Genomic DNA, 72,089 nt, shown 5'->3' on the forward strand with positions numbered 1-72,089 from the left:
TATGGCTTATTGTGGGCTCAGTTGGAGTCATCGGGCAATGGCCCTTGTGATGTAAGGACTCTTGTGTGATATACCCTAGACAGAAATAAATAATATGGTGTTTTGACTGCTTTCACGAGTAGTGTGCTCCGTTGGCCGCGTGAGGCTGAGCACATGAATGGGCATGCCAAGTCCTCGTTTTGCGTACCCTGCAGGGACCACGAGGCGAATTTCTCATTATGAGGTATGAATGAACATGAGCCTTAAGAAAGATAAACCTGCTTCACCCCATTCACAAAATGGTTCACCTTGGGAGAGGGTGGATGGTACAACCCTGAGTTACTTGTCGTTACTACGACACGTGTTTTGACAGGAGCTGTAGCATCCTTTGGCCTCCAGTCACTCAGAGTCAGCTAGGTCGAGGTTGCCTTTCTAGGGCCTCACTACTGCAGTAGTATGGATTGCAATCCTTGCCTATGCGAGTGTTTTATCCTAGCCGTGTGTTGCTCGCATAAGATGGACTCGGTCTCTAGCTTCCCCGGTTACCACACTAGATTTTTAATAATAGACGTCGGGTGCATGTCTCACAGAATGAGAGGTTTCCTCCGCGTACCCAAAGGAGTAATCAGAAGAACTTAAGAACTAACCAAACAGCTGACTTACAGTAGATGTTGCTTTACTTGTGTTGTAGACTTTACTTCAGTTGTTACGTAGTTACTCTACTTACTATCAACACTTGTTATTGCTTGAGTACTTGCTACAATCACCTTAGTGTTACTCCAGTTACTTGCTGCTCAATTCACTTTACAGTTCAGTTCGTTGCTCTAGCTACTTGTTTTTCCCTATTGCTATAGCTTGTTGACTCGTACTTGTCACTTTACACTTACCTGACACAGGCACTTACACTTGTTAGCTTTTCCTGCTTTTCCTGTGTACATGATATATATATATATATCTGCTTGTGGTTGTTTCTTCACCACCTCGCAAGAGGACTGACCCCGTTTTATGGGGATGTAGGTGACGAATAGGTATAGTGCAGATGCGATGATACACGGTGGAGGCTAGAAGGACCCACACACTTGACCTACAGTTCCTGTACCTGGTGGTTTTTAGGTTTTTGGTTGTTGTTGGGATGTACTCCTGATTTTGTACCTTTTTGTACTTATATTTTGTAAACTCTTTAAACTGTTGGGGGTGTTTTCCCTTTCTACTTCACAATACACTTTTGTACACACCGTTGGTTACACTGTTTTCACTTGTTGCACTTATCTGTGGTGGCCGCCCAGACTTGCGGCTTTGTTGTTTTTCCCACACCTGCTTTCCGTTGGTTTTCTACTTAAACCTTTCAAAAAAAAAAATCCACTAAGAATTTCAAGTTTCCAAGGTCGTGGTTTGGGGCGCCACATCTTGATTCTCTCGGCCAAGTCTTTGAAAGACTTATTCTCTACAAGTTGAGACTAAATCCGCATAAGTGTGTCTTCGGGGTAGAGTCAGACAAACTGCTAGGCTATATGATCAGCAAGAAGGGCATAGAGGTGGATCCTGCCAAAGCAAATGCGAAAATTGATATGCCACTTCCCACCAATCTTAAAGAGCTGCGAAGCCTTCAGGGTCGCATTCAGTCAATTCAGTGCTTCATCTCTAATTTGGCCATGAGATGCGAGTCGTTCAATCACTTGCTGAGAAAATAGGTGAAATTTGAGTGGGGACCAGAATGTCAGCTCTCATTTGAGCGCATCAAGCAATATCTGCTCAATCCACCAGTTCTGAAGCCACCAGAACCGGGAAAGCCACTTCTCTTATATATTTATGTCAACCATAATGCTTGTGGCGGATTTCTGTCGCAGTATGAGGAAGGCAGCTGGATAGAGCACGCCATCTACTACATCAGCAAGACTTTAATCGACTATGAGAAAAGATACTCTCAGATGGAGAAGACATGTTTAGCCTTGGTATGGATGTGTCAGAAGCTGAGACATTATCTGTTGGCATCAGAAATCAAAATTTTATCAAGACTCAACCCTCTCAAGTAAATCCTTGAGCAGCCTTTCCCTACTGGGCGGATTGCGAAATGGCAAGTCCTCCTGATGCAATATGACTTAGAGTATGTATCTCAAAAATCAGTCAAGGGTCAGTGCATCGCAGATCAGTTGGCAGATTTCCCGTTGACAGAAGAGATCAAGGAAGAAGATGATTTTCCTGATGATCGCATCTGCAATATTCAGGAGTCCCCAGTTTGGACCCTTTTCTTTGATGGAGCCAGGAATATGTCCGGCATAAGGATTGGAATCTTGTTAATCACTCTCGAAAAGGAGATGACCCCTTATTCTCTCAAACTCAACTTTCAGTATACTCACAACATGGCCGAGTATGAAGCTCTAATACAAGGCCTCAAGATTTTGCAAGACTTCAATGTCAAGAGAGTACATGCCTTCGGCGATTCATTGCTTGTTGTTAGTCAATGCTGAATGGCAAGTTAAAGATTCAAAATTAATTCCCTATCAGAACATTGCCTTAGCTCCCATAAGCAACTTTGAAGAATTTTAGCTCAATCATTTTAAGAGGGAATACAACCACATAGCGGATGGCCTAGCCTGTTTAGGCTCTGTCTTTTCGTTTAAAGACAGTGAATCCTGTCGTTCCTTCGAAATTGGCAGACTTGATCACCCTGCCTACATTCCAGCTAAGCAAGTAAACCAAGCCACTCAGAAAGAGAAGCCTTGGTTTCAAGACATCAAAAATTTTATCGAAATTGGTGAATTTCCATCGAAAATGCCAAGAAAGGAGCAACACACGATTCAGCGCATGTCAGCCCGTTATTTCATCCTTGCCAATACTCTTTATCGTCGTGGATTCAGTTCTGAGTACGTTAGATGCTTAGACAAGGATGAAGCCATGAAAGTTGTCCAAGAGGCACACGAGGGAATTTATGGTGGTCTACCAAACACTCGTCAAGCAAATTATCCGAGCAGGGTATTATTGGAAAACCATGCAGCAGGATTGCCATCATTTTGTGAGGAAGTGCGTGAAATGCCAAATGCATGCACCCTCCATTCATGCGCCAGCCACATACTTGCAGTCTGTGGTTTCTCCGTGGCCTTTTTAATTGTGGCGCTTCGACATAGTGGGTCCGATCACTCTTTCAGCTTCTAATGGCCATTGATATTTCCTCACAGCTACAGAATACTTCACCAAATGGGTCGAGGTTGTGACTCTGCGAACAGTAGAAGGCCGACATGTGGTTTCGTTTATTCATAAGAATCTTTTTTGTCGCTTTGGCGTCCCACATGATATTGTGTCAGACAATGGCAGTCACTTCAAAAATGAGAAGATGAAGACCTTCTGCTCGAAGTTCAGGATTCATCACCATTTCTCAGCTCCTTACTATCCTCAAGGAAATGGTCAGGTAGAGGCCACCAACAGGATTTTGATCCACATTCTGGAAAGAACTGTGGAAACAGGCCGTGATTGGCATGAGAAGATGCATGATGCACTCTGGGCATACCGAACCACCATTCGGACCCCAACCAACGCTACACCTTCGGAGCTGGTTTATGGAACGGAAGTGGTATTACCTCTCCACTTTCAGAAGCCCGCACTCAAGTTTGCGTCGCTCATAGAACTCCCGCTTGATCAGTATCAGCAGCAGAGGTTGGTACAACTAGATCTGCTAGACGAAAGAAGGCTCAAGGCAGCAGAGCATGCTCAAGCTTATCGGCAGAGGATAGCTAGGCACTATGCCAAGTCAGTTATTGAGAGAAAATTTTGAGTTAATGATCTTGTGCTCAAATCAACAGCTCACCTCAAACATCGACCACGGGGCAAGTGGTCACCCAATTGTGAAGGCCCTTATGTGGTCAAGGGAGCGCTGCATCGTAATTCCTATCGTCTGATCAACGCAGATGGGGTGGAGCTGCCAGATCCTATCAATGCTTTACATTTAAAGAGATTTTACACTTAAATTGTTCATCCTAGTCTTTTGTACTCTTCAAAAGTCCTTTTCAATAAAACAATAACCTTCCATTGAATTCTCACATTCTTCTCCCTGATACTGTGGCATTTTATTTTGATCTATACTTATCTTCCTTCATCATGTGCAGGCAGGATCAGACAAACTCTTTTTTTAAAAATCTTATCGATTTTCTGTAAATCTTATCTTTTATTAATTGCATTCATTTTATTCTTCAATGTAATCAAGTTTTTATCAATTTATTGTCAATTTTATCAATTTTTTGTAAAGTTCTATCAAGTTTTATCGATTTGTACTAAATTTTATCAATCTTTATAAAACCCTTTCACGTTAAGGGATAAACCTGATGCCTAATTTCAATGGGGTATTTCCCTTTCAGGTTAAGGGATAAAACCTGAACCTCGTCCCACGAGGCACTTTATTTTCTTTCAAGACAGAGGATAATCCTAAATTCTTCTATCATTAATTTTTCCTCAAATTTCTGTCAATTTCTACAAATTTTTTATTGTCAATTTCAATAATTTAATCTCTTTATCAATCCTCTTATCCTTTGTCAATTTCTATCAATCTTTTTAGACTTTGTCGAATTCTCTTCAGGATCAGGGATAATCCTGGAAACCATCACAAATAAAACTCAGATCTTAGGCCATCTTGTGTCAAGGACCTTGAATAAGTTTTTCATCCTCATCGTCGGAATCTATTCACGCTTTTTGTCAATCCTTTTGAAATCCGACTTTTTGGGAAGGAGTTATTTCCTTCCCGTCTGAGTTCTGACTCAGGTTTTGTTTTCATTTTATTTTTATTTTTGGAAGATCCGAGTCCCAACTCGGGTTTTTCCCTTTTATCTTTTGTTTGAAGTTCCGGGTTCCGACTCAAACTTCCTTTTGGATCCAATGCTCGTATTGGAACCAATTGCTACGTCGAGAATTTGAGTTCTCAAACTCAATTCTCATTCATTCATTTATTTTTGAAAAACTGGGTTCTGACTCGGATTTTCCCTTTCGTATATTCTTATTTCTGAAGTTTCGTGTTCCGACTCGGAGTTCCCTTTGGATCCAATGCTCGTGTTGGACCAATTGCTACGTCGAGAATTCGAGTTCTCAAACTTGATTCTCATTCATTCTTTTATTTTTGAAAAACCGGGTTCCAACTCGGATTTTCCCTTTCGTACATTCTTATTTCCGAAGTTCCGGTTTCCGACTCGGACCTTCCTTTGGATCCAATGCTCGTGTTGGACCAATTGCTATGCTCGAGAATTCGAGTTCTCAAACTTGATTCTCATTCATTCTTTTATTTTTGAAAAACCAGGTTCCGACTCGGATTTTCCCTTTTTGTATATTCTTATTTCTGAAGCTTCGAGTTCCGACTCGGACTTCCTTTAGGATCTAATGCTCGTGTTGGAACCAATCATTGCGTCGAGAATTCGAGTTTTCAAGCTCGATTCTCACTCTTTTCCTTTTTGAAAAACCGGGTTCCGACTCAGATTTTCGCTTTTGTATATTGTTATTTTCTCGAGTTCCGACTCGAATTTCCTCTGTTGATCCAATGCTCATATTGGACCAAAATTTTCCTTGCCTTTCCCTTTCAGGTTAAGGGACAAACCTGAACTTCCCCTTCAGGATAAGGGATAATCCTTAAATGCCGACAATCATTCTCGCTTGATTCTCAAGTATCTTCGAATGTCGGTCTCTTCCTCAAATTCTCCATTGAAAAACCAGTGCACGTACTGGTGCATTTTCGAAAACCCAGTGCTCGTGCTGGTATGCACTTTTCAAAACCCAGTGCTCGTGCTGGTGTGCACTTTTCAAAAACCCAGTGCTCGTACTGGTGTGTAATTTTGAAATCCAGTACTCGTACTGGTGTGCAATTTCAAAATCCATTGCGCGTGCTGGTGTACATTTTCGAAAACCCAGTGCTCGTACTGGTGTATATTTTCGAAACCCAGCGCTCGTACTGGGGCATTTTGAAAACCCAGTGCTCGTACTGATACATCTTCAAATCCAGTGCTGGTACATCTAGTGCTCATGCTAGTGTCTGGCTGACTGATCAAGTTAGCCCTCCAGGTTCAGTCATTGTACTAACCAATCATCAACATTCAAGTTTTAAATCTCAATTTCAACCTTCGGGTTATCATTTTGTCAAAACTCAATCTTTTTCTCTTGCGAAGGATCCTTTTTAGGGAGAGTTCGAGGGAGTTCGTTCCTTTCACATGCAATCATCTTTCGTTTGCAAGAACCCTCTTCCAAGGAGAGTTTGAAGGGACTCATTTTCTTCGCGGACAGTTTGCAAAACAACAACCAACTTTACACAAAAGAACCCTTTTTCTAGGGAGAGCTTCAACGGAAGCTCGTTTCTTTTTGTGGTCCCCAATTTTCTTCATCTTTGGCTAACCCCTTCACAGAGAGCCCTCTTCTAGGGAGAGTGTGATGGACTCGTTCTTCTGTGATACTTTCTCAACTTTGTTTTTCGGCCGCCTTTCTATAAGAGAAGTCTAGAGATAGGGAGTTTTGATGAAAACTTATTTTCTCTTCGAAAGTTCCATTTTGCAAACACCTCCTCATTGGGGAAGAGAGGAGTATTTCCAAGTTCCCATTCAGGTAAGGGCTAAGCCTGAGTCTCTCTTTTGGGGAAAAAGAGAGGAGAATTTTGTCATGGATGTGTTGATTCGATACCAAGTAATTTCTTTCATCAAGGATTTCTAGAATACTTTGCCAATTTGCTATCAAAAGTCATTGTTGATCTTAAAGTTTTCATCACATAGAAAATTTCCTCCAACTACCTTTAGTATTATTAACAAAAGAGCAAGACTTTTGCGAAATAAAAACTGAATTCAAGCTTTTCTGTTGGTCAACCAAGAGGATAAAGAAAAATCTTCGATATTGAAAGTGCACTAGGATCTAGGCAACGAGCACTAGAGGGGGGGTGAATAGTGCTTTTAAAAAAATTGTCTGCGGAATATTTAATGATTTTGCAAATCTCAAAGCAAACACACAAAGAACACAAGATTTTATCCTGGTTCGGTGTAATCCGACCTACATCCAGTCCCCAAGCAAAACCCGCTTGAGATTTCCACTATCAACCTTGTTAACTACAAGATCACACAGACCATAACTGGTCCCACTTTCAGTAACAACCCTACTGAAAGCAAACCACTCCTTTACACCAAGGAGTCCTTTTTACAGAAAATAAGTAACAACTTACAAAACAACCTATGAGCCTTCCTTTTGAATGCAAATGAGATGCAATTGGCTTTTGAGGTTGTTGAAATACTCTTACTCACGAATTCACTATCTCTCAAAGTGATTTGAGTGAAAAACTGAAGTGAAAATATCACATGAGTGAGAAAACAAATACTTGAATGAATAGGAGTGAAAAGCAATAAGTAAATGATTCAAATCGATTGAATTCTTGTTGTAATGAGTGTAAAATGCACTCATATTCATAGATAAAGTTTAACATATGTTGAGAGTATGAAAGGGTGTCAAAACTGTCCATTTTGAACGATCAAAACGTTTGAAAAACAAAAAGACACGCCTTTTTGAAGTTTCAGGAAAACGGCAAAATTAGTCGACTAAAACATCAGTTAGTCGACTAATAGTTAGTTATTAGTAGACTGACAGTTATCGTCGGTCAACTGATCTGTTAATCGAGTCGTTTGAAAATCTGAACTTTTGAAACTTAGTCGACTTGAGAAAAGTTAGTCGACTGATAATATCATCAGTAGACTGAAAAACCTTTTAGTCGACTGCTGCTAAAATCTTCTGAAAAACAAACATTTTGTTCGGTCGACTGATAAAAAGCATTAGTCGACTGCTGCTAAATTTTCAGAAAACACATGTTCTGTTCAGTCGACTGATAAAACCATTAGTCGACTGCTGCTAATTTTCCAGAAAACAGACATTTTGTCCAGTCGATTGATAAAACCTTCGGTCGACTAATTTGACAAAAATGACTTTTTAGAAAATATGGCGCGAAAGGATTAGTCGACTGCTAAGTCTATTGGTCGACTAATAAACATAAAAATTTAAAAAAAGAGTTTTCTAAAAAGATTTTCATGAGGGTTCTTTTTAGAAAAGTTTTTCTAAAGACTTTTAAGGTGAAATGCAACCTAAATATGCACTCTAAGTAAGACTCTTACAAGAATCTAAGACTTTTAATGAATTAAACATTTGCACACTAGTCTTCAAAGATTCTTCATCGAATTCTTCAATTTCTTCATAGCCTTAGCTAAAATGCAGTTGATTCCACTTGCTCATCATCAAAACCTTGTACTTGAAGTATCATGTATGGCTTCATTGTCGTAACAATCTCCCCCTTTTTTATGATGACAAACTTAATCAAAGATGAAGCATTTTGATGCATAGATGGAGATTTTACTCCCCCTATCAATATGCTGCAAAACATTAAAAGTTAGCATATATTTAAAGCACATATATCACATATTGATTGGTTTGCATTTTCATTCATCATTTCTTCATGCATTTAGAAATACATTTATTCAAAGCTTTCTGTTTCTCTTAATTTTGCATTTCTCATGCAAGATCTCCTGCAAATTCTATTTAATGCAAGATCTTTTATCTTTTTCTCTCCCTTTGTCAGAATCAAAAAGAGTAAGGGCAGGAATAGCATAAGCAAACTAGCGATACAAGTTTAAAATATTACAACCCATAAAGTATGAAAGTTTAGACAACAAAGATCAGAAAAGTGAGTTGAGCAAATCCTTGATTGAAGTAATCTCTTTCTGAATCGAAGATAGTTGTTGAGTCACATCTTCACGAAAAGTGTGTTGATGCAGCTCTAAAGCTTCTAGTCTCTGCATAACTTCATCATGGTCTTGACTTGTCGAAAATTTCTTTCTTTTTGCATGAGATGAAGGTGTCGCAGAAGGTGAAGGTTCAGAAATGGATGGTTCATTAGGATCAGATGGTTCATTAGGATCAACATTCAAAGGAGACAGATAATTAATTTTCATTCTTTTAAAAATTGTTTGATCAAAGAACTCTTTTTGCTCAATGTATTTTTCATTTGTTAATGGAACTTTGAAATGTCTAAAAATACGGGTTAAAAGACAACCATAAGGAAGAAATGGTTTTTGTTTCCACAAGTTTGTAAAATACACATTGGCCCAGTTGACAGAAATATTTCCAAATAAAACATAAAGAGCCGTAGATAGATCTGTGGAATAATAATCAAAAGAACCAATTTTGGGTAGAACATTGTGGGCAAGGATTCGTCCAGCAATGCGTGCACGAGTTTGAAGATTAGTATTTTTTAAAGGAAGGCAGTGAGGTGCTCCTGGAAGAAGAATTTGTTCAAAAACTCTTTCATCATTCAATTCAATAGTGTTGAAAAGAGTGTCTGAAGGTGGAATTTGAAGAATTTCTCCAAGTAATTTTGAATCAAACTCAATTTCAACATCACGAACAAGAGAGGACAAAACTCCAGTTTCATGATCCATTTGTAACTTCGTGTAAAACAAGTGAATAAGAAACAGATAGTGAAGGGTATCTGCACAAGCATCAAAAAGATGTGAAATACCAGGAAATAATTCTCTTATTTTGTAACGAGAAAACAAGTGAAATAGAACATTTCGGCCTGGTAAAATAGGTAGTGCAGAAATTGATCCAAAAGTATCATAGAGAAGAGGATTGCGAAGTAATCTTAGTGAAAAATCATGTCTTGAAGAAGGTGTAGGAGGAGGAGAACCTAAACCTTTTGCAGATGCAGACTTCGTACGAGGCATGGTTAAAAAATAGAGTTACCAAAAACAATGACGGCTTCCAAATGATTTCCGACAGAAGTAGAACGCTATCCGGCGATGTGAAACAGAACCAGAGGAGGATACAATGGCTGACGGTGAGTGAGAAATCGGCCACAAGGGGATTCCGGCAATGCACTGTCACACAAGAGGGTTCCGGCGTGTTTTGAAGATGCGCCAGTTACTGCAGGAGGATTCCGGCGTTTCAAGATCACGACCAGAAGACTCCGGCGTCTCCTTGTTACGGTAAGAAAATCCCGGCGAAGATGGAATCGAACGACACTCCGAGGGTTTTTCGGAAGAGAGAGAGGAAAGAGACCAAAAGGGGTTTTCGTTTTTAAGGGTTTCGAAAAGATACAAAAATGAAGTGAAACGATGCTTATTTTAAAAAGAACGGGTGTTTTAAAAAATCCAAGGGGTATCGGGTCCCTTCATTTAAAAATTTTAAAAAAATTTTAGTCGACTAAATCTTTATCGGTCGACTAAGAATGTGCGACTCATTCTAAAAATATCACCAGTCGACTAGAAATATATCGGTCGACTAATATGGTGCGATACATTCCAAAATTTAAAACACCAGTCGACTAGAATTTTATCGGTCGACTAATATAGTGCGATTTTGAGATTTTGTTCAAAAATCAGCATTTTTATAAATCCAAAAACTTGCAAATACCTAGTTCTCTCCTAATTCTCATAAAATCTTCATTTTTAAGAGGTTTAGTGAAGATATCGGCATGTTGTTGTTTAGTGGAAATAAAATTTAATGAAATATCTCCTTTTAACACATGATCTCTTAAAAAATGATGTCTAACTTCAATATGCTTAGTTCTTGAGTGCTGAATAGGATTTTTCGAAAGATTTATAGCACTAGTGTTATCACAATAAATAGTTGTTGTGGAGTAATTCAAACCGAAATCTTTTAAGGTCTGTTTCATCCAAAGTACTTGTGAACATGCTAAACTAGCCGCTATATATTCTGCTTCAGTTGTTGAGAGTGATACTGAATTTTGCTTTTTGCTAAACCAAGAGACTAAGGAATTTCCTAAGAAATGACAAGTTCCACTAGTACTCTTGCGATCAGATTTACTTCCTGCAAAATCTGCATCACTATATGAAACTAAATCAAAGGAATATGATTTTGGGTAAAACAAACCGAAATCTGAAGTATCTTTCAAATAACGAAGAATTTGTTTTACTGCAGTTAAATGAGATTCCTTTGGATTAGCTTGAAATCTTGCACACATACAAACACTAAACATAATATCAGGTCGACTAGTAGTTAAGTATAATAGAGATCCGATCATACCTCTGTAGAGTTTAGTATCTACACTTTTACCATTTTCATCTTTATCAGGAGAAGTAGTTGTACTCATAGGATTCCTTCTTGATTTCGATGAGTCCATCCCAAATCTCTTGAGAAGATCTTTTGTATACTTAGCCTGATTGATGAAGATTCCTTCTTCAGTTTGCTTTATTTGAAGTTCAAGGAAGTAGTTTAATTCGCCCATCAAGCTCATTTCAAACTCTTCCTGCATAGCTTTAGCAAATTCCGACCAATGGAAAAACCAGATTGTTCTAGAAAATTTCGTAGTCTTTCATACCACGCTCTTGGTGCTTGTTTGAGTCCATACAAAGCTCTTTTCAATTTGTAGACTTTTTCTGGATATTTCTCATTTTCAAAGCCTGGAGGTTGCTCTACATATACTTCTTCATTGATGTGTCCATTTAAGAATGCACTCTTAACATCAATTTGATATAACTTGAAGTTCATGTAACTAGCAAAAGCAAGCATCATTCGAATTGACTCTAATCGAGCCACTGGTGCATAGGTTTCATCAAAATCTATGCCTTCTTCTTGATTATAGCCTTGTGCCACTAGCCTTGCTTTGTTACGAATGACTTCACCATTTTCATCCAGCTTATTTCGGAAGACCCATCTTGTTCCAATTACCGGATGATCCTTTGGTCTATCAACTAGATCCCAAACATCATTCCTAGTAAATTGGTTAAGTTCTTCAGACATGGCCAAAAGCCAAAATTCATCAACACAAGCCTCATATTCTTTGGTTCTAATTTAGATATGAAAGCAACATTTGCAATATATTTTTCTAATTGCCTTCTAGTTTGGACACCACTCTTTATTTCACCAATAACTTGTTCATGTAGATGATTAGGAACTTCTTTCCAAACCGGTTGAAGAGGAATATTTTCTTGAGAAGTACTCTCTATCAAGGGTTCTTCTTGAAGTATTACTTCTTCTCCTTCGCTTAGAGGTATAACCTGCTCACAATTCTCATCAAATGAAACATGTAAAGATTCTTCAATACAAGATGTTCTTTTATTGAAAATACGATATGCTTTACTTCTAGAAGAATATCCAAGAAATATTGATTCATCTGATTTTGAATCAAACTTATCAAAATTATCTTTGGTATTTAACAAGAAACATTTACTACCAAAAAATTTGAAATATGAGATCTTTGGTATACGATCATAATACAATTCAAAACATGTTTTATGCAAAATTGGTCGAATAAGAACACGATTTAAGACATAACATGCTGTATTAATTGCTTCAGCCCAAAAGTATTTTGGTAAATTTTTATCTTGAAGCATGGTTCTAGCACATTCTTGCAAAGTTCTATTCTTTCTTTCAACAACTCCATTTTGTGGAGCCGCTCTAGGAAAAGCAAAGTTGTGAGATATACCATGTAAATCACAAAACTTTAGAAAAGATTCATTTTCAAATTCACCACCATGATCACTACGAATTTTAATAATAGATGTAGATTTTTCATTTGTAATTCTTCTACAAAGTTTAGAAAATTCTGAAAAAGCATCATTTTTGCTTTTTAGAAAAATCACCCATGTAAACCGAGAATAATCATCTACTATAACAAAAGCATACTTGCTACCATTCAAACTTTGAATTCTAGATGGTCCAAATAGATCTAAATGTAAAAGTTCAAGAGGACGTTTTGTTGAAACTATATCTTTTGCTTTAAAAGAACTCTTGATTTGTTTACCCCTTTGACAAGCATCACATAAGTGATCCTTTTTATATGGTATTCTAGGTAGGCCTCTTACAAGATTATTCTTGGATAACTTTGAAATAATTTTAAAGTTAACATGTCCAAGTCTCTTGTGCCATAACCATTGAATTTCATTTGAAACAATAAGACATTTTTCATTAAAAAAAGGGTAATTCATCTAGATCTAGTTCATACACATTGTTTCTTATTTTACCTTTAAAAATGATCTTTTTAGATTGAAAATCAGAAATTAAGCATAAATCATTTTCAAAAGAAACATGAAAACCTTTATCACATAATTGACTGATAGATATTAAATTATGCATTAAACCATCTACTAAAAGAACATTTTTTATCAAGGGAAATTTTGGATTACCAATATTACCAATACCTATCACTTTTCCCTTGTTATTGTCACCAAAGGTGACGGTTCCTCCATCCTTATTTTGGAGGGTGGAAAATAACTCCGGCCTTCCAGTCATATGTTTGGAACAGCCGTTGTCCAATATCCATTTGCTCCTTATGTTGTGTACCTACAACAAAATCAGAAAACAGAGCATTTGACCGCTTTCTATTTTCGGGTCCATGAGAGTTAGTCTTAGGAACCCATATCCATTTGGATTTTGGTTTCCTTTGATAATAAATATTCTTTCTATAAAAGGATTTAGAATAAACATGTCTAGAATAATCATATCTAGATGCATTTCTATTAGAACTAGAAAGTTTAGTTTTATGAACAAAAGGTTGAGAATAATGTCTTTGATTTTTCACCACATAGTTTGGTCTATTTTGAGTATCAAAGAAGCTATATCCCAATCCGGTTTTATTAACCGAGCATCTTTGAGAACCAAGAAGTTTTTCTAGATTCTCTTGACCATTTGTGAATTTGGTCACTATAGAAAGAAGATCATTTGACTTTTCTTTAAGACTAGATATTTCTTTTTGTAAGAGATTGGTTCTAACTCCAATTTCTTTTATCTCAAGTGCTTGGCAAGAATTTTCCTTCTTGAGATCTTCTATTTCTTGAAGTAACACTTTATTTTGAGAGTCAAGAGTTAAATTTTCAGTTTTTAACTCTTTATTTTTAGAACTAAGACTCTTAAATTTAGCATATAAATCATTAAATGCTTCAAATAACTCATCATAGTCAAATTGACTTACCGAATCTTCTTGTGCTACAAAACACATGTTGGCGACTTCTTCATTTGATTCTTCATCGGAAGAGGAGTCACTATCATCCCAACATGCTTGAAATGCCTTTTTCTTCTTGAATTGGTCCTTGGGCTTGATTTTGAGAAGAGGACAATCTTTCTTGATATGTCCTATCTTTTTGCAGTTAAAGCACTTTACTTCATTGGGAATGGAAGAATCTGCTTTCTTTGCCTTTCTTTGAAATCTTCCCTTTTTGATGAATCTTCTGAATTGCCTTGTGATGAGGGCAATATCTTCATCTTCATCTTCTTCTGAATTTTCTGAGTCAGAAGTAGCCTTAAAAGCAAGAGATTTCTTCTTAGGCTCATCTTCTTGCCTCTTTTGAAGTTGGACCTCATATGCCATTAGGTTACCAACTAAGTCTTCAAGAGTGAGAGTATTGAGATCATTTGCTTCTTCAATAGCAGTGGTTTTTCTCTCCCATTCAGGAGTTAAACACCTTAGAATCTTTCTGACTAAATCCACTTGTGAATATTCTTTTCCAAGGGATTTCAAAGTGTTAGTTATATCGGTCATTCTAGTTACCATGTCCGATATAGATTCATTTTGAACAATTCAAATTTATGAACTAAAGAAGCAATTTTAGATTCCTTTACCTTTGACGTACCTTCGTTAGTTACTAGAAGAGTATGCCAAATTTCATTTGCTGTAGAGCATTGAGAGATGCGATTGAATTCTACCTTGTCAATGCCACAATATAATGCATTCATGGCTTTGGCATTTAGTGAAGCAGTCTTGTTTTCATCATCGGTCCATCGGCTGAAATCAGTTGATGGAGTTTGGTACTTTTCTGAAACAACTCTCCAGATATCGAGATCCACGGATTGCAAGAATATTGTCATTCTTACTTTCCAGTATCCATAGTTTGTTCCGTTGAAGAGAGGAGGACGAACAGAGGAGCATTCTTCTTTGTGCTGAGATGTTGTAGTTGCCATGCTAGATGATGGTCAAATCAAAGTAATAGCAAACCTGTGCTCTGATACCAAATAAAAGTGCACTAGGATCTAGGCAACGAGCACTAGAGGGGGGTGAATAGTGCTTTTAAAAAAATTCTCTGCGGAATATTTAATGATTTTGCAAATCTCAAAGCAAACACACAAAGAACACAAGATTTTATCCTGGTTCGGTGTAATCCGACCTACATCCAGTCCCCAAGCAAAACCCGCTTGAGATTTCCACTATCAACCTTGTTAACTACAAGATCACACAGACCATAACTGGTCCCACTTTCAGTAACAACCCTACTGAAAGCAAACCACTCCTTTACACCAAGGAGTCCTTCTTTTTACAGAAAATAAGTAACAACTTACAAAACAACCTATGAGCCTTCCTTTTGAATGCAAATGAGATGCAATTGGCTTTTGAGGTTGTTGAAATACTCTTACTCACGAATTCACTATCTCTCAAAGTGATTTGAGTGAAAAACTGAAGTGAAAATATCACATGAGTGAGAAAACAAATACTTGAATGAATAGGAGTGAAAAACAATAAGTAAATGATTCAAATCGATTGAATTCTTGTTGTAATGAGTGTAAAATGCACTCATATTCATAGATAAAGTTTAACATATGTTGAGAGTATGAAAGGGTGTCAAAACTGTCCATTTTGAACGATCAAAACGTTTGAAAAACAAAAAGACACGCCTTTTTGAAGTTTCAGGAAAACGGCAAAATTAGTTGACTAAAACATCAGTTAGTCGACTAATAGTTAGTTATTAGTAGACTGTCAGTTATCGTCGGTCAACTGATCTGTTAATCGAGTCGTTTGAAAATCTGAACTTTTGAAACTTAGTCGACTTGAGAAAAGTTAGTCGACTGATAATATCATCAGTAGACTGAAAAACCTTTTAGTCGACTGCTGCTAAAATCTTCTGAAAAACAAACATTTTGTTCGGTCGACTGATAAAAAGCATTAGTCGACTGCTGCTAAATTTTCAGAAAACACATGTTCTGTTCAGTCGACTGATAAAACCATTAGTCGACTGCTGCTAATTTTCTAGAAAACAGACATTTTGTCCAGTCGATTGATAAAACCTTCGGTCGACTAATTTGACAAAAATGACTTTTTAGAAAATATGGCGCGAAAGGATTAGTCGACTGCTAAGTCTATTGGTCGACTAATAAACATAAAAATTTAAAAAAAGAGTTTTCTAAAAAGATTTTCATGAGGGTTCTTTTTAGAAAAGTTTTTCTAAAGACTTTTAAGGTGAAATGCAACCTAAATATGCACTCTAAGTAAGGCTCTTACAAGAATCTAAGACTTTTAATGAATTAAACATTTGCACACTAGTCTTCAAAGATTCTTCATCGAATTCTTCAATTTCTTCATAGCCTTAGCTGAAATGCAGTTGATTCCACTTGCTTATCATCAAAATCTTGTACTTGAAGTATCATGTATGGCTTCATTGTCGTAACAGATATGACCGGCAAAGGAAAAATTCAATGATGTTGAAAAGCTATAAGCAAATCGATATTGATGATAGCTATGGCACATTCTTAAAGATCATTCTTTTGGCAGTGAGCCAGTGAAAATATCCTGGACAGTAAAAAAGAACCTACCCAATCCATATATCCTCAGTCATTAAAAGCTGCAATCAAATATTCGCAAAAGGGATCTCTCAATTGTCGTCAAGATGAAGACGAATATGCGAGCTAGACCCCCGTGGCCAAAGAAGATTTGGATCATCTTAGAGATGAAAGAGTTTGTGATGGATCCTTCCAGGGAACGTTCGGAGCACCGTCAAGATGAAGACGACTGCGATGAGCCTCCCGACAAACCCTAAAAGATATTTGATTTCTGCTATCATCTAGAGATTTCAACCCATGAACCAATGTCATCAAGCCTAATTCCTGAGAAAGAAAAAGAAGGATCGGAGCATCTCCAAGATGAAAGAGTTTGTGATGTACCATTCCCCAAAAACGAGAAAAAAGTCAGGACATCTCCAAAATGAAGGATGATGTAAAAGCCCAAGAAAGCTCCATGACTCAAAAGAGTGCAAAAAGATCATCATGGGAAATGCCCAGGATATCAAACTGCCCAAAACTATCAGGAATCATCTTTATCTATGTGAAATTCTTTTATCAATATCCTTTCACTCAATTGCTTTTATGAAACTAAGGATATTTTCTCTCTTTTCATATCAAGGAAATTGATATCTTCCTTGAAGAAGCTCAACAACAACAAATTTTGAATTTAATTTTTGATTCTACGGAGTTGGCCCAATTAGAGTTAATACTCTAGGTAGAAAGAGGTGATATTCTCACACATATATGCACAATTCAATCATTCTGAATCAACTACAATTTTTTGGCATCTTAGTGACAATATTTTTCTCGTTATTCCAACATGAAGTATGAACTTGATGTTCGCTTTGACGTATCCTGACGTCATCCCTCCTTAAGACTGAAAAGTCCTTTCCTTCTGTCTGATCTGAACGCCCTCAGATCTGCATACTTTCCTGCGTTCCCCACTGTCCCGCTCAGGGTAAGGGTTAAACCTGAACTTTCTGCAAAAGGTTTGTTATTGTCAAAAGCTATTTTCAGTCTCAGCAATGAGGCATCCAAGAACAACCCCTTTTCAAGCTTTAGGGACCCCCATTTTCATCCTTTTGCAAACCCCTCTTGGACTTGTTGTGCAAAGTCTAGAGGTCCCATCACAGTTTCCTCGCTCCTCGAGGATTCTGTATCCATTCAGGCTAAGGATTAAACATGTTGCCTCGCTCCATGAGGCATCACCCAAACCTCCTGCGAGAGGTCGTCTGTTTTTAGAAAGCTGATTTAGTCTCAGCAATGAGACACCCCAGATCATCGCTTTTCCAAGCTTTAGGGAATCCCTTGTTTTTTCCTTCTCGCAAAAACCCCTTTCGGATTTGTTCGTCCAAACTTCGAAGGTCCCATCATGGTTTCTTCACCAGAGGATTCTGTATGGTCGTCCCTTTCAGGTTAAGGGTTAAGCCTGAACCTCACCTCGCGAGGTATTCTTCCATTCAGGTTATGGTTAAACCTGAGTCTCATTTCGACTGGATATCCTTTCTAGTCCCGCCACAGTTTCTTCATTCGAGGAATTCGTACGGTTCCTCCCCACTCAGGTCAACGGTTAAAACCTGAATCTCGCTTTAGTGATGCACTTCGTTGTTCCATCACGGCTTTCTCGTTCGAGGATTTTGTATGGTCGTCCCCTTCAGGTTAAGGGTTATGCTTGAACCTCGTTCTATGAGGTACCTTCCGTTCAGGTTTGGGTTAAACCTGAGCCTCGTTTCGACAAGGTAATCCTCCCATTCCCATCATGGCTTTCCCTCACAAAGGAATTCATGCTCTGTACATCCACCTAGGAAAGGATCATACTTGAGTTTCATCTCACGAAGCATTTATCTCAAAAATGTCCCATCGAGGTCCACTTATATTCCTTTCCCCATCCAAATCGTCTTGATATATCTTCGTCCCATCCAGGTTAAGGGCTAAAATTGAGTCATTCCAAAGGCTGATCTTGTCTCACCCATGAGACTTGATCAAAATTCTTATCTTTCATCATTCCAGGACCTTCATCCAAAGTCCCATCATGATTTTCTCATTTCTATCATTCGGTCATATCATTGTCGAGGATTTCGTCCCCCCAGAACCATTCAGGATAAGGTTTTAAGCCTGAAAAGCCATGTTTTCGAAGTGATTCTTCCATACCCAACTCAGATCTGCTGACTGGGGCATTTTTCAAAATTTGAAGTGTTTCTTTGCCACTAAGTTCGGCTTTCAACCGTCTTAGTAGCAAAGAGGGGCATCTGTGAACACCCCCAAAATTTTCAAAATATTGTAAATATTCCCTTTTTACCCCTGATTCCATTTTCTTAGTAATTGAGTCAGTTTTAAATCTAAATTCCATTTTATTTCTCAAATTTTACTGAAATTAAATTCATTTTATATATCTGACACAATTTCGAATCCAGATCCAATATCAGAATCCAAATATGAGCTTTGTCATCCAATTTTTAAACCAAATCCTCAAAATTACCAAAATAACTTTTGAAAAGCTCAGACAAGTTCGTTCGGTATCCGTTTGGATCCATCGTGTTATATTCCTCGATTCGAGGTTTAAAACTCGAATATTTTCTCAAAACCTGGGTCCAAACCCATTTTCTGAAGAAATCAAACCCAAATTTTCAGAAAATCCCTCTTTTTGTAAATATTTTCCCAAAAATACAAAAATAGTTTTATCTCTCGCACTGCTTAGGTTTTAGAATTTTATTTTCAAAAAACAATATCAGGAAATATCGAGAAAAGAATGAAAAAATCAGAATAATGAAGAAAATTACAAAAAAATGGCTTTAAAGACCTGTTTTTAGAAAAATTTATTTTAAACGACTTTTTTTTTGGAATTTTTTTTTTACAACCAAGTTAGGGTTTTCTCGGATTTTCTCTCCACTCTCTCTTGCATACTCTTGGCTCTCTGGCCTTCTCCCTCTCTCGCGTGAACCCTCCATGGCCAATCCCCCTGTAAACACCCCAAATTTTTACTCACCTTCCTGATATCTCCATCAATCCGCACATTTCAGTTTTTCGAGATCAATGAAGGACATAATGGTCATTTTCCGAGATTGAACCTTGCAGAAAGTCTAAAATTTCATTCTTGAGCCTCAAAATTTCTATATTTAGGTTCAGAAACATCTTCAAAACTACAAATTTTCAAAATCCTATTCCGGACAAAAAAAAAGCTAGAATTTTCAAGTCCTGGCTCAGAGTAGCATTTCTTGAAACATGTCTTTGCATAGCATTACATGAACATTTCATATCATTTCAATACACAGCATGTCATTTCGAGATCCAGAACTCCTGATTTCCAAAATTTTCAATCCAGATTCGAGTTTTAACCTTTTTCAAAATTGATTTTAAAACCCTAGGTCTTCAAAATTGCCAATTCTTCCCATTTTACCCCCAGGACTCCGAATTACAAAAGTTTTCTTAAGAAAACAATCTGGATAGTTTTGATATTGATTTTAAAACTCCGTCAGTTGGAAAGAAGGGGATGCAACTTTAAATTTAGAAGACTTTATTTTTACAAAAGGGCTCTGAATTTCTTTATAAAATCTCTGTATTTTGCCCTGAAGAACCATTTTTCTTCCAAATTTTTGAAATCAAACCAATTTTTACTTCGTATTTTCTAACTAGCCTACTATTATAGAATCCCCAAAAGAATTTATTTTTGCTTTTATTTCAAATAAATGACGTGGGACCCGCCTTGAAGTGGCGTCACACTCAAATTCCCAGATATTTCTCTTAACTTTAGGAGGGGCCCACCCTAAGGTGGCACCACTTTATGAAACCCTTTCTTTAAATTTTCAATTCCATTTATTTTAATAAAATAATCAGTGTGCCCACGTATAGGTGGTGCCTCAATAAAGCTCACTACAAAGGAAAACAAATAAAAATTTGTTTTTTTTTTATTTCAAAAAGAGTTTTCTTAAACCGACTGAGGTGGCACTACCTTAAAAAAAAAGGGGGAAAGAAAAAAAAAATCCGTTTTACTTACTTTTTCAGGTTTTTACTTTTCCCCCAAATGGAGCCATCGTGAAGCCGCAAAAAAAAGATTCACTTTACCTAATCCTTAGGTAAAGTGAATCAGGGTTTTTCAAATAAACAGAGGGTCGTCCCCTTCCAAAATGGTGATTTTTGAAAACTTTTCAAAAAATTCAGTTTAAAATTTTCAAAACTTTTCAAAAGTTAGTTCGAGAGCCTCATAGAGGCTCCGATCTTTAAAAGGGCTTGGATCACAAGAAGAAAAGGGGATCTCTTTTATTCCCATCTCTGGAACATCCCTGGTAGCCTGCAGTTTTTGGAGACTCTCTTGGCAAAAACCCTCAATCCCCAATCTGCGATTTTTTTTTTACTCCATCAAGCCATTTCCCATTCTTCGCCTCTTCTCCTCTCGGCCAGCAGGAAGCCGACCCCCAACTGCCTCTCCTCCCATCTCTCAAAACCCCGGTTCCTCTCGACTGGCAGGAGGCCGATTGATGTTCTTTTCCACATCCTCTTTGGTTTTCGCAGGAAATCCAGCGGGCTCCTTCCCATCTTCTTCAACCCAGCCGATTGCTTTCCCCTTTCATTCAGCCCACCAGCAGGAGACCAGCCAGCTTCTTCACCTTGCCTTCAGCTCGGCAGCAGAGGTAGTCCAGCAGCATGCTCCAAAGGAAGACAAGTCTCCAACGATTGGTATTCAGGAATTTTCTCATCTACCCCTGGAGGCTCAGCTCACCCTGTAGGAAGCGCTTCTTCAGCCTCTGCCAAATCAAGGTAAAGACCCCCTTTACATCTACATTTGTGCGAATTAGGCATCATGTTTATATCATCTGCAACGCAAACCCGTGACAACGATTGATGTGGCTTGCACCTTGGTTTTTCCAATGCATTTGGAATCGATGATGCCCCTTTAATGGCATTCTTGATTCAGCATTGTCCTCAAATCGTCATTTTCCTTAAAAAGCTTTTGCATAATTCATTTCGTCATTGTCCTCAAATCATCATTTTCCTTAAAAAGCTTTTGCATAATTCATTCCATCATTGTCCTCAAATCGTCATTTTCCTTAAAAAGCTTTTGCATAATTCATTCCAGCATTGTCCTCAAATCGTCATTTTTCCTTAAAAGCTTTTGCATAATTTATTCAAGCATCTAAAATGTTTCAAGATAATCTCTGCATTACAATTCGGGACCTTCACACCTGGATCGTTCTGTTACGTATTCATGATTTCACAGTTATGTAAGAAGATCATTTGCAATGGATTTCGGTTTTATCAAAAACAAAATATTTTGCAATAAACCTCAATTTCAGTTTTAGCTGTAGTAATCTTCTCATCTTTTTGTTTGTTTTCTTAGATGCTTTTTTTATTAACATTAATTTCAAGAGCTCCTACATGTCCTGGGTCTCTGTATTTTCATATGGTTCCTGATAATAAGATTTGCATATCATGGGGTAAAACGATGTCCGCAAGGATTGATCGTACATCAAACAAGTGCCATTAACCTGGAAAACGGGAATTCTGAGAAGATGGATTTCTGAAAACTTGGGATTTTGAAATTTGAGAATTTTAAAGCATAGGAAAATCTTGATTTGAACTTGGGAAATGCTTTGAAATGTCATTTGAAAACTTAGGATTTTGAGAAAATCAGATCCTGAGAAAGACTTGGAAATTTTTGAGAAAACTGAATTTTTTTTTTTTTTGAAATTGAAATTGGAAAATGAATTTGACAATAATGTAATTTGAATGATGTAAATAAATGAATATGAATTTGAAAAGGGAATTTTATTGGGGAATTGAGAAATCCTTTTGAAGTTTTGAAAAATGCAGTGCATTTTTGAAGTTAGCCTAAATGTGTAGGCTGAATGTGGCTAATATGAAGATCATAAATCTTGGTTTTTTTCGTATTCTGACTATGGCCATAAATACGAATCCCACCAAGTTTATAAACTCCATAAGAGCTTGTGCACGTGCCATTCGTGTAAACCATAGTGAATTTGAAATAATGTGCATGAATGATATATCACATATTGAAATTTGCATAAATTAAACTATATGCAATGCAGCCCTATTCTAAGCAGAAAAGTAACTCTTATTCCAAATTATTACATTTTAGGTTACATTGAATTGAAATAAAATAAGATAAAACTAAGTCTTCTTCTTGAATATTCCTGTAAAACTAGAAAACGATGTTAGCACAAAAATGTAGGTTTTTCTGAATTTATCCGAAAATATGGAAAATTATCGGATATTATTCAGATATAAACCCAAATTCATGCCCCCTTTGATATAAACATGATAAATAATGAATAAATTTCAAAAATAAACTTGAAATTCGAAATTGGGGTCAAAATGACCAAAATACCCCTGATGATCTTGAAATCAGGGTTTTCTGAAAGAATTTTTGTAAATTTTGGAAATTTGAAAATCAAATGAAATAAATCAAACATAATATGATGAAATATGATGATATGCATAAAATTTTGAAGAATTAGAAATTGAAATTTCGAAATTTAGGTCAAAATGACCCAAATACCCCCGATAACAAGACTATGGCCTTGAAACCAGGGTTTTCTGAAATAAATTTTGCAAAATTGAAAAATATGAATTGCAAAGGAGATTTAAATTAACCCTAATATGATTCTACATGCTTATGTACATGATAAAAACCCTAAAATGGCGAAAATATCATAAAATATCAAATTTAACCTGATTTTCGCCTGATTTTCGCTTCTGAATTTAAAGATAAACTAACACATGGAGCAAATGAACTTGGAATTAAACCAAATTTGGCATGGACACCTAAAATAACCTTAGAAACATAATGGATCTCGAAAATCTAATTTTTTTATATTTTTAAAAATAGAAATTCAAATAAAAACCCTAAATTTTGTGATTTTTGCCTAAAATATTGATTCTAAAGGAGATTTAGGATATCAAACTTCCATAAATTTTACCCAAATTTTATGGGGTGACATAGGACAGTAAGGAAAGGATTTTTTCCTTTTACACTTTCTGATTTTGACCTATGGTCGGAGCTGTGCCAATCCGGCAAGTCGGATCGGAATCCGGCGACTCTAGGATTTAGGGGAAACAGATAGGTTTCGGTAGAAAACATGGGAAAAATGGCAGACAGATGGGAAAAAGGCTAAAATTATGGGAAAATGTTCCTGACAAATAGAGGAAGATTTTATCTTTTGACACCATTGGGATTCGGGTTATGGTTTGGAAAAGGCCATACTGTTATTAGAGACCTAAATCTCTGAGATTTCTGGATATTGAAATCTGTCAGACATAAATGAAAATTTTAGAACAAATACTGAAACAGTTCCAAAAATGCCCAAATTTTGGGAAATGACAGGAAAACATGTTAGAAACAACTTTCGTGTTGAAAGTTTTTGCAGAAAGGCTACGGATTGGGCGGACTCGGTGCATTAGGTTCTGTCTATACCCTGACGAAAGAAAATCGATATTTTCCCAGGGGTGTGAGAAATCTGATTTTTTTACAGAGATCAAAACTAATTAGAAAAAGCTCAAAATTTCCAGATCATTAGTAGATTTGTGATTGTTGGAGGACAATCTGAATCTCTCATGAGGGTGATGCCGGAGGTTTTTGTCTGCTAAAGCGCAAACTGGAAGTTCAAAAAGACAAAAAACTCGATGTCGAGTTTGATCAGTTTAGGTGGGTTCCGAAACCCGGATCGAATCAAATTTTTGGCACAAAAGCATGGACATATAGCTAAAGTTATCACAATTTTATTTCAGATTTTTGAACGAAAATATATCCATGAAATGATGACTGGACTTCATATACAAACTAAAGCCTATGGATTTCTAAGCAAACCTTAATAAAGCTAACAAAACTACCTATAAAACAGTGAAATTAATCAAATAAAATGCCTAAAATACTCAATTTATACAAAAGTAATGCTTGAAATAAAAAAAAAAAAAAAAACAAGGAGATATGAAGCCGATTTGATGTAGGCTATTGATGAGGGCGATTTCATCCATGGAAAGGATGAAACACCATGTCTGACAGCACCCTTGTGAAGAATACTTTTTATTTATTTAACTTCATAACTGAAATCATTCACTGAAATGGATCCAGCTTTAGACTGGTTTCACATTTAAAATCACCCTCTTTCTTGGAATATCATTGAGTTTTGGTGAAATAGGTATCGAAAATTAATAAGAAAGATCGGTGGGATGGTGGAATCTCTTGACTCACCTTGGATTTACCCTTGTACCGATGAAAGTGATTATAGTGAAGGCTGCTGGGCTATGGTGACAACTTCAATGCTTGTTGCAAAGGGAGGGAGCAACTGGATTCGGCTTGGAGCTGGATCAAAGTTATGATTGGCACAGATGACTGCGGATGCTGCAACTGATGGCCGACGTCTTGAGCTATCACCAAGGGGTGTTGAAGGGGCTGCTGCTGTGGTAGTGGCTGCAAGGAGGTTTGCTGGAGATGGAGGTGACGCCTGCTGCAGTTGGTTGCACCGGTGGGAAGGCCCTTGGCATTGCTGGATGTTGCCTTGGTGGTGGAAGGAAGTAGGCTGCCAAGCTAATGATTGGTAGCAGCACCTTGAGCTGCTGAAGTGATGCTTGAAAGGGCTGGATCAGCTGCTGGAAGGCGTGAAGGAGGTGTCCGTGTGGTGCTGCCAAGGATGGTGAATGGTGGCTGTGGGGCTGTAGCAGCAAAGGGGAGAGAAGGAGAGTGCTCAAGGGAGAGAGAGAGAGAGGCGTGAGATAGGTTCCCCCAAGCCGTTCTTTTTTTTTTTCTTTTTATCATAACTTAGGTTTTGATTAACTCAAAACCTAAGTTACTAATAATATTTCATGAAGGAGTATACGTGAATGGCTGCAGCCATTGCTTTTGGGGGAAATCCAAAGGGAGTAAGGAAGAAAGGGGAAAGAAGGAAGGGAAGGAAAAGGAAAGAAGAGGGGAAGAAGGAAAAGGAAAGAAAGGGGAAGAAAGGAGAGGGAAAGAAGAAGAAGGAGGGGCTGGAAAGACTATACGTGAATGGAGGGAGAGGAAAGAAAGAAAGAAAGAAAAAGAAAGAAAAAGGAAGAAAAAAAGAAAGAAAAGAAATAAAGAATAAAAGAAAAGAAAATAAAAAAAAAATATAAAAAAAGAAAATGGAGGAAGAAAGAAAAGAAATGGGCTGGAGGTTTGGGTGACCCCTTGTGGGTCCCACCTTAGGAAGAATAAAATAATTTAAAAAAAAATTAAAATAAATAAAATAAAACAAACCAAAAAAATAAAGAAAAAGATAATTTTTTTTTATAAATTAAAACAAGAGAATGCAAATGGATGGACCATCTCAGAGCGGGTCCAAATTTTGATTTTGAAATTCTTTTTGATGATCAGAGGGGTAAAATAGTCTTTTCAGAAAGTTTTCAAACGAAACGAGCTATTTTTGGCAGTTTTTGAAACGAGCTCGGATTTTGAAGTTCAATACCTCGTTGCGAAGCAAATCCAATGTAGAATTTGAAAATTTGATTTTAAAAGAAATCCAGATTGTTTTTATTGAGAAAATATTTCCAAATGAAACGAGCTATTTTTGGCAGTTTTTTAAACGAGCTCAGATTTTGAAGTTTAATTGCTCGTTGCGAAGCAAATCTAGTGTAGAATTTGAAAATTTGAGTTTGAAATGAATCCAGATTGTTTTTCTCGAGAAAATATTTCCAAATTTAGAATCTCATGGGTAAAAATGTCAATTTTGGAAACCCGAGGTTTGAAATTGATTTTTGAAAGATTTTAAAACTCGATCTGGATTGAAATTTATAAAACTGGAGTTCTGGACTTCGAAAATGAAATGAAATGTTATGAAATGCTGAGAAATCATATGAAATGATGAGAAATGACATGAAATGCTATGCGAAATGCTAACCCTGAATGAAGAATTTTGGATGTTAGATCCCGATTGACACTCATACCAGTTCAAAAAGTGTTAAAATTGACAAAATTTGCAAAAATGGTTGAAGAAATAATTTTCGAGCTCTGCCAAGCTAGAGTGACACTGGAAATTAGGGTTTGAGCTGGATTAAACTGAAATGAACTAGATTGAGCTGGGTTTTAGAGTTTTAGAACTCAAATAAACTGACAATGATACTGACTCAACTGACTTTTCCGACTGAATTTTCAAGAAAAGCTGTCATTTTTAGAGAAATGGTACGGAATGGTCATTGGATTGAAGTGAATTACATACCAGAGCTGGGTTTGAGCTAGAACAAAGGTCAGTAATACTGACATGAACTAAAATCAAAGCTTGAACACTAGCTCAATTGACTGAACTCAGCTCAATTTCAGCTGAAAGAGCTGAAATGGACTAAAATGGGTTCCTAGACACTTGGAAATGGTTTTGAACTGAAACTGGAGCACTTGAACTCCTGGTGATCTCAAGTTAGACTCTAGGGAACATGACTGACTAGGAATGACTGATTTGAAGGCAATTGGTTTGGATTCGAGTGAGAAATGAGCTCATTTCTGAAGAAATGATCCCATTTTGGCAGGAATGGTTAGAAATGAAAACAGTCTGTTCATTGTGAGCTCAGATAAGCTTGAGATGACTGATATTTTAACTGTCCTGAACTGACCAATGAGCTCGGTTGACTCCGACTGACTGGGGTCTGGGATGACCTAGAGGTAAAATGGTAATTTTCCTAATGAAAAATGGGTAAAATGGTAATTTTCTGAAACTAACTCAGGGTTTGACTCCTACACTGACCTAACAGGGTTGGCACTGCACGAGGAGGGTTGTTTGAGAATGGATGTGGAAAATTTGGGGTGTTTACAGATGTCCCTCTTTGCTACTAAGCCGGCTTGAAGACGAGCTTAGTGGCAAAGAAAAACACACCAAATTTGGGCTATAAAAATGCCCCAGATAGGAGGATCTGACTGGGTATGAAGAAATTAGCCCTGATGAAAATGGTAGATATGAAATGGAGAATAGAGAAGAAAAATTTTACTTCAAAAGAAGTGAGATTTAGGTTTTGCCCTTAACCTGGATGGGACAGGAAATACCTCGTGTAGAAACGAAGCTCAGGTTTAACCCTTAACCTGACCGGGAAATGAAATACCTCATCAAAATGAGGCTCAGGTTTGTACCCTTAACCTGACCGGGAAATGAAATACCTCATCAGAATGAGGCTCAGGTTTAACCCTTAACCTGATTGGGAAATGAAATACCTCATCAAAGGAGGCTCAGGTTTGTACCCTTATCCTGATTGGGCGGAAAATGAAATACCTCATCAAGGGAGGCTCAGGTTTGTACCCTTATCCTGATTGGGCGGAAAAATAAAATACCTCATCAAAGGAGGCTCAGGTTTGTACCCTTATCCTGATTGGGCGGAAAATGAAATACCTCATCAAAGGAGGCTCAGGTTTGTACCCTTATCCTGATTGGGCAGAAAATGAAATACCTCATCAAAGGAGGCTCAGGTTTGTACCCTTATCCTGATTGGGCAGAAAATGAAATACCTCATCAAAAGAGGCTCAGGTTTGTACCCTTATCCTGATTGGGCGGAAAATGAAATACCTCATCAAAGGAGGCTCAGGTTTGTACCCTTATCCTGATTGGGCGGAAAATGAAGAATGGAATCCTCGAAGGAAGAAATCATGATGGAACCTTCGGATCTCCGCACAATGAATCCGACAAGGGTTTTGCAAAAGAAAAGAAAATGGGGTCCCTAAAGCTTGAAAAGGGGTTTGATTTTGGGCGCCTCATTGCTGAGACTAAATAACTTTTGAAATTGTTGACCTTTTGCGAGAAAATGATTGGTGGCTTAACCTCAAGCCAAAATTGGACTGTCTATGGTGGGACAGTGGGGACACAGGGAAGTGTGCAAATCTGAGAGCCCATGCGCTCAGATTATATCAACAGAAGGGAAGGAATCTTGAAAACTCCCATTATCAAGTCCTTAAAAGGGATAACAACTGATGTCAGGATGCGCCAAAGATGAACCTCAAGCTCTCGCTTCATGCCAGAATGACTAGAAAATATTGTCAAAATGTTTAAAAATTGTTGTCGATTCAAAATAATTAGAAATGATGCACATTGGTGCAAAAATATTTCCTCTTTTCTACCTAAAGTATTACCTTCGACTGGGCTTAACTTCGTAGAATCAAGATTCGAATTCAAATTGCTTGCAATTGGCTTTCTTTCAAGGAAGCTATCAATTTCCTTGATATGAACAGAAAAGAGAGTATTCTTGATATTGTGAAAGCAATTGGTGAAGGAATATTGATAATAGAATTTCACAAATTAAAGAGGATTCTTGACAGATTCGGCAGTCTGATATCCTAGGATTCTTTTCTCATGATGATCTTTCTGCCCACTCTTTTTTTTTTATTGGCAGAATTAGAGCTTTCTTGGGTTTTTGGGGATTACATCATCCTTCATTTTGGAGATGTCCTGACTTTTCTCTTTTTTTTTTTTTGGAAGAGTACATCACAAACTCCTTCATCTTGAAGATGTTCCGATCCTTCTTTTCTCTCAGGGATTATTACGATGGTTATTGGCTCATTGGTTGAAAATCTCTTGATGACAGTGGAAATTAAATATCCTTTAGGGTTTGTCGGGAGGCTCATCGCAGTCGCCTTCATCTTGATGGTGCTCTAAACTTTTCCTGGAAGGATCCATCACAAACTCCTTCATCTTGGAGATGATCCAAATCTTCTTTGGCCCCGGGGCTCTACTCGCCTAATTCGCCTTCATCTTGACGACAGTTGAGAGATCCCTTTTGCAGATGTTTAATTGCAGCTTTAGGTGATTGAGGAGATATAGGGATTGAATGGATTTTTCTGTATCACCCAGGATATTTCGACTGCTTTATTTTCCAAGAATGATCTTTAAAAATGTGCCATTGACTGCGATCAATACCGATCACTTATGGCTTTGCAACAACATTGAATTTCCTTTGCTAGCCATATCGAGGATTTATTCTTCATCCTTTTGGTTGGCCAATAGAAAGATTCTGAATTTTAAATCCTTTTTCGCGAAAGCTTTGTCCTTTCGGAAGTAGTACTGAAGGTATTCTAAGGTAATGTTTTTGTGCAATAAAGATTTTGAAATCAACAAATATTTAATGACAAATTGGCAAAATTTTCTTGAAATCCTTGGTGAGAGCGAGCATCTGAAGCACTACGCAACACATCCATGACTAAACTGAATCCTGAAAATACTTTAGTAAGAGATCAACTTGAAAGTTAGGTTTTGTTTTGATTTATCAGCTCGAAAGTAGGATTTGTTTTGTTTTACCAGCTCAAAAGCAGGATTTGGTTTGACCGACTAGCTCAAAAGCAGGATTTGATGACCGACCAGCTCGAAAGCAGGATTTGTTTTGTTTTACCAGCTCGAAAGCAGGATTTGGTTTGACCGACCAGCTCGAAAGCAGGATTTGATGACCGACCAGCTCGAAAGCAGGATTTGTTTTGATTTACCAGCTCGAAAGCAGGATTTGTTGACCGACCAGCTCGAAAGCAGGATTTGTTGACCGACCAGCTAGAAAGCAGGATTTGTTGACCGACCAGCTCGAAAGCAGGATTTGTTAACCGACCAGCTAGAAAGCAGGATTTGTTGACCGACCAGCTCGAAAGCAGGATTTGTTGACCGACCAGCTCGAAAGCAGGATTTGTTGACCGACCAGCTACAAAGCAGGATTTGTTGACCGACCAGCTCAAAAGCAGGATTTGTTGACCGACCAGCTCAAAAGCAGGATTTTGTTGATCGACCAGCTCGAAAGCAAGATTTGTTGACCGACCAGCTACAAAGCAGGATTTGTTGACCGACCAGCTCGAAAGCAGGATTTGTTGACCGACCAGCTCAAAAGCAGGATTTTGTTGATTTAAAAATGATTGACATTAATGAAATTGTAACCCGAAGGCTTGGAAAGTGATAGATATTGACAAAGTTGTAAACCAAAGGCAGGAGAATGATTGATGTTGGTAAGATCGTAACCCGAAGGCTTGAATTGAGAATCTGATAGAGTGGACGGCCCAGAGGCCTAATTGATCAAATTGGATGACCCGAAGGTCAAGATTTGAGAATTATATGACCCGAAGGTCGAAATTGGGAGTCGAATGACACAAGGGGTCGAAATGGGAAATCAAAGGTTGAGATTGAAGGATTAAATAACCCGAAGGTTGAAATTGAGGATTTGAATGACCCGAAGGTCAAAATTAGAAATCGAGTGACCCGAAGGTTGAAATAGAGAATCGGGTGACCCGGATGTCAAAATTGGAAATTGGAAATTGGAAATTGGAAATTGGAAATTGGAAATTGGAAATTGGAAATTGGAAATTGGAAATTGGAAATTGGAAATTGGTTGACCCGAAAGTCAAAATTGAAGTTGATTGACCCGAAGGTCGAAATTGGAAATTTGGAATTTGAAACTTTGAAATTTGATATTTGAAATTGGATTTGGAAGAAGATTCGAGTCGGAACTCTAATCTTCTAGACCAATTCTAGGACATTTGAATTGGATTTGGAAGAAGATTCGAGTCGGAACTCTAATCTTCTAGACCAATTCTAGGACATTTGAATTGGATTTGGAAGAAGATTCGAGTCAGAACTCTAATCTTCTAGACCAATTCAGAAGGGAAAGAAATTCGAGTTGAAACTCGAATCCCAGAGGAAAGAAAATTCGAGTCGGAACTCGAATCCCGCAAGAAGACTAGATTAGCATGGATTAGGTTTGAAAACATTAACCAGTAAAACCAGATTTAGAAAGTTTGACCAATAAAAATTGGATTTTGAAAGATGTACCAGTGTGAATACTGGATTTTGGAAATGAACCAGTATAAGTACTGGATTTTGAAAATAGATCAGTACGAATACTGTTTTTGGAAGAATTACCAGCACGAACACTGGATTTTGAAGAATTTACCAGCACGAACACTGGATTTAAAAAAATTTTACCAGCACGAACACTGAATTTTGAAAATTTACCAGCACGAACACTGGATTTAGAAGAATTTACCAGCACGAACCCTGGATTTTGAAAATTTACCAGCACGAACCCTGGATTTTGAAAATCTTACCAGCACGAACACTGGATTTAGAAAATTTTTACCAGCACGAACACTGTATTTTGAAAATCTTACCAGCACGAACACTGGATTTTTGAGAATTTATTAATTGATTTTGATAGAAGATTTTCAGTCTTCACCCTCACGACGACTTGGACAACTGTCGGGGTCTCAGGATTTATCCCTTAACCTGAAGGGGAAACTCGATGCAAATGCAAATTGATGCAGATGAATGCGAATGTATGCAAATGAATGCGAAATGATGCACATGCATGCAAAATGAGAGATTTGTTTGATCCTGCCTGCATACAAGATGTTTTGAAAATAATTTTCAAAATAATGCCCCAGTGTAACTGGGAAAGAAGAATTTGACCATTATTGGAGAAAATATATTGAGGAATTACAAATGATGGAATAGAGGATTTAAGTATAGAAAATTTTCAAATATTGAGCATTGATGGGGTCTGATAATTCCACACCATCGGCATTGATAAGCAGATATGAATTGCGGGGTAATGCTTCCTCGACAACATAGGGCCCTTGCCAATTCGGCGACCATTTGCCACCCGGGCGGTGCTTGAGATAGGTCGTTGATCTGATCACTAGATCATTGACTCAGAATTTCCTTTCAATAAAATTTTTTGCATATTGCCTGGCTATCCTCTGACGATATGATTGAGCGTGCTCTGCTGCTCTGAGTCTTCTTTCATCGAGCAAATCAAGTTGTACTAGCCGCTGTTGATGATACTGATCAAGAGGTAATTCTAAAAGTGATGCAAATTTTAGAGCAGGTTTCTGAACTTGTAAAGGCAGTACTACTTCAGTTCCATAGACAAGTTCTGACGGAGTAGCATTAATTGGAGTTCGAATGGTGGTTCTGTATGCCCATAATGCATTATGGATCTTCTCATGCCAATTACGACCTGTTTCCAAGGTTCGCTCCAGGATTCGAATCAGAATCTTATTGGTGGCCTCTGCCTGACCATTCCTTTGAGGATAATAGGGAGCGGAGAAACGATGCTGAATTTTGAACTTCGAACAGAAAGTTCTCATTTTCTCATTCTTGAAATGATTGTCATTATCTGACACAATATCATGTGGTATGCCAAAACGACATAGGATATTCTTATGGATGAATGAGACCACATGTCGACCTTCTACTGTGCGTAGAGTGACTGCTTCTACCCATTTAGTAAAATATTCTGTTGCGGCAAGAAAATATTTGTAGCCGCTTGATGCAGGAGTGATGGGGTCCACAACATCAAAGGCCCCACATAGAAAATAGCCATGGAGAGATAACAGATTGCAAATATGTTGCTGGCGCATGAACGGAAGGTGCATGTATCTGGCATAGAGCACACTTCTTCACAAAATGGTAGCAATCTTGCTGCATAGTCTTCCAATAATATCATGCCCGAATGATTTGCTTAATAAGAGTTTGGTAGTCGACGCGATCACCGCAAATGCCTTCGTGTACCTCCCGCACGACTTCTTTGGCTTCATCTTCGTCTAGGCATCTGAAATATTCAGAACTGAATCCACGATGATAGAGAACATCGACGAGAATAAAATATTGGGCAGGCACGTGCCGAATCACTTGTTGCTCTTGTCGAGTGGTATTCTAAGAGAAAGAGACAAATGTCTTCTCCTTGATGGGAGCCTTTTTGAGACTGTCTTCAGCTTGCTCAGACATCATCCTAATCATCATTTTCTTGAACATTTGATATGTAGCAGGATCAATGTCATCCCTATTATTCAGACTCTGTCTTCTGACAGATCTTGGAGAATCCATTTCTTCTTGCCTGCTTCTAAAATCACTGATGCACTGACACAATGGTGTCTTCTTGCTTGATCTGATCTGAACCACTTGGAAATACCGATATTCTCTACAGAATGAGATGAATGATTATATTTTGATGATGAAGATTGAGGATAGAAATGAATATAGGAAAAATATTTGATGAGAATTTGGTAGATAATTGAAAGAACATCCCATTACTAGGGATTGGGTCACCGTTGGAGTCACAACAATTGTGTTGCCATTCTTTGCAAGGAGAACGAACAACTGCAAATATGCCTTGTCACCTAGGCGAGGTCGTCAAACCATGATAGAATGAAAATTAAAGGATTTTTTTTTCTTCATTGAAGGAAAAATATGATTGCATCAATAGTGGATTTGAGAAAGAGAGAGTATATAGACAGTCTGCCACCACTCTCAACGATCAGCAGAGACACGAGGACCAAGGAAAAGAGTGAGAATTATGAAAGAATCCCAACCATATCTGGCAGAATGGCATGTTTCGGACCACTGCGCTGATGCAAGGTCGAACTCTGGCATAACCCCTGATAGTAGCCAAGCTTCTACGTGCTTTTGTCTCTCAGAGAATTGCCTGATGCATCACTCTGGATAGTTGTAGGTATAGGAAAATGGGCCAAGTAGCTTGAACTGCTTGCCATACACATATGTATATTTGGGAAGAAGGCGAGCCCTTCAGTGCACAGAATCATTGTATGCTAGATTCTTTCTCGAGTTGTTCTGGATAGCGAGCTGACTTCTGCAAATGCCTCATACTGTTGATAGATCTCGATCAGGCTCACGTACTCATTCTCATTTTCTTCAATCAGTGGCCAAGACTTACGCCCTGTCATGCGAGCCACGACATCTTTATGGTCCAGACCCTTGACATTAATTAGAAACTGTTGCTCTAACGGATCTCCAGGCTGACCGGCTGGCTCAGGTAGTCCCATAATCTCTGAAAACCCATCCATCAGTAGTGTCATCTCACCCCACGGGAACCAGAATGTGCAAGTGCGTGGATTCCACCGCTTTGCCAATGCATTAATCAGATTGCTGTTGACTGTCAGTTTTCCCACTACAGATGCCAATTCCAACCCTCAATCGCTCAAGTGGTCCAGAAACATACGAGAGAAGTTTTTGAACCAGACATAGTACCACCGGGGGAAGAAGGGTCCGGTGCTAAGAGATCGATGCTCAGGAAGACTTTGTCGCACCTTGTAGGAGATGTGACCCTCAGGAAAAACAGAATCGAGCTGACTGGATGCCATTGGACTGAAAGACAAGAAGACTGGAATTAGACTTTGGAAAAATACAAGAATTTTGAAAATTGCAGGCAGGATAAAATGAAAGCTGGAAATTCGAAGTCCAGAGGAACGAAGGAATGAAAAATCTCCTGGAGTTTTGAAGAAAAGGTGGATAATTTGGAACAATCGTCCAGGGTTTTTGAGAAAAAGGAGATATTTCATAAAAGATGAAAAATGAGGTATTTTGGAAAATTGTTCGGTATTTTGGAAAAATTGGGAAAAATATGAGAAAATAAGGCGAACATGAATATCATACATTCAATTACAAACAATTATGCACATACAGCAATCCCTAAGAAGCCAACTCTAAATGCATTGATTTTGAAAGAGCTTTAGGACCCTAATCCTGACTCTAGGCTCAGATCAACTGTGTCTAATCATGCTATGCCGATATACTCAAGCCGAGGCTCGATGTACGTGGCATAAAACTCATCTCTGGGTCTAGGATTGTGTTTTTCCAACATCCTTGAGCGCCTGCCGATATACGTTGGACTATGGCCCTTGGTACGTGGCAGGGGGGCGTTAGCCCAAATAAGTGGCCCAGTTGTGAAGCTCTGTCCCGAACTATGGTTCTGGAAGAGAGCCCAGCAACGTGAAGACCGGGTAGACATAGGTGAGGTGGTTTTTGAAATATGATCACATGCAGGCAAACAGAGGGCTCTAGGTCCTAAAGAGATAGAATTTTGAAAACTTTTGAAGAAGCAAACATTGTTTTCATACAAGTCATAGATTGAGGAGTGTTGTATTTCAGACCTAAGTCTAAGTGAGCATGCATAATTCTCCTCAATATGGTCCTACCAAACCATGCCTAGTCTACATGCAATCCATGTCAGTTGGGTTCAAGTCTAGGCTCCTAGGTTTACATGATATCAGGAATTAAAGCTGACATTCCATAGAACATAATTTTGATAATTGAGCTAAGTTAAAGCACATAATTGATCAGGCGAAGACAGGTCCCATCACGGTCGCCAAACTTGTTATCATCGCAAAAAATTTCCCCTCCCTTGCGAGAAAGAAAGGAATTTCGTGAGTCAAACTCGACCAAAGTTTTGAAAATTGTTTTGAAAATTTACTCGCCTCCGTTTTAAAAATTTGCGGGAAAATTCCATGGAATGGGATCCGCCTTTAGGTACGAGGTTCAACCGTTCCTAGCGCCTTTACCAGGGGTAATTGAACCAAGGACCAATTATGTGCTTTAACTTGACTCAAATAGCTAAATTATGCTCTATTTTCCTAGAATGCACAAAGAATCAGGCTTGTGCTATGGAATTTTGAAAAATGCAAGTTTGAGAAAATATGATGTTTGCTTTGGAAAATTGAAATGCATTTGGAAAAGGATTGGAAAAGTGCTTGAAAATTGAATTCCTAGGAAAATCATTGAATTTCATTGGAAATCAGAAATTTGCATTAGAAAGTGATTCCTCATGAAAACTTGAACTTTGGAAAATCGATTTTGAAATTTGGAATTGCTTTTCTGAGAAAATGGATTTGAAAATTCTGAGAAAATCAGGAAGTTTATTGGAAAAGGGATTTCTAAAAAGGAAAATGAATTCTCAGGAAAACGGGAATTCTGAGAAGATGGATTTCTGAAAACTTGGGATTTTGAAATTTGAGAATTTTAAAGCATAGGAAAATCTTTATTTGAACTTGGGAAATGCTTTGAAATGTCATTTGAAAACTTAGGATTTTGAGAAAATCAGATCCTGAGAAAGACTTGGAAATTCTTGAGAAAACTGATTTTTTTTTTTTGAAATTGAAATTTGAAAATGAATTTGACAATAATGCAATTTGAATGATGTAAATGAATGAATATGAATTTGAAAAGGGAATTTCATTGGGGAATTGAGAAATCCTTTTGAAGTTTTGAAAAATGCAGTGCATTTTTGAAGTTAGCCTGTGGCTAATATGAAGATCATAAATCTTGGTTTTCTTCGTATTCTGACTATGGCCATAAATACGAATCCCACCGAGTTTATAAACTCCATAAGAGCTTGTGCACGTGTCATTCTTGAAATTCCACTAGAGGGGGGGTGAATAGTGAAATATGATTATGATCGATAAAATAAACTAATTAAGCAATAAGGCACAACACATAAAACACATAAGTTATACTGGTTCGGTCAATATCCAGACCTACATCCAGTCCCCAAGCAAACCACTTGAGATTCGACTATAACATCCGAGTTACCGGATAAATAGTACAACACCCTCTTCCCAAGAGGTCTTCTTCTCTTAACAGAGAAGGGCAACACCCTCTTCCCAAGAGGTCTTCTTCTCTCAACAGAGAAGGGCAACACCCTCTTCCCAAGAGGTCTACTTCTTTAAACAAAGAAGGAATACAGTGGATAAACAGAGTTATAATACTTCCTATAGAACCTTCAGAATGATATGAATGCACGAATGAAGGATTCTAAGAATGTTCTGTTTGTCACTCAGAGGATACTCTTTGTCAAAGAGCTGGACTTGACTTTTTCTCTTTTCTTTCTTTTTCTTTTTCTCTTTCTTTTTCAAGGCTCTCTTTTCAAATCAAGAATAGAAATTTTTCTCTTTGTAAGCTCACACGTCTATTCCATTCCTCTTGTTTGAATAGTTTATGTGTGTGTGTTTATATAGCTTATAAAAAGTTGTCGTTACATTTTGGAATTGTAACTTTTTGAAATGTGAAATGTTAGGTCATTTCAAAACCATCTTTTAGAGAAGTTCGAGAATGCCTTTTTCCATAAAGGTGAAATAGAGGGTACACTAATCGTTGTATTGTTTTAGGTAATACATATTTTATGTAAAAAGTCTATTTCTTACAATAGTACATTTGAACGTTGGGTTGTAGTTTTGTCTTTATTCTAATTAATGATTTGAGGTACATTAGTACTTCTTTACTTTAAATGAGTGTAAGTACTATGAGTGCTTTGAGATATTTATTTGTACATAGTCATGTCAAGTGTATTCTTTATGTAGTGTATTTCAAAATCTCTAGAGAGAATGAGGACCAAAAAGAAGGTCGACATTCTTTGAGAAGGATATTTAACAAGGATTTGTTACAGAAGGCATTTAATGCTTTGTAGAGAGAATGATGACTTCAAGTAGGTCGACATTCTATGGTTATGAGAAAAAGGTAACTAGAGTCCTTTTAAAAAACATATTTGTTTTTCTTATGTGTAGCCGATTTATGTTTTTGTCTTCTTCTTGTATTAAGAAACATTTCATTAAAGAAGATAACTAAAGTCTTTTCAAAAACATATTTTATTTGTTTTTCTTATGTGGTCGATTTTATGTTTTTGTCTTCTTCCTATAAAAAATATTTCTTTAAAGAGGAAAACTAGAGTCTTTTCAAAAACATATTTTATTTGTTTTCTCCATGTAGTCGATGTTATGTTTTTGTCTTTTTCCTACATTCCTTTTTTTTTTATGTTGTCTTGTATATAGTGTAAGGTACAATGACAAAATGTCTTTTTCATAAAAGGTTGTAAGAAGGTACAATTATTATATGACAAAATATCTTTTTCATAAAAGGTTGTAAGAAGGTACAATTATTATATGACAAAATATCTTTTTCATAAAAGGTTGTAAGAAGGTACACTTATTGGTTTTCAAAAAAGGAGCTTTTTTGAAACTATCGTATACTTTTTTGATATAGTGTTTATGAATGAGTATGTAATATGCAATATGCAAGTTCCTGAAGGTTCTGTTACATATGACTCTAAGGAAGAAAAAAATCTTCATCTTGAGGTAGCCGATTTCTTCATTTGAGCTTTAGGAAAGCATGGCTCATCAAGCTTTTTCTTCAAGGAGTATGATTGCACCATAGTTGTACTTGAACAGGAAGTCTCCATCCTTATTGGGTGAGATATCCTTGCATCAAATACTCGTTAGATTTAAGGCAAAACATATTCTGTCATAATATAACATTATTTCAAGAGAACATATTATCATATCATATAAATTCAAATAAGACAGTGTATCATATTATGTGACATCAAAACCGAGTTTCTCATCATTCTCCCCCTTTTTGATGATGACAAAATATGCTCCCCCTGTCAAAAAGACATTATGCATAGAAATAATAATATGATAAAAAAGGTGAAATAATGTTTAAAGAGAGAATATTTCTCCAATAATGGAGACAGGTTTTCTCCCCCTTTGTCATGGACAAAAAGGAGGGATAAGAGTAAAAAAATATTACAAACCGAAAGTATTTAAAAGTTATTATAGACAAAATAAAAAATGAGGCTGTCTCGAAGGTGAAGAAGGTGAAGGTGGCCGGTTGGCATGATTCCGCTTGGGAGTCTGCTGCAACAGGGCTTGATTACGAAGGATTCGATCCTGAGTTTGCTCGATATCCATCATAGCAGAAAAATAATTGAAGGAGGACATTGGATCTGCTTCATCAGAGCCGGGCATGTGCAGGGACCTAAGATTGAAGGTGGTACCATCGAGGACTTGAGAGGGACGGAGGATGACTTCGTTGTGAAGTGGTACTTGGAAGTATTTGAGAATGGGAGTTATAAAACACCCAAAAAGAAGAGGCTCAAATTTCTGATAACGAATAAAGAGGTCAAAAATAATGGATGACCAATTTATCGGAAGAGAAGAAAGGATTGCGTAGATAAGAAGAGAGATTTTTCGAGGAACTAATCCCTGGCGGGGACGCTTGGGATAGATGTTGTGGAGAAGAATCTGGGCAAGTAGCTAAGCATGAGGTTGGAGATTCCTCATGTGCCACGGAAGTTGGTAACAATTGGTGCAGAGAAGTATTTTTCGAAGTACTGATCAGTCGATTGGTACAATGGTGTTAAGGTTGGTACCGGTGGAAGGTAGGTTTAGAATTCTACCTAGGGCGGAAGCATCGAAAATCATCAGCTGTCCTCGGACTTTGCTGGTGATTGAGGTTTGTGTATGATCAGTAGAGAAGTTGGTATAGAACAGTCGGACTAGTTCGGGATAATATGCAGCTGGAGATGAAGATCCTATGAGAGGTTTGAGTTCAGGGAGATAGGTGTCTAAGTCGAAGAACATGAAGTCGGCAAAGTTGATCAATTTTCCTTCATGAATGGGGCAGAGTTTGTTGTAGTTGTGAAACAAATCAGGATACCTTAGATCGGCGGAGGTGATCACATTGGTGGAGGAGGAAGCCATTATCGAATGCCTTGAAAATAAATCACTAGGAGAGAAAGAAGCTAGAACCGAGAGAAAGTTTGTATAAGGATAGAAAAGTTCGAATGGAATGGTAAGAGATGAACCAATTGATTAAATAGAAGGAAGAAAATAATTGTTGATATGAAATGAATGACATTGGAAGTGAGTAACTTTTAGATTTTAGTCACATAAGGAAATCCGTGAGGAGTAAGTTAAGAGACTTGTGAATGACGAATCAAATCAATGTTTGAGGATAGTGTATTATATTAGATTGAGGAGGACATAGTTATTTGAGATATATAGATTTTACTATGGATGAGTTTATCGACTAGTGGGGGAAGCCATTAATAGAGTATGGGGTGTCATGTTTTTACAAAAATGATTGATCTTTTAAAAATAATGGCCTAACAAGACAAACAACTTGTTACTTTATGTGAAGGGATTCTAAATTCGTGAATGGAGAGTTAAAGACATAAAAAAGATGATGTGGATATCTAGAGAGGAGAGAAAGAAAATAAAGGACAACATTTACTTGATTTAGATATGACATAAAGTAGAGATAGAATAAATAAAGGTTTGCTTGGAGACAAGACTTTTAAAGGTTCTCGATTTTAGAGAGATATATAATAAGAGAGAGACAAGGTCACAGATGGAAAGAAAGGTCATAGGGTAATCATGTGATGTGTACTTTGAAAGATATGACATTTTAAAAAAAAATGTTTCATGATTAATATTTGTAATTTTTAAGAGTATACGTGGATATGAGAAGGACATATTTGACTTAGACTAGTGGTAAGAGAGATGATAAGACAAAAAGGAGAAAGAGTTAAAAATATATAAGAATTGAAATAAGAATAGACATGGAGGAGTCGGATTCAAAAATATAATAAAATGTATTCGAGAGATGAAATGAGGAGACAAAGAAATATTTATAAATGAAGAGTAATAAATGTGAGTTGTCATAGAGAGAGGTGAGATGACATATATGGATTTTTGTGAAGGATAAAAAAGTAATAAAAAATTATTGATGAAAGACATAAAGTTATGATTGATATGATTCATTGTTTATATTCTTAAAGAAACTCGACAAGGTTAAGTTTTAAACAAGAGTTGACAAGAATGGAGGCTTAATTTGTATACGAAAGAGATGATAATAGATAGTTTGTTGGGCTATGATATAATAGATGATATAAAAAAAATACGTGTGAATATATCAACTAGATCTTTTAAAGGAACTAAATAGTCATTCGATTTTAACTAATGAAGTGTATGAGTTCTCATAAACTAAGTAGGACCATTTATCGTAAGAAAAGTTTTTATAAAAGGACAAAAATAATAAAGGAGTTGAGTGATGTGAACATTGTTATGATGGTTTTTAATATAATTAGTTCTTATGGATATGAGAGAAAGAAGATAGGACAAGGAGTTATAATGGATGTGTACTTGAAAGATGACAAGTTTGAATGACATAAAGAATGTGTCTTATAAGAATACGTGAATATGGAAACTTAGTTTGACTAACTAAAAACGATAAGAAGGAAAGCAATTTAAAATACGATTTAAACAAGACTTATAAGAAGTATTATATTAAGTGTAATTAATTTATAAGTCACTCAGTTTGCATATTCCTAGTTCCCTTCTAATTCGTGTGAAGTCTTCAAGTTTTAATGGTTTAGTGAATATGTCTGCTAACTGTAGATTAGTGGGTATGAATTCTAGTTTAATTATGTTGTTTAAGACTTGTTCTCTTAAGAAGTGGTGTCTTATTTGAATGTGCTTAGTTCGTGAGTGTAAAATAGGATTCTTAGATAGGTTTATAGCACTCGTATTATCACAGAAAATAGTTGTATTTTCAAAATTTAAACCAAAATCTTTTAAAGTTTGTTTCATCCAGATGACTTGAGTACAAGCTAATCTAGCAGCAATGTATTCGGCTTCAGTAGTTGATAATGATACACAATTCTGTTTCTTACTGAACCATGATACTAGTGAGTGCCCTAGCATGTGACATGTTCCACTTGTGTTTTTTCTGTCAGATTTACTTCCAGCAAAGTCAGCATCACTGTATGAGATTAGATCAAATGTAGAGGATTTTGAATAGAATAATCCAAAATCAACTGTGTCTTTTAAATATCTTATTATTCTTTTTACAGCTTTAAGATGTGATTCTTTTGGATTTGACTGGAATCTAGCACACAAGCAAACACTAAACATTATATCTGGACGGCTAGCAGTTAAATAAAGAAGTGATCCTATCATACCTCGGTATACCTTTGTATCAACAGTCTTACCATCTTCATCTTTGTCCAACACAGTAGTAGTGCTCATAGGAGTGGATTTTGAAGCAGTTGAGTTCATGTTGAACCTCTTCAGAAGTTCATGAGCATACTTAGATTGGTTGATGAAAACTCCATCCTTGGTTTGCTTAATATGCAGTCCAAGAAAGTAGGTGAGTTCTCCCATCATACTCATTTCGAATTCCTTCTGCATGGACTTAGAAAAATCTTCACAGAGAGTGCTGTTAGAAGATCCAAAGATGATGTCGTCGACATAGATTTGAACAATTAGGGTATGATTATTCACTACTTTGACAAATAGTGTAGAATTTGCTTTGCCAACAGAAAAACCAGTTTTTAATAAAAAGGTTTTAAGTCTTTCGTACCAAGCACGAGGTGCTTGTTTTAAACCATACAAAGCACGTTTGAGTTTAAAAACATGATCTGGGTATTGTTCATTTTCAAATCCTGGAGGTTGTTTTACATAGACTTCTTCATTTATAAAACCATTTAAGAAAGCACTTTTAACATCCATTTGAAATAATTTGAAATCCATATAGCTTGCATATGCTAAGAGCATTCTAATAGATTCAAGTCCAGCAACAGGAGCAAATGTTTCATCAAAGTCAATACCTTCCTCCTGGTTGTATCCTTTAGCTACTAGTCTGGCCTTGTTTCTTATAACATTACCTGTTTCGTCTAGCTTGTTTCTGAAGATCCATCTTGTCCCAATGATTGGATGATCCTTTGGTCTCGGTACAAGATCCCAAACGTCATTTCTTTGGAATTGATTCAGTTCTTCAGTCATGGCTAGCATCCAGAACTCATCAATGATGGCTTCATCAATCTTCTTTGGTTCAAGTTGAGAAATGAATGCCATGTTTGCAATCCGTTCTAGCTGAGCTCTAGTTTGAACCTCCTTTGTTAGTTCAACCAAAATCTGCTTTTGAGGATGATCTTTGATATCGACAAAGGTTCTTTGGTGATCATCTTCATTAGACTTAGCTGTGTTATCTAAAAATAAATCTGTACTTTCAACATCATCATCATTAGTTTGTATATGAACAGATTGATCAATAGATTCACAAAAACTAACATGCATAGATTCTTCAATAGTATTATGACACTTATTGAAAACTCTGTATGCTTTACTATGACTTGAATATCCTAAGAATATGCCTTCAACAGATTTAGCATCAAACTTATTCAGGCTATCTTTTGTGTTTAGGATAAAGCATTTACATCCAAAGACTTTGAAGTAGTCTATTCTTGGAGTTCTGTCATAGAATAGTTCATAGGGAGTTTTATTTAATAAGGGTCTAATGAGAACTCTATTTGTTATGTAGCATGCAGTATTAACAGCTTCTGCCCAAAAAGATTTTGCAAGATTATTGTGTTGGAGCATAGTCCTGGCAGATTCCTGAAGGGTTCTATTCTTTCTTTCTACTACACCATTTTGAGGTGCAGCTCTAGGAAAGGCAAAGTTATGAGAAATACCATGCAAGTTACAAAATTTTTCAAAGAGTTCATTTTCAAATTCTCCTCCATGGTAACTACGGATTTTAACAATAGAACATGATTTTTCGTTTTGTAATTTTTTACATAAGATTTCAAACTGACAAAACGTGTCACTTTTGTTTTTCAAAAATATTACCCAAGTAAATCTTGAGTAATCATCTACAATGACAAAAGCATATCTATTATGATTAAGGCTAGCTACCCTAGAAGGACCAAAAAGGTCCAGGTGGAGAAGCTCTAAAGGTCTTTTACTTGAAATGACATTTTTTGATTTGAAAGAAGATTTTGACAATTTTCCTAATTGACATGCATCACAAAAATAATCCTTTTTAAAAGATATGTTGGGTAACCCACGTACTAACTTATCTTTAGCTAGTTTAGACATGTATTTAGAGTTGACATGGCCCATTCTCATGTGCCATAGATGTTGAGTGTCATTATTAGGTATGAGGCAATGTTCTGTGATGTTTTCTAGGTATAGTTCATATATATTATTCTTTCTTATACCTTTTAAGATGATGTTTTCATTTGTGTCAGCTATGAGGCATGCATCATGATTAAAGCTAACATTATAACCTGTGTCACACATTTGACTGATACTTAGTAGGTTATGTTTTAAGCCTTTAACAAGGAGAACGTCTTTGATAAGAGGTTTTTCTATGTTACCAATATTTCCAATACCAATTATCAAACCTTTGTTGTTATCTCCAAAGGTGACGGTTCCTCCTTCTTTATGATGAAGAACAGCAAAAAGGTCTGGATGTCCGTCATGTGCTTTGAACATCCACTATCTAGTATCCATCTGTTCTTCTTCTTTGGAGCCTGCAAAACATTAAGTAAATCTTCTTTTTGGTACCCAATCGGGTCCTTTTTTGTTAGACTTTGGAACCCATATCCATTTGGATTTGGGTTTGTCTATCTCTTTAGAGAAGTTAAAAAGATTATCAATATAATACTCCTTATTTGGTTCAGATGAACTTTTCACAAACGTGGTCTTTTGATTTATACAAGAAGATTTTTTGAAATGAGAATAGCCAATCCCATTCTTGTAAAATGAGACCTTCTGAGAGGATAAGAGTTTATCCAAGTTCTCTTTACCTTTAGTAAACTTGAAAACCGTTTTCATGAGGTTCTCAGTTTTACTTTTTAGCTCTGAAATTTCTACTTGCATATTTTTAGTTTTGGAGCTAGTAGAAGAAATTTCAGATATAAGCAAAAGATTTTTCTTTTTCAACTCAGAATTTTCACTGCTGAGTTTTTCATTCTCTTGAGAAAGCTCTAAATTTTCAGATTTTAAAACTTTATTTTTGAAACTCAATTTTCTAGATTCTTCAAATAGTTCTTGAAAAGCATCTAGAAGTTCTTCAAAGGAAAAATCAGAGATTTCACTTACCGAACTTTCGTTTGCCATGAAGCACATATTTGCAGTTTCGGCTTCATCATCACTTGACTCTTCACTAGTGGATGGTTCTGAATCATCCCATTGAGCATGCAGAGCCTTTTTCTTGAAGAACCTCTTCTTTGGTTCCTCAGTCCTGGACTTTCTTTTGAGAAGGGGACAGTCACGTTTTAAGTGGCCTGGCTTATTACACTGAAAGCACATGGGATCTTCTTTAAGATCTTTTCTTTCCTTGTGCCTGTTTGGAAGCCGGTTCCTTCTCATGAAGAGCTGGAATTTTCTGGTAAGTAGCGCAATTTCTGATTCTTTATCTGAGTCTTCATTCTCAGATAGGGCTGGGAAAGCTAGAGTTTTCTTTACTGGTTGCTCTTCTTCCCTTCTTTCTTTCATGTGGACTTCATAGGCCATAAGATTGCCTATTAAGTCGTCCAATGTAAGCTTAGATAAATCTTGAGCTTCTTCAATAGCAGTAGTCTTTTTCTCCCAATCAGTTGTGAGAGATCTCAAGATTTTCTTCACCTTTTCAGTCTGGGAATATGTTACATCCAGAGATTTCAGATCATTGGTGATGTTGGTGAATCTGGTAAACATCTCTGTGATGGGTTCATCTTTGTTCATTTTGAACAACTCATATTTTCTAACAAGAGATGATATTTTGGCTTCTTTAACTTTGTTGGTTCCTTCATGAATAACCTCCAAAGAATGCCAAATGTCATATGCAGATTCACATATAGATATTCTGTTGAATTCATTCTGATCAATGGCACAATATAAGGCATTCATAGCCTTTGCATTTAGGTTTGCCATTTTCTTTTCTTCATCAGACCATAAGTTATAGTCTGCGGATGGAGATGTGTATGGATGCTCAACAATTTTCCATACAGCAAAGTCTATGGATTTGAGAAAGATAGCCATTCTGCACTTCCAATATCCATAGTTGGAGCCATTGAAGAAAGGAGGACGAGATGCGTGTTGACCTTCAATATCACGAGCATAAGAGGTAGATGCCATTTGTGCTGGAAGACTTGTTACGTCGAAACCAGCAAACCTGCTCTGATACCAAATGAAATTCCACTAGAGGGGGGGTGAATAGTGAAATATGATTATGATCGATAAAATAAACTAATTAAGCAATAAGGCACAACACATAAAACACATAAGTTATACTGGTTCGGTCAATATCCAGACCTACATCCAGTCCCCAAGCAAACCACTTGAGATTCCACTATAACATCCGAGTTACCGGATAAATAGTACAACACCCTCTTCCCAAGAGGTCTTCTTCTCTTAACAGAGAAGGGCAACACCCTCTTCCCAAGAGGTCTTCTTCTCTCAACAGAGAAGGGCAACACCCTCTTCCCAAGAGGTCTACTTCTTTAAACAAAGAAGGAATACAGTGGATAAACAGAGTTACAATACTTCCTATAGAACCTTCAGAATGATATGAATGCACGAATGAAGGATTCTAAGAATGTTTTGTTTGTCACTCAGAGGATACTCTTTGTCAAAGAGGACTTGACTTTTTCTCTTTTCTTTCTTTTTCTTTTTCTCTTTCTTTTTCAAGGCTCTCTTTTTAAATCACGAATAGAAATTTTTCTCTTTGTAAGCTCACACGTCTATTCCATTCCTCTTGTTTGAATAGTTTATGTGTGTGTGTTTATATAACTTATAAAAAGTAGTCGTTACATTTTGGAATTGTAACTTTTTGAAATGTGAAATGTTAGGTCATTTCAAAACCATCTTTTAGAGAAGTTCGAGAATGCCTTTTTCCATAAAGGTGAAATAGAGGGTACACTAGTCGTTGTATTGTTTTAGGTAATACATATTTTATGTAAAAAGTCTATTTCTTACAATAGTACATTTGAACGTTGGGTTGTAGTTTTGTCTTTATTCTAATTAATGATTTGAGGTACATTAGTACTTCTTTACTTTAAATGAGTGTAAGTACTATGAGTGCTTTGAGATATTTATTTGTACATAGTCATGTCAAGTGTATTCTTTATGTAGTGTATTTCAAAATCTCCAGAGAGAATGAGGACCAAAAAGAAGGTCGACATTCTTTGAGAAGGATATTTAACAAGGATTTGTTACAGAAGGCATTTAATGCTTTGTAGAGAGAATGATGACTTCAAGTAGGTCGACATTCTATGGTTATGAGAAAAAGGTAACTAGAGTCCTTTTAAAAAACATATTTGTTTTTCTTATGTGTAGCCGATTTATGTTTTTGTCTTCTTCTTGTATTAAGAAACATTTCATTAAAGAAGATAACTAAAGTCTTTTCAAAAACATATTTTATTTGTTTTTCTTATGTAGTCGATTTTATGTTTTTGTCTTCTTCCTATAAAAAATATTTCTTTAAAGAGGAAAACTAGAGTCTTTTCAAAAATATATTTTATTTGTTTTCTCCATGTAGTCGATGTTATGTTTTTGTCTTTTTCCTACATTCCTTTTTTTTTATGTTGTCTTGTATATAGTGTAAGGTACAATGACAAAATGTCTTTTTCATAAAAGGTTGTAAGAAGGTACAATTATTATATGACAAAATATCTTTTTCATAAAAGGTTGTAAGAAGGTACAATTATTATATGACAAAATATCATTTTCATAAAAGGTTGTAAGAAGGTACACTTATTGGTTTTCAAAAAAGGAGCTTTTTTGAAACTATCGTATACTTTTATGATATAGTGTTTATGAATGAGTATGTAATATGCAATATGCAAGTTCCTGAAGGTTCTGTTACATATGACTCTAAGGAAGAAAAAAATCTTCATCTTGAGGTAGCCGATTTCTTCATTTGAGCTTTAGGAAAGCATGGCTCATCAAGCTTTTTCTTCAAGGAGTATGATTGCACCATAGTTGTACTTGAACAGGAAGTCTCCATCCTTATTAGGTGAGATATCCTTGCATCAAATACTCGTTAGATTTAAGGCAAAACATATTCAGTCATAATATAACATTATTTCAAGAGAACATATTATCATATCATATAAATTCAAATAAGACAGTGTATCATATTATGTGACATCAAAACCGAGTTTCTCAACAATTCTTGTAAACCATAGTGAATTTGAAATAATGTGCATGAATGATACATCACATATTGAAATTTGCATAAATTAAACTATATGCAATGCAGCCCTATTCTTAGCCGAAAAGTAACTCTTATTCCAAATTATTACATTTGAGGTTACATTGAATTGAAATAAAATAAGATAAAACTAAGTCTTCTTCTTGAATATTCCTGTAAAACTAGAAAACAATGTTAGCACAAAAATGTAGGTTTTTCTGAATTTATCCGAAAATATGGGAAATTATAGGATATTATTCAGATATAAACCCAAATTCATACCCCCTTTGATATAAACATGATAAATAATGAATAAATTTCAAAAATAAACTTGAAATTTCGAAATTGGGGTCAAAATGACCAAAATACCCATAATGACCTTGAAATCAGGGTTTTCTGAAAGAATTTTTGTAAATTTTGGAAATTTGAAAATCAAATGAAATAAATCAAACATAATATGATGAAATATGATGATATGCATGAAATTTTGAAGAATTAGAAATTGAAATTTCGAAATTTAGGTTTTCTGAAATACCCCCGATAACAAGACTATGGCCTTGAAACCAGGGTTTTCTGAAATACATTTTACAAAATTGAAAAATATGAATTGCAAAGGAGATTTAAATTAACCTTAATATGATTCTACATGCTTATGTACATGATAAAAACACTAAAATGGCGAAAATATCATAAAATATCAAATTTAACCTGATTTTCGCCTGATTTTCGCTTCTGAATTTAAAGATAAACTAACACATGGAGCAAATGAACTTGGAATTAAACCAAATTTGGCATGGACACCTAAAATAACCTTAGAAACATAATGGATCTCGAAAATCTAATTTTTTTATATTTTTAAATATGGAAATTCAAATAAAAACCCTAAATTTTGTGATTTTTGCCTAAAATATTTATTCTAAAGGAGATTTAGGATATCAAACTTCCATACATTTTTCCCAATTTTTTTGGGGTGATAGAGGACAGTAAGGCAAGAATTTTTTCCTTTTACACTTTCTGATTTTGACCTATGGTCGGAGTTGTGCCACTCCGGCAAGTCGGATCGGAATCCGGCGACTCTAGGATTTAGGGGAAACAGACAGGTTTCGGTAGAAAACATGGGACAAATGGCAGACAGATGGGAAAAAGGCTAAAATTATGGGGAAATGTTCCTGACAAATAGAGGAAGATTTAATCTTTTGACACCCTTGGGATTCGGGTTATGGTTTGGAAAAAGCCATACTGTTATTAGAGACCTAAATCTCTGAGATTTCTGGATATTGAAATCTGTCAGACAGAAATGAAAATTTTAGGAAAAATACTGAAACAGTTCCAAAAATTCCCAAATTTTGGGAAATGACAGGAAAACATGTTAGGAACAACGTTTGTGTTGAAAGTTTTTTTAGACGGGCTACGGATTGGGCAGACTCGGTGCATTATGTTCTGTCTATACCCTGACGAAAGAAAATCGATATTTTTCCAGGGGTCTAAGAAATCCGATTTTTTTACAGAAATCAAAACTAATTAGAAAAACCTCAAAATTTTCAGATTATTAGTAGATTCAATCATGAATCTACTCCGATTTTTGGAGGACAATCCGAATCACCCATGAGGGTGGTGCTGGAGGTTTTTGTCTGCTAAAGCGCAAACTGAAAGTTCAAAAAGACAGAAAACCCGATGTCGAGTTTGATCGGTTTAGGTGGGTTCCGAAACTCGGATCGAATCAAATTTTTGTCACAAAAGCAAGGACATACAACTAAAGTTATCACAATTTTATTTCAGATTTTTGAACGAAAATATATCCATGAAATGATGACTGGACTTCATATACAAACTAAAGCCTATGGATTTCTAAGCAAACCTTAATAAAGCTAACAAAACTACCTATAAAAGAGTGAAATTAATCAAATAAAATGCCTAAAATACTCAATTTATACGAAAGTAATGCTTGAAATAAAAGAAAAAAAACAAAAACAAGGAGATGTAGGCTATTGATGAGGGCGATTTCATCCATGGAAAGGATGAAACACCATGTCTGACAGCACCCTTGTGAAGAATACTTTTTATTTATTTAACTTCATAACTGAAATCATTCACTGAAATGGATCCAGCTTTAGACTGGTTTCACATTTAAAATCACCCTCTTTCTTGGAATATCATTGAGTTTTGGTGAAATAGGTATCGAAAATTAATAAGAAAGATCGGTGGGATGGTGGAATCTCTTGACTCACCTTGGATTTACCCTTGTACCGATGAAAGTGATTATAGTGAAGGCTGTTGGGCTATGGTGACAACTTCAAAGCTTGCTGCAAAGGGAGGGTACAACTGGATTCGGCTTGGAGCTGGATCAAAGTTATGATTGGCACAGATGACTGCGGCTGCTGCAACTGATGGCCGACGTCTTGAGCTATCACCAAGGGATGTTGAAGGGGCTGCTACTGTGGTAGTGGCTGCAAGGAGGTTTGCTGGAGATGGAGGTGACGCCTGCTGCAGTTGGTTGCACCGGTGGGGAGGCCCTTGGCATTGCTGGATGTTGCCTTGGTGGTGGAAGGAAGTAGGCTGCCAAGCTAATGATTGGTAGCAGCACCTTAAGCTGCTGAAGTGATGCTTGAAAGGGCTGGATCAGCTGCTGGAAGGCGTGAAGGAGGTGTCCCTGTGGTGCTGCCAAGGATGGTGGAAGGTGGCTGTGGGGCTGTAGCAGCAAAGGGGAGAGAAGGAGAGTGCTCAAGGGAGAGAGAGAGAGAGAGGCGTGAGATAGGTTCCCCCCAGCCGTTTTTTTTTTTTCTTTTTATCATAACTTAGGTTTTGATTAACTCAAAACCTAAGTTACTAATAATATTTCATGAAGGAGTATACGTGAATGGCTGCAGCCATTGCTTTTGGGGGAAATCCAAAGGGAGTAAGGAAGAAAGGGGAAAGAAGGAAGGGAAGGAAAAGAAAAGAAGAGGGGAAGAAGGAAAAGGAAAGAAAGGGGAAGAAAGGAGAGGGAAAGAAGAAGAAGGAGGGGCTGGAAAGACTATATGTGAATGGAGGGAGAGGAAAGAAAGGAGGAAAGAAAGAAAGAAAGAAAAAGAAAGAAAAAGGAAGAAAAAAAGAAAGAAAAGAAATAAAGAAGAAAAGAAAATAAAATAAAAAATATATATAAAAAAAGAAAATGGAGGAAGAAAGAAAGGAAATGGGATGGAGGTTTGGGTGACCCCCTTGTGGGTCCCACCTTAGGAAGAATAAAATAATTTTAAAAAAAATTAAAATAAATAAAATAAAACAAACCAAAAAAATAAAGAAAAAGATAAATTTTTTTTTTATAAATTAAAACAAGAGAATGCAAATGGATGGGCCATCTCAGAGCGGGTCCAAATTTTGATTTTGAAATTCATTTTGATGATCTAAGGGGTAAAATAGTCTTTTCAGAAAGTTTCCAAACGAAACGAGCTATTTTTGGCAGTTTTTGAAACGAGCTCAGATTTTGAAGTTCAATACCTCGTTGCGAAGTAAATCCAATGTAGAATTTGAAAATTTGATTTTAAAAGAAATCCAGATTGTTTTCATTGAGAAAATATTTCCAAATGAAATGAGCTATTTTTGGCAGTTTTTTAAACGAGCTCAGATTTTGAAGTTTAATAGCTCGTTGCGAAGCAAATCTAGTGTAGAATTTGAAAATTTGAGTTTGAAATGAATCCAGATTGTTTTTCTCGAGAAAATATTTCCAAATTTAGAATCTTAGGGGTAAAAATGTCAATTTTAGAAACCCGAGGTTTGAAATTGATTTCTGAAAGCTTTTAAAACTCGATCTGGATTGAAATTTATAAAACTGAAGTTCTGGACTTCGAAAATGAAATGAAATGTGATGAAATGTTATGAAATGCTGAGAAATGATATGAAATGATGAGAAATGACATGAAATGCTATGCAAAATGCTAACCCTGAATGAAGAATTTTGGATGTTAGATCCCGATTGACACTCGTACCAGTTCAAAAAGTGTTAGAATTGACAAAATTTGCAAAAATGGTTGAAGAAATGATTTTCGAGCTCTGCCAAGCTAGAGTGACACTGGAAATTAGGATTTGAGCTGGATTAAACTGAAATGAACTGGATTGAGCTGGGTTTTAGAGTTTTAGAACTCAAATGAACTGACAATGATACTGACTCAACTGACTTTTCCGACTGAATTTTCAAGAAAAGCTGTCATTTTTAAAGAAATGGTACAGAATGGTCATTGGATTGAAGTGAATTACATACCAGAGCTGGGTTTGAGCTAGAACAAAGGTCAGTAATACTGACATGAACTAAAATCAAAGCTTGAACACTAGCACAATTGACTGAACTCAGCTCAATTTCAGCTGAAAGAGCTGAAATGGACTAAAATGGGTTCCTAGACACTTGGAAATGGTTTTGAACTGAAACTGGAGCACTTGAACTCCTGGTGAGCTCAAGTTAGACTCTAGGAAACATGATTGACTGGGAATGACTGATTTGAAGACAATTGGCTTGGATTCGAGTGAGAAATGAGCTCATTTCTGAAGAAATGATCCCATTTTGGCAGGAATGGTCAGAAATGAAAACAGTCTGTTCATTGTGAGCTCAGATAAGCTTGAGATGACTGATATTTTAACTGTCCTGAACTGACCAATGAGCTTGGTTGACTCCGACTGACTGGGGTCTGGGATGACCTAGAGGTAAAATGGTAATTTTCCTAATGAAAAATGGGTAAAATGGTAATTTTCTGAAACTAACTCAGGGTTTGACTCCTACATTGACCTAACAGGGTTAGCACTGCACGAGGAGGGTTGTTTGAGAATGGATGTGGAAAATTTGGGGTGTTTACAGGGATGCTATTTTGTATGCAATTTTACATCGGTTCAGATTGATTTTGCCTCCGTTAGAACTAAATTCTCGTTACCAAACTCACCGTAGTTCAAATCCCGGAGCTGTAAAAGACAAAATTGCTTATTTTCAAGTCCTTTAGCAGTATGCAAAATTTCAGATGTTTCTATGGTGTAATCTTGGCATTATTGCATTAAGTGTTACATTTGGTTCGGGTCCGTACGCGAAATTCGCCCTTTTTAGGATTTTTTTTAAATTTTAGCATCTAAACCATGTCATTTCATGAGTTTTAATATTCTAGGATGTTTATAAGAATAGGTAGATGCTCCATACCGAATTTGACAGTATTTGGAATTCATTTGAGGCTTGGTTTAGCCATATCATCAAAATAGGGCCCCACGGGACCCTGATCTAAGCGAAAATCAAGCGAAATTTGTTATTTTTGACGAATGGTAGCATGTCAAAATTCTGATTTTACAGTCCTAATATGTTTATCAGCATGTCATCATGCCTCATACTGCATTTCATCATCATTTGGTTTGATTCGAATTTTAAAATCTCAATTTTACCTTAAAAAACCCTGATTTTAAAGATGTAACTTCAATATTAGGGGTATTTTGGTCATTTTGACCATAATTTTGAATTTCAAACCATTTCTTACTGAATTTTTTGCATTTACATCATTTTAAATATCAAGAAAGCATGGAAATAGGGTTTATATCCAATTAAGTCCAATAATTTCAGAATATTATTGGAAAATCTTAGAAAAACCCACATATTTGAACTAACTCCATTTCAAGCTTGGCAGGGACATTCAAAGGAAGGAGTTGAAGTCTGTAATTCCCTTTATTTCATTTATTTAGTGATGTAATATTGTAAATTTTGGAATAAGAGATTTAATTTCCTGCTTAGACTAGGATGCATATCATATAGTTTGAATTCCTGCAATATCCTGTTTATGTGATTCATGCATTTTATTTCAAAAGCACTATGGATGTACACGAATGGCACATGCACCAACTCTTAGGGAGTTAATGAACTCGGTGGAGTCCATATTTACGGCCCTAGTCAGAATATGGACGAGACCCAGATCCATCATCTCTCTACCAATCACATTGAGCCTACACTCTTAGGCTATCTTAAATTGCACATCATATTTCCAATTTTGCAAAATATTGTGCATTAAATCAATTAAACTATGAACATATTCATGGCCACAGTCAGAATATGTGAAGGATTTATTTTGACTTAATACACATTTTTTCAACAAATTTCTTAGAAAATCTTTTCAAAGTGCATTCATTCACTCATATCATTTGCATCATGAAATCATTGGTTTTCTCATGATTTTCTTAAAAAAAAATCATTCTCAAGAAATCGATTTCTCAAGAAACTCTAAAAATTTTTCAAAATCGGTTTTCCCAAATCAAAGTTTTCCCTTGATTTTTCCTGGAAAATGTTATTTTCTTAAGATTTTCAAAAGGAGTCTCTCATCTTTCTCAAAGATCAAAATCAATTTCCAAGTGTTTCAAGGCTAAGATTCTCAGGATTTCAGTATCCCAAGTTTCAATTTTCCTGCCCCAAACGGGTTTTCCAATGAATTTTAATCATTTTCCAAAAAAAAACTTTCAAAACTTGAAGCTTTTCCTGACAAGCATTTTCCCTTCAAGTGTTCACCTTTTTCTCAATAATCACTTCTATTTTCCCAGGATTTTCATCCATTCATGATTTCCCTTCACCTTTATGAACTTTCTCATGATTTCAAAACCCCTTTCATCTAAGTTTCCTGAGAAATTGACTTTCTTTAAGAAATATCTTTCAACTCCAAATGTTTTCTGAGCATACATCATGTTTTTCCAACTTACATTTTACAAAATCTCATAGCACATGCCTGAATTCTCTGTGCATTTAGGATAGAGCACGATTTTGATAATTTAACTAAGTCAAGCATAGTTTTGGTCCTTGGTTCGATTACCCCTTTTAAAGGCGGCAGGAATGGTCGAACCTCGTACCGACAGGTCGAGCCCCATCCCATGGATTTTCCCACAATTTTCAAAACGGAGGCGAGTATTTAAAAACAAATTTCCAAAATCCGGTCAAGTTTGAATCGCGAAAGCATTTCCCTCTCTCTTCCGCCGGGAAGGGAAGACGGGAAAAATTTTGCGACCATAACATAGTCAGGCTGGGTCTGGACCCCCAGTGGCCCAGACCACCTCCTTGGTGTGGCGCCACCTAACCCGGGTGGGCGCCCCACCATATCCCCCTTGGCGCCCCTTCTGGGTTGTTGCGCACCCAGCGGGTGCCCTGGGTCTGGACCCACTTTTGGGCCAGACTAGGGGTGCCTATGGAGCACACTCCCAGGTGCCCCAGCCCCCTTTTTGTCGGTTGGGCCTGGACCAATAGGGTCTAGGCCAGATCGGTGGGTCTGACCCACTTGGTGGTGTGGTGGGGTTAGTCGCACCCTCAAGGGTGTAGACTAAGGCCCAACACTCTGGTCCAAACCCACGACTGGGTTCAGACCAGAGGTTTTTGTGACCCAGCTGGGTCTGGTCACATGCGGACCAGACCTCACTTGAGGTCTTGGTTGGCCCGTTGGGCCCTAGGCTAAGCCTAGCACCCTTGTGGGTGCTCTAGGCTTAGCCGGGTGTTGACACACCCGGGTCTCCCAGTGTGGGTTGAAGCCATTGTGGCTGTCAGCCCCACTTGGACTGCCGCTGGGCATGGACAAGGGTGGCAGAGCCCCCGTGCGCTAGCCATTTGTTCAGCCCCTCCGGGTTTTTGGTCCCCCGTTGGAGCCAAATCGACACCGGGTGCTAAGGCACCCGACCACCTTGCCGCCAGTGTGAGCAACCTCTTGTTGGACTCCGACATGGGGTCCGGACCACTCGCGGGTTTCGACAAGATTGGCACGGCCCCGTGGAGTCCCATAGGAACTCATCTGTGGCAACGGTTGCCATTCCGTGCCAATAGGCGATGTTTTAGCCTAGTAGTGAATTCATCGCTTGCAAGCAACGCTTGTTGCTGCTTCAGGCTTCGGTTGCTCGTGTAAAACCCATGAATTTTAAAGAATTTTCAATGAAATAAAAATGTGTGTTTACGTGAGATAATATGGTTTATGAGATATTCAATGTGATTTTGAGGCTTGCGGGCCAGTCGAGCGAACCCAATAATGAATACTGGAAAGGGTACTTAGATCCGGACCTTGACGAGATCCGATGATCCGACCCGGTTCACGAGTCCAAGTAAGGAAACCCGATGGTTTCAGGATGATAGCGTAAGATCCGAAGCACATTTAAAGTAAGCGAGCGCAAGTTTAAAACCAATGGGTGAAAAATCCACTTGAAAATGGAAGAAATCCATCAACAAGGAAAAACGTCCAAATATGACATAAAAAGAATATTTTTGCAAAAGTAAACACCAAGTGATGGTGTGGTGTTGTGGTAGGACACACGGTGTGTGATACCACAACCCGAGTTCAAAACCTCGGGGCGCCCACATAGAAGTGAAAAAAAAAACATTATATTTTTCATGAAATCCGGAACGAAATAAATAGTGTTATATACAATTTAATTCACACCCTTTGCAACAAAGAGCAACATAGCACAAGTGGTGGGGCTTGTTACCCCTTAGGTTAAAAACCCAAGTTCAAAACCCCCTGTGCACAAATTATTTTTTTTCACAAGAAAGTGATGATTTCTACCTTGGTGAAAAGGGTAAAAACGTGGGATTAAGTTAAGCCTAAATTTTTTGCTTTTTCATCTAAGTCTACCAAGGATTGAGGATAATCCCATGTGACGTGGAAGAGGGGTACCCATAAAGAAAATAGTGAGGGAAGTTAGAGGAAATCATGCCAAAGAGAGGAGGGGGCATTGTTGGAAATAGACATCACCCACCAAAAACGTGAGATTTGGGTGAAGATTTAATGCTTTGAAAATTTAGTAACTTCCCCCTAGATAGAGGAGTTAAATGAGAGATTTTTGGTAAGGAGTTACATTAGACGTATCTCTCTCTCTCTCGCTCTCTCCCTCTCTCTCTCTCTCACGGTGGTGGTCGACCTCCATTGTTGGACTGCGTGGACCTCCCTTGCTGAACGTGTGAACATCCATTATCGACGTGGGGTGCCGCTCTAACGAAGAGAAGGGGTTGCAGCCTTGCCGTCGTGAGACTCCAAAGAGGTAAGGAGCATTGTTATTTGTATGTAAGTGGTTGATGCCTTGTTGCACATCTATGTTGCAATACCATGGAGTTTACGCGACAAACACCACCTATATGTGGGTGCGTTTAGGGCCTCGAGACCGAGGTGGCATGAGCCGAAACACCTACTCGCCAATAGGTTAATATGTAGTGGTTCAGTCAATGGTTCTCACCCTTGACCAACGTTGGAGCACTGTGGTGTTCTTTGTAAGGGCATTTTGTTCCTATGTGTGTGCCTGGTGATATGTAGTACTCATATCAAAACCTACAGTTCGAATCTATGTAAGGAAATGCATATATTTTTGGTGTGGGCGTTAGCCATGACGGATTCAAGATCGAAACAAAATTAAGTAGGCGAATGGCGTGGAACCTTAAGTATCTTGGATTATTATTTATGAAATTATTGTTTGGGGGTATTTTCTTGTTCAATACACCTTTCATACTTTGTAGATTGAATGGTTTTAATTAAGTCTGAAGTTATGTATACGTGATTGCTATTTCACATCATGGTAAAATAAAGATATATCATTCCTATTGGGTAATTCGATTGGATTCAATGTTTTTGAGTGTGGAATGCACTCATATTTATAGTTGAAAGATTCCATACATTGAGGATGAAAGGGGTGGCAAAACAGTCCATTTAGAATGATCAAAATGTTTGAAAAATAAAAAGATACACCCTTTTAAAAGTTACAGAAATACGGCAAAATTAGTCGACTGGGACAATAGTTAGTCGACTGATAATATGTTCAGTCGACTGATAAAACCTTCAGTTGACTGCTGCAAAAATTTCGAGGAAACAAACATTCTGTTCAGTCGACTGATAAGACCTTCAGTCGACTGATGCTAAATTTTTTCCAGAAAACAGATATTCTGATCAGTCGACTGATAAAACCTTCAGTCGACTGATGCTAAATTTTTTCCAGAAAACAGATATTCTGATCAGTCGACTGATGCTAATTTTTTTCCAAAAAACAGATATTCTGATCAGTCGACTAATAAAACCTTCAATCGACTGATGCTAAAATTTCCAGAAAATTGATATTCTGTTCAGTCGACTGATAAACCCTTCAGTCGACTGCTGCTAAATATTTTCAGAAAACAGACATTCTGATCAGTCGACTGATAAACCCTTCAGTCGACTGCTGCTAAATATTTTCAGAAAACGGACATTCTGTCCGGTCGACTGATAAAACTTTCGGTCGACTAATTTTATGATCAGTCGACTGATAAACCATTCAGTCGACTGCTACTAAATATTTTCAGAAAACGGACATTCTGTCCGGTCGACTGATAAAACTTTCGGTCGACTAATTTTATGATCAGTCGACTGATAAACCCTTCAGTCGACTGCTGCTAGATTTTTTCAGAAAACAGACATTATGTCCGGTCGACTGATAAATTCTTCGGTCGACTAATTTTAAAAAAAAAAATAACGTTTTTGCTTAGAAGATTTGAGGCAAAAAGGTTGGTCGACCGGTGAGTCTAATGGTCGACTAATAAACATGAAAAATTAAGTAAAGAGTTTTCTAAAATGATTTTCATGAAGGGTTCTTTTAGAAAAGTTCTCCTAAAGACTTTTTAGGTGAAATGCAATTAAAATATCTATGAAGGAAATAGTTTTGATGGTAAACTAAATATGTGATTCATATATGGACTTTAGGATTATGTCCAATACATGGAACACACATGGTATAGATACTTGCACAACGAAGATCATTTCTTGTTCAGGATAATATAAGAGTTCAAGAATGAATATGTGGTTTCGCTAAATGTTTAGAGTGCCAAACAAGCACTTAAGAAATGATAAAGTTGAATAATGCCATGTTGCGGCGTAACCAATGGGGGTACGAAACGTACACTCGAGCTCATAAACAAAAAATTTAAAATGCCGAATGTATAAGTACTTGACACAAAGTTGAACCAGAATTCTGAGAAATTATGGTTGCCGCCTATTGGGCTTCTAGTGGGTAATGTGCATACACTAAGATCACCCCGAATGTGGGTTGGGATTTTGGAAAACCCCCTGTGGTGCAATGACTTGCACATAAGAAAAAAATAAAATTAAAAATATGCATACATAACCTAAATATGGGATTCTGGGTATACCTCAAAGATGGTGTATGTTACTCGTTTCCTAGGGTTCTGGGTACATCTGTAAGACGATGTATGTTACTAGACCCAAACAAACAAGAATGAAAATCATGCACATATTTAATAATTATGGGATTCTGAGTATACCTGAAAGACGGTATATGTTACTGGTTTCTCGGGATACTAGGTATACCTAAAAACGGTATATGTTACTGGTTTCCAGGGCTCTGGGTTCACCTGAAAGATGGTGTATGTTACCGGACCCCTTGTAGTGCGATAGCTCGCACTTGGTTATAAAGAAAATGTAAAATGAAATATAAAACCTTCGAGACTCTGGGTATACCTGAAAGACGGTATATGTTACTGGATTCTTCGGGCTCTGGGTACACCTGAAAGATGGTGTATATTACTGGACCCATGGTCTACCTTGAAGAAGGTTGGTGGTACGAACTTCATGGACGTTCGTGTTTTTGTGAGAGCTAGGCGTCTCACCGTATGGTCTTGGTCTGCTACGAGGTCTATGCCTGTGCGTACCCACAGGGTAAGAGTAAGTTAAGCATTAGATAATTTAAGTTGACTGAAAACTTATCTCTGAAGAATTATATACTGTTTATTTGGTTTTAGTGAAACTTGTGGAATCTACAGCTTGTACTAATGTAGATAAATATACCTTTAGTTCAGTCATCTTTTGCACTGTATCATGAATTAGAAATCATAATTATCTTTTTAGAATGATATAAACTTCCATGCTAGTTATATCTGCAGTTGTTCCACATATTTGTACACAGGACACTGAGCACCACATATAAATACATTGCTTCTTACGCAGACAGGGGAGTCTGACCCTTCTGCTTTAAATGTTTTTCAGGCAATGCATAAATGAAGCATCGTGGCGTCGCATTTGGAAGTAGTCAAGAGATCTCAGTTTTTCAGTGTTTTCTGTTTGAACTATGATTTGTAGATTTACATTTCTGTTATGGGATGTAATTAATGACATTAATGTTTCAATTAATGAATGGTATCTTTAGTACTTCTCTGTTTTACCCTGTAATGCACCCGACTTGTGTTTTCCGCACTTCCGCTATTTTAAAAAAAATTTTACCCCAAAATTTTTACTACAAAAAGTTGGGGCGTTACAGTTTTGGTATCAGAGCAGGACTGAAAAATCTCAGATCTTGGCTCTTCCAACGACCGCGATGGCTCTGTAAGTGTGTAGAATTTTGGTTTTCATAATGTATAGATAAAACATATAATTGTATATTATATTTTCATGGAGTTATAACTAAGGTTGGAATGGCCTTTTACTTTCCAAACGAATGGCTTGGGTAAACCGTTGCAATGATTTATGGAGATGCTACATAACCTGGCCGAAGTGGTAGGCCAACAGGCTGCTGCAATGCAGCTGGTGGGTGACAATTTACATCTTGTGACCCATTAGAGGATACATAGAAGATGAGTGCCACCTAAAGTATGGTATATATTTTTCTAGATAGGAAACGTGGATGCACTTGAGGGCATAGCTTCCCAAGTTAGTCTCATGTCAACTCCTGCGAGAGTTGAAGTTCTGGAGCGAAACCCAGGGAGTGCTCGCGTATTCTACCTTCTTGAAACTGATTTGGTAAATCGTAACGAATATCAGAATTATTATCCCAATCGCATTGGAAACAATGATTTAGTTGATAAGAGTCATCGGATGAGGCTTTAAGTTAATGTTTTTCTTTTTTTCCAACTTCGTTGGAGATGTTAGTGACTCTATCATTGAGGAGGGGTACCTTTCCGAATAATCTTTCAGACAGAAGGTGAAAGCCTTGTCTATGCCCGTTAAACCTTTGAGTTCCTCATTAGAGGATGTTGTAGATCCCTAGTTGTTCTTGGTGATGAAAACGTAAATGATGTTATATACTTAGCAATTGGCTTCTGGGTTGCCGATGATGGCAATCGACTCCTGAGAGGGTCATAGTTGGGGACTACATAACACCAGACTTCTGGGTGTTATGGTTTTTGAAAGAGCGTTGTGGGAATTCTGTTTCCCAACCACAGTTGAAAGGGATTGTGGTGAGTTGTGTTGGCTCAGGTGGTGATTCCGGGTAATGCCAACATTGTCATTAGGGTGGTGATGCTCTAATGATGTCATTAGAGTGGTGATTCTCTAATGAAGGTTGTTGGAGTGGTGATTCTCCAGCAATGTCGTTAGAGTGGTGATTCTCTAACGATGCCGCTAGGGTGGTGATTCCCTAACGATGCCATTAGAGTGGTGATTCTCTAATGAAGGTTGTTGGAGTGGTGATTCTCTAATGAAGGTTGTTGGAGTGGTGATTCTCCAGCAATGCTGTTGGAGTGGTGATTCTCCGGCAATGCCGTTAGAGTGGTGATTCTCTAACGATGCCGTTAGGGTAGTGATTCCCTAACGATGCCATTAGAGTGGTGATTCTCTAATGAAGGTTGTTGGAGTGGTGATTCTTCAGCAATGCCGTTAGGGTGGTGATTCTCTAACGATGCCATTAGGGTGGTGATTCCCTAATGATGTTGTTGAAGTGGTGATTCTTCAACAATGTTGTTAGAGTAGTGATTCTCTAACGATGCCGCTAGGGTGGTGGTTCCCTAACGATGCCATTAGAGTGGTGATTCTCTAATGAAGGTTGTTGGAGTGGTGATTCTCCAGCAATGCCATTAGAGTGGTGATTCTCTAGTGAAGGTTGTTGGAGTGGTGATTCTCCTGCAATGCCGTTAGAGTGGTGATTCTCTAACGATGCCGTTAGGGTGGTGATTCCCTAACGATGCCATTAGAGTGGTGATTCTCTAATGAAGGTTGTTGGAGTGGTGATTCTTCAGCAATGCCGTTAGGGTGGTGATTCTCTAACGATGCCATTAGGGTAGCGATTCCCTAATGAGGTTGTTGAAGTGGTGATTCTTCAACAATACCGTTAGAGTGGTGATTCTCTAACAAGGTCATTAGAATGATGATTCTCTAATGAAGTGGTGATTCTTCAACAATGCCGTTAGAATGATGATCTTCCAACGAGGTCATTCGAGTGATGACTCTTTCTTTATGATATTGGAGTGGTAATTCTCCGGATAGTGTGTTAGAGCGGAAGTTCTCTAACGTGAGTCGTCTAGAATGGTGATTTTCTGACGATAGCGGCCTTATGCGATGTCGCTTGAGATCGTTCGAAGAATATATATATATATAATGAGTTATTGCACCAATAAATTTTATTGTGGCACTATTTGAATCGCGCATCATGCATTTGAGAACTATGAAGATTGCTACGATTTTTACTTAGCGAGTATGGTTGTGAAACTTATTGATTATGATTATTATGTTTATCCTGTTCTGATAGATGGCATGGGAGGCCAGGTGCAACGATATCATGGACACTGTGAACAACCTTGCCGAGGTTGTGCAACAGCAGGTGGTTGCAATGCAACAAGTGGGAGCAAACCTTCAACAGGTGGCCCAAGATAGGCAGAATATAGGTGTAGTCACTTACAAGCGCTTTATGGAAATGGATCCTCCTATTTTTAAGGGCAAGACGGATCCTGAAGCGGCTGAGACGTGGATACGTGAGATTGAACATATTTTTCGTGTTTTGAATGTTCCAGAGGAACAAAAGGTGAACTTCAGTACTTATCGTTTGAAGGACCACGCTGAGAAGTGGTGGGATACAATCTATGCGGTCAAGTTCCAGAATGAAAAGGTTACTTGGGATGAGTTTATTGAGGTTTTTAACTCTGCATATTTCCCCAAGCATGAACGTAGTAAGAAGATGCAAGAATTTTTAGACCTACAACAAGGGGCAACAACACTGGCGGATTATATCACTAAGTTTCGTTGTCTGGAACGATATTGCCTAAATGTATACACCGTGGAAGAGGATCGAGCAATGAAGTTTTCTCGTGGATTGAAGCCAGCTTTGAGAACCAAGGGAGTTCACACCACCTATAAAAAAGAGAATGCGGCAGGAAGGCTACCCGAACCGCCAACAGCAAAGGAAATCACAACAACCAAAGGTTCAACAAATTTGTCGACGGTGCGATGAGGATCATCTCTTCGGAGTTTGCCCTCTCTATAATGGCAAGTGTTTCAAATGTGAGCAACCAGGACATATTGCTAAGTTTTGCCCGAAGAAGTTGATCATGCATATAATTCAGAGTTTATTAACATTTAAATATGCATGATTTTATGAAATAATGTTTCAAAAACCCAATTTTATGTTAGTTTTCGAGAAAATGTGCAAAAATGATTTAAAATTAGAAAATGAATAAAAAATAGTTTTATTTTACATTCTTATACCTATTTTAGTTTTAGTTGGTTTTAGTTTTTATTAAAAAGAAAAATATAAAATATAAAAAATTAGAAAAATAGTTTTATTCAATTTAAGTGTTTTTTTTTAGAAAAGAAAAGAAAAAAATATAGTACATTAGTTTTGAAGTTCTTTTATAAATACTTTTGTTTTTGAAAAGTTTCACAGTTTTCTTTACTTTTGAAAAGAAAAAAAAATAATAAAAAATAAAAATAAAAAATAAAAAAATAAAAAAATAAATAAGAATACAAATCGGGTGGAACCTGTTTGTATTTTAAAAAAAAAGTAGCAAGTAAAAACCAAACCGGCTGGAACCGGTTTGGAAGTTTTGAAAATAAAAAGGGGTTGTTTCAAACCGGTTCCAACCGGTTTAAACCCTTTTAAAAAGGGGCGTACAACAGATCGGAGGGGGCTCCAGTTTTGTGCGCCAGAAATTTGCTTTTCCCCCTCTGATTTTCCCCTCTTCCTTCTGTTTTTCCTAATTGCCGGATTCCCTCATTTCCTTCTTCTTCTTCTTCTTCTTCTTCTTTTTCCAGCAGCAGCAGCAGCCGATCATCCTCATCCGGTGGCAAGGAAATTTCCAGTCGATTGCGGCGCCTGAAGTGGAAGCCACCTCTTCCTTCACCGGTAAGTTCTTCTTCTTCTTCTTCTTCTTCTAATTAGTTTTTCTTCTTCTTCGTTTTAAATTTTTTTGAAAGATAATCTGCTAAATCTCAATTTGGAAAATGAAAAAAAAAATTATAAAAAGAAAACATAAAAAGAAGAAAATTCTGTGAAGAATCCGGCGATCGACAAGGATCGGCCTGAATATTTTTATTTTTATCAATAGTTTTGATAAATACTTGCATAAATTTTTAATCAAAACATTGATCTGGATTTGCTGGATTAAGCTTTGTATATCGATTATCTGAATCGATAGAATTCTGTTTTTTTAAAAGAAGGGATCGATTACCTGGATCGATAAAAATTTCTGGTGAATATTTTTTCGGAAGTCTGTAATAAGCTAACGGATTACATCTGATTCACGGTCACTTTTCTGGCACTGCTGGAATCCATTCTGTTCTCCGGTTGGATTTAAAACAAATCAAAAGAATCATATCTTGAGAAGCTGCCGGAATTTTTCTTCATTCGCCGGAATTTCTTGCTTTGCCGTGAACTACTCTGCAACAGCTCAGCAGAGATCAATCTGCTGTTCTGAAATTTTTTTCTGCTGATCAATTCTAAGATTGATATTTTAGTTTACTGATTAACTTTGTAATTGATGTTTTCGTTAGATGAATATTAATTCTTAGCGGTTAGTTCACATTTTGAATTCCATATTTCCTATGTTTGAAAAAAAAAATTTCTGTTGCCTGAATCCAATACAGTTCTTCAAAATATTTGATAAATCATTGAATGGAATTCTAATCTTGTCTTTGGATACAGATTTTCAACTGGATCAATTGAAATTCGATGTGTTTTGGATCATCTAGATCAGTTGATTTGTGATTCTAAAAACAGATGTTCATTTGGAGTTGAGGTGGATAACGGATCGGAATTAACTCTGCTTCACTGAATTTTTTTTACAGTGAAGATCTGGTTCACAGTGGAATAAGATTACTGAAACATGGCCTGTATAAACATTGATCAATATTTTACTCAAATGCCTAAGTTTTCAGCTTAATTGATTACAATGTATTGAGTTTTCAGATTACGTGTTTGTTATATACTGACTTCTCCTGTGAATATGGATAAACTGATCTCAGAAAGTCTGGATCAAGTTTTGATAGCAAGATTTTAGTGATTGATTCACTATTGGATTCTTAGGTCTTATACAATTTCCAATTTCCTGTTTTTTTTATCAAAAATTCTTCTCGTTTTGCCTCATTCAATAATTTTTTTTACAAAATTAGTTTTCCTTTGCCATTCTGTTAGCTTGTTTTACATGTTTTTCTTATTGTTTTCAAATACCTGTATTTTTTATCCTTCATTAGTCATTTCTTGATTTTTACAATTTTTGATTTTACTGCTTTCAATGTTTGTTAATATGGTGTTTTTCAATAGTGTATGTTCATAGTTTGTTAATGAAGTATTAGTGATTAATTGTCTTCATTATTAGTTAATTGAAATAATTAGGTTTCATAAAGTGGAGTGTTAGTGAATTGAAATTTAGTTAATTGTGTTAGTTAATGTAGTTTTAATTGTCATTGAAGTCTTTTGTTAATATCCTTCAGTGTTTTTAAGAATTAGTTAATTCAATATAGATTTCTATTTCGAACTCTGGTACAACTCGTGTTCATTGAATTTGTGCAGGATAACGAAAGAGTGGAGTTGAAGCGATTGCATAACATGGGAAGTGCAAGAATAGAAGATGTTTTTCTCTTATTTTAGAATTTAGGAATTTAATTGGGTTTGTAAATATTGCACTTTAAGCCCTCTGCGAAGGGTATTCATTTGTTGTAATAGCTAGTTGTTTTTACTTTTCTGAACATTTTACATTTCCATAATTCAGCAATAAAGATTAGTTTAGAATTGTGTGCTTGAATACAAAATATTCTCGTTCCCTGAGTTCGACCCGGTCTCATCCACTAGTGAGAACCGGTTTTTATTATTTGATGTTTGGTTTTCACATGCTTTTCATATAAAAATCTTTTCAAAATTTACAACGATTGCAAAAAGACATCAAATTTTTGGCGCCGTTGCCGGGGAACGGCGTAATATTAGTATTCACTTTATTGCCTAGTGTTTGCTTTGCATTTAGGTTTAGAACCACGTATGTGCATATCTTAGATTAGAGCTTACTTTTCTGCACAACCCACCTATTAGGATTCCCTTAGAGGTGACTGTGTACGATTGGTACCGTACACATAGATTTTATATTTCTTTGCATAATCTCTGTTATGTGTAACTGCGTGGTGTTTGTTTAGTTTTTATTGTTTTTAGTTTACTCGCTTTGTGGTTTGCGTGGTTTGGCCGCTTAGTGAGTTAGTTAGGTAGAAAACCCAAAGTTAGGACGTGAGCTACACCGGTCTACTACAAGGTGTATGCAAGGGCGACGCTCACTTGACCCTGAGTTGGTAGAGCCGATTGAGGACCCCGAGTCCCTTATTAGGAGAGCCCAGAGATCTGCAACCATGGCTGAGAATCAGCAGATTACTCGTCCCCTTAGGGAGTACTTCATGCCTAACACCTATACTCCCGCCTCCTGCATCACAAGACCTGATGTAGGAGCAAATCAGTTTGAGATTAAGGCCAGTGTAATCCAAATGCTACCCTCATTTTATGGCCTTAGTAATGAAGACCCATATCGTCATCTCAACGAATTCTTAGAGATTTGTTCTACAGTGAGAATCAACAACTTTGGAGATGATGCTATGAGGTTGACCCGGTTTCCCTTCTCTCTGAAGGATAAAGCCAAACACTGGCTGAAGGCATTAGATACAGTTAGAATTACCACGTGGGAACATATGCAAAGAGAATTTTTAAAGAAATATTTCTCAATCGGTAAGACGAATCAGTATCGAAAAGCCATCACCAGTTTTACGCAAATAGAGGGGGAACTGTTTCATGAGACTTGGGAGAGGATGAAGGATCTTCTCCGCAAGTGTCCCCACCACCAGGTGCCTCGATGGCAACTGGTGCAATATTTCTATGACGGTCTTACTGAGAAGAATCGTCAAATGGTTGATGCTGCATGTGGGGGCACTTTCATGCTCAAGAGTGAGGATGAAGCGTGGTTGCTCTTTGAGACATTAAGCGAGAATTCGATGCACCACGCGACAGCTTCACGGTCTGATAGAGTTACACCTGTACAGGATAGTACTAAGAAGGCAGGTATTTTTGAAATAGGGATGAACCTTGAGTTGAGCAACAAGGTAGACCAACTGTCCCAGAAATTAGATCAATTGTTGTTGGGTCCCTCTCCTGCCATGCAGGTGTGTGCGTTGTGTGCGAGTCCTGCACACCATGTTCTCCAGTGTCCAGCTGCGTCACAGTATCCTGAGTTTGTCCAAGAGCAGACTCAGATGGCTCAGAACTTCGCTAGGCCCGCACCTAATCCATTTGCCAATACTTACAACCCGGGCTGGCGAAACCATCCAAATTTCTCATGGCGTAACTCACAAGCCCAAGCTCCTAACCCTTCCCAGAATCAATCCAGGCAAGGTGGTTATACACCTGGATTTCACAGATCCAATGATCCTTCAGCCCAACCTGCGTATAATCAAATCCATTTTCAGGAGCCTTCACATAGTCAGTCCTTCGAGGACAAAATGCTACAAGCATTTTCAGATATTAAGGCGAATTTGAGCTCACATACCCAGTCAATTTCAAAGTTAGAAACTCAAATGGGGCAGCTCGCTGAAGCACTTAGCAGGAGAAGTGAGGGAGCATTGCCTAGTCAGCCTATAGTTAACCCTAGGGGTAAAGAACCTCTGCAGAGTTTGCATATGACAGATACACATCAAGAGCAAGCTCAGGCAGTAGTAACCCTTAGAAGTGGGAAGCAGTACCATTCGAGGGAGGCTGCAGAAGAAAGAAAGAAGATAAGTAAGAAGCAGCCTGCCCCTAATGTTGTACCTCAGGAAAGCGAGAAGGTTCTTCCATTTGGGCCTTCCACAACCCATATTCCTAAAGCCCCCTTTCCTGAGGCGTTAGAGAAACCGAGAGCATTAGGTAAGTCGGGAGTAAACATGCAAGAGATGCTTGAGATATTCAAGCACGTCCATATAAACCTTCCCTTACTAGATGCCATCCAGCAAGTCCCTGCATATGCAAAGTTCCTCAAAGAGCTTTGTACGCAGAAAAGGAAGTTGAGGTCCCATGCACAGAAGAAAATATATTTGACAGAGCAGATCAGTGCAGTATTGCAACACCAGACTCCACCCAAACTTAAGGACCCAGGGACCCCTATCATCTCATGTGTCATAGGAAACATTACTGTTGAGCGTGCTTTGCTTGACCTTGGGGCAAGTGTTAACATTTTGCCGGGTTTCTTCTATGACGAATTTGGATTGAAAGAGATGAAATCCACACCTATGACGCTTCAATTAGCGGATAGATCGATTAAGGTCCCGAGAGGGATACTTGAAGATGTGTTAGTCAAGGTGGAGGATTGTTATTTCCCTGTCGACTTTGTGATATTAGATATGGAGGGAGTTGATAGCATCAGACATACTCCTATTATTCTTGGTCGCCCTTTCTTAGCTACCGCCAATGCGTGCATCAATTGCCGCACTGGTGAAATGGATGTTTCATTTGGAAATAGGAAAATGAGGATGAACATTTTTTGTGCATCGATGGAGTCTGATACTGAAGAAGCTTCTTTTGAGGTTGATATCATTCAAGATATTATAGAAGCTGAAAATGATTGGTTGTTGAGTGATCCACCTCAAGAGGAGATTGATGAATCATTCAAAGAGGATCGCCTTGATATGATAGATGATAATGTCAGTGGGATTTGGCATCCTGAACCACTTCCAGAGTTAGCTGAGAAGCCCGCAAAGCCATCGATAGAGAGTCCCCCAGAGTTGGAGTTGAAGCCTTTACCAGCTTCACTCAAGTATGTCTTTTTAGGAAAAGAGCAGACTCTCCCAGTTATTATTTCTGCAAACCTGACAGATTCACAGGAGCATCAGTTGTTACAGATTTTGCATGAGCACAAGGAAGCTATTGGATGGTCTGTGGCGGATTTAAAGGGTATTGACCCCTCCTTTTGTATGCATCGGATCATTATGGATGAGGGAGCTAAACCCTCAAGAGAATCACAAAGGAGATTAAATCCTCACATGAAAGAAGTGGTGAAGAAGGAAGTAGTTAAATTGTTAGATGCTGGGATTATTTATCCTATCTCCGATAGTCAGTGGGTGAGTCCTACCCAGTTTGTTCCCAAAAAGTCTGGGCTCACTATGGAAAAGAATGAGAAAGGAGAGAGCATTCCCATGAGGATTACTACGGGATGGCGAGTATGTATTGACTATAGGAAGTTGAACAGTGCAACTAGGAAAGATCATTTCCCGTTACCGTTCATCGACCAAATTTTAGAAAGACTTGCAGGCCAGCAATATTATTGCTTTTTAGATGGATATTCCGGATATAATCAGGTGGCCGTTCATCCCGAGGATCAGTATAAGACGACATTTACCTGTCCCTATGGTACATTTGCGTATAGGAGGATGCCGTTTGGGCTTTGTAATGCCCCGGCTACATTTCAGAGATGTATGATGGCGATTTTCTCTGACATGATGGATGATGTCCTTGAGATTTTCATGGACGATTTCTCGGTTTATGGCTCTTCTTTTGATGATTGTCTCCAAAAATTATCTCGTGTACTTCAGCGCTGTAGGGAGACAAATCTAGTGTTGAGTTGGGAAAAGAGTCATTTCATGGTACAGCAGGGGATTGTTCTTGGACATATTGTGTCTGAGAAAGGTATTGAGGTCGATAAGGCCAAAGTGGAGACCATTGTCAAATTAGCTCCACCGACCTCTGTGAGGCAAGTGCGTTCATTTTTAGGGCATGCAGGTTTCTATAGACGGTTCATTAAGGATTTTAGTCAGATTTCTAGACCGTTGTGTAACCTGTTGTCGAAAGATCAGTTATTTGTGTTTGATGATGCCTGTCTGAAGGCATTTTTAGCCCTAAAGGAAGCATTGACCACTGCTCCTATTCTCAGATCTATTGAGTGGTCAGTGCCTTTTGAGATTATGTGTGATGCTTCAGATTATGCGATTGGAGCTATTTTAGGACAGAAAATTGAGAAACGATCTCATGTTATTCATTATGCTAGTAGGATTCTTTCTGACACACAAATGCATTATACTACCACTGAAAAGGAGTTACTAGCTGTTGTATTTGCACTTGAGAAGTTTCGATCATATTTGTTAGGCTCCAAAGTTATCATTTACTCAGATCATGCTGCATTGAGATATTTGATGAGTAAAAAGGATGCTAAACCGCGTCTCATTCGTTGGATTCTTCTGTTACAAGAATTTGATATTGAGATTCGAGATAAGAGTGGATGTAAGAATCTTGTAGCAGATCATCTGTCTAGACTGACTATAGATTCATCTATTGATCAAGGACAGATTGTTGATTCTTTTCCGGATGAGCAGTTATTTCATGTCAAGCGTTTACCTTGGTTCACGGATATTGTAAATTTTCTGGTTACTAGAGAGTATCCTGCGCACTGGAACTGGAATGAAAAAGATAGATGTTTTGCGCAGGTGAAACATTATTTTTGGAAGAAACCAGAATTATTTAGATCATGCCCGGACCAAATGATTCGGAGATGTGTGCCTGAAGAAGAGTATCATTCCATTTTATCATTTTGTCATTCTTTAGCTTGTGGAGGTCATTTTTCTAGTCGGAAGACCGCTGCAAAGGTCCTTCAGTCTGGATTTTGGTGGCCCACACTTCATAGAGATGCTCACGAATTCTGTAGGAAGTGTTTGCGATGTCAGCAAACAGGTCGCATTACCAAGCGAGACATGATGCCTCTTTTACCTATTCTGATTGTGGAAATTTTTGATGTTTGGGGCATTGATTTCATGGGTCCTTTTCCGCCATCATTTGGATTTACATATATTTTAGTGGCGGTTGATTATGTTTCAAAATGGGTCGAGGCTGTGGCCACCCAGACCAATGATCATAAAGAGGTGCTTCGGTTTATCAAGCACAACATTTTTAGTCGGTTCGGAGTTCCTAGAGTGATCATCAGTGATGGTGGTACGCATTTTCGTAATGTGCAGGTAGCTTCCTTACTTAGGAAATATTCTGTGCATCATCGGATTGCTACACCTTACCACCCACAAACCAGTGGCCAAGTTGAGGTATCTAACAGGGAGATAAAGAGGATTCTTGAAAAGACAGTCAGACCAGACCGCAAGGATTGGTCTCAGCGCCTTGATGATGCCTTGTGGGCTTATAGGACTGCTTTCAAGACCCCGATTGGTATGTCACCATTTCGATTAGTTTTCGGGAAACCTTGCCATCTTCCTGTTGAGTTAGAGCATAGAGCATATTGGGCTATAAAAAAATTCAATTTCAACATGACCCAAGCTGGAGTCGAGAGAAAATTACAGTTGAGTGAGCTAGAGGAATTGCGTAATGAAGCCTATGAGAGTGCAAAGATTTACAAAGCTCGAACTAAGCATTTTCATGATCGATATATTGTTAGGAAACAGTTCGAGCCTGGGCAAAAGGTATGGCTTTATCATTCACATCTTCATCTTTTTCCAGGTAAGTTGAAGTCAAGATGGAATGGTCCATTTGTTGTGCATAGGGTGTTTCCATATGGAGCGATAGATCTTTTTGACCCTCGTACGGGTGCTATTTTTAAAGTAAATGGGCAACGGCTGAAGCCTTATATCTCAGATATTGTGACAGGACAAGACATTGAGGATGTTGATCTTTTAGAAGTTTAGGACTCACACATGTTTGTATATATTTTAAAAATTTTGTAAATATTCATAGAAAAACAATTTTTTTAAGAGTACTTTTATATAGTTCATGTGCATAATTCATAAACCATAATCATGGTAGGCATATTTTCACATTTTAGATTTCATTGAGTTTACTTTCTTTCCCTCATTGATTTTATCTCATGTGCATTCACTTAGTTTCACATAAGCATGGGGGAATGCCACTGGGACAGTGTAATTCAAGCATGGGGGAGGGTGTAGTAGCTCACCAGAATATTTTTGTCTACGTTCTTGC

The sequence above is a fragment of the Nuphar pumila genome, chromosome 4 (genome assembly GCF_984573655.1).
Source record: "Nuphar pumila chromosome 4, dmNupPumi1.hap1.1, whole genome shotgun sequence".
NCBI classification, from domain to species: Eukaryota; Viridiplantae; Streptophyta; class Magnoliopsida; order Nymphaeales; family Nymphaeaceae; genus Nuphar; species Nuphar pumila.